The sequence below is a fragment of the Leptodactylus fuscus genome, chromosome 5, assembly GCF_031893055.1.
Source record: "Leptodactylus fuscus isolate aLepFus1 chromosome 5, aLepFus1.hap2, whole genome shotgun sequence".
NCBI classification, from domain to species: domain Eukaryota; kingdom Metazoa; phylum Chordata; class Amphibia; order Anura; family Leptodactylidae; genus Leptodactylus; species Leptodactylus fuscus.
Genome location: NC_134269.1, coordinates 8,025,465 through 8,097,553, shown reverse-complemented (window position 1 = coordinate 8,097,553; position 72,089 = coordinate 8,025,465). Strand labels below are relative to the sequence as shown.

At 47.2% G+C, this 72,089-nt stretch overlaps 1 protein-coding gene across 3 annotated transcripts; it reads left to right on the top strand.

Annotated features, from left to right (window-relative positions):
* The first annotated feature begins 13,250 nt into the window (after positions 1-13,250).
* Positions 13,251-71,540, top strand: LOC142202331 (NACHT, LRR and PYD domains-containing protein 1a-like). 3 transcript variants are annotated; one of them, XM_075272406.1, is made up of 11 exons: positions 13,251-13,330; positions 18,130-18,330; positions 39,778-40,065; positions 42,364-42,446; positions 44,822-44,883; positions 55,706-55,938; positions 56,623-56,912; positions 64,626-64,751; positions 65,795-65,933; positions 68,156-68,194; positions 70,017-71,540. In XM_075272406.1, the coding sequence occupies exons 2-11, from the start codon at positions 18,198-18,200 to the stop codon at positions 70,484-70,486; spliced, it is 1,863 nt and encodes a 620-aa protein (XP_075128507.1). In that variant the 5' UTR covers positions 13,251-13,330; positions 18,130-18,197; the 3' UTR covers positions 70,487-71,540. The 3 variants fall into 3 exon arrangements, with proteins under 3 accessions (XP_075128507.1, XP_075128508.1, XP_075128509.1); XM_075272407.1 differs by lacking the exon at positions 13,251-13,330 and adding an exon at positions 14,217-14,278; XM_075272408.1 differs by lacking the exon at positions 13,251-13,330 and adding an exon at positions 16,832-16,846.
* Positions 71,541-72,089: the final 549 nt, after the last annotated feature.

Genomic DNA, 72,089 nt, shown 5'->3' with positions numbered 1-72,089 from the left:
AGCTCTGAGGATGCGATGGTGAGCCTTACAATCCCGCTCTTGTGTGTGCTGAGAGAATCCCTGATTGACATCAGGGATAACTCAGATCACACAGAGGAGTCAGGGATAGCATCCGATCCGTCACAGCTGGAGAGTAGGTCCACACATCTGTCCGCTTCATCACGTTTAATGGAGGAGGAGGAGGAGGAGGAAGAAGAGTTGTCCGATGATGTGATGGTGATACAGTAGGCTTCCGGGCAACTTCAAATCGTCCCATTGTTGCAGCGCGGATGGGTAGACATGGAGGATGAGGAGGAAATGGAGATTGAACTTTCCAGTGGGGCCAGAGGAGTCATGCCAACTAACACTGTGGCAGACATGGCTGAGTTCATGTTGGGGTGCTTTACAACCGACAAGCGTATTGTCAAAATCATGGAGGACAACCAGTACTGGATCTTTGCTATCCTTGACCCCCGGTATAAAAACAACATCTCGTCTTTTATTCCGGTAGAGGGGAGGGCCAATCGCATCAATGCTTGCCACAGGCAATTGGTGCAGAATATGATGGAGATGTTTCCAGCATGTGACGTTGGCGGCAGGGAGGGCAGTTCCTCCAGTAGGCGACCAAGTTCTCACCGGTCCACACAAACGAGGGGCACACTGTCTAAGGTCTGGGACACCTTGATGGCACCCCCTCGCCAAAGTGCCGCCACGGAGGGTCCTAGTGTCACCAGGCGTGAGAAGTATAGGCGCATGTTGCGGGAATACCTTTCTGACCACAGCCCTGTCCTCTCCGACCCCTCTGCGCCCTACACGTATTGGGTGTCGAAGTTGGACCTGTGGCTTGAACTTGCCCTATATGCCTTGGAGGTGCTGTCCTGTCCTGCCGCCAGCGTCCTATCTGAGAGGGTGTTCAGTGCAGCCGGTGGCATCATCACTGACAAGCGCACCCGTCTGTCAGCTGAGAGTGCCGACCGGCTCACTTTGAAAAAATGAACCACCACTGGATAGAGCCTTCATTTTTGTGCCCACCTGTGTAAAGCACCCTAACATGAAACTCCATGTCTGTACTCAACCTCTCCAATTCCTCCGCATCCTCATACTCATCCACCATAAGCGTTGCACAATTCTGCTAATACTAGGCTCCCTCCACCCTGATTTCCCCCAACTCTTCTGGTTAGAGGCTCCCTCCACCCTGATTTCCCACAACTCTGCTGGTTAGAGGCTCCCTCCACCCTGATTTCCACCAACTCTGCTGGTTAGAGGCTCTCTCCACCCTGCTTTCCCACAACTCTGCTGGTTAGAGGCTCCCTCCACCATGAATTTGCCCAAACTGGGCTGGTTAGAGGCTCCCTCCACCCTGATTTCCACAAACTCTGCTGATTAGAGGCTCCCTCCACCCTGATTTCCACCAACTCCGCTGGTTAGAGGCTCCCTCCACCCTGATTTCCCACAACTCTGCTGGTTAGAGGCTCCCTCCACCCTGCTTTCCCACAACTCTGCTGGTTAGAGGCTCCCTCCACCATGAATTGGTCCAAACTGGGGTTTTTAGAGGCTCCCTCCACCATGAATTTGCCCAAAACTTGGCTGTTTAGAGGCTCCCTCCACCATGAATTGGTCCAAACTGGGTTTTTTAGAGGCTCCCTCCACCATGAATTTGCCCAAACTGGGCTGTTTAGAGGCTCCCTCCACCATGAATTGGTCCAAAATGGGGTTTTTAGAGGCTCCCTCCACCATGAATTTGCCCAAACTGGGCTGTTTAGAGGCTCCCTCCACCATGGATTGGTCCAAACTGGGTTTTTTAGAGGCTCCCTCCACCATGAATTGGTCCAAACTGGGCTGGTTAGAGGCTCCCTCCACCATGAATTGGTCCAAACTGGGTTTTTTAGAGGCTCCCTCCACCATGAATTGGTCCAAACTGGGGTTTTTAGAGGCTCCCTCCACCATGAATTTGCCCAAACTGGGCTGTTTAGAGGCTCCCTCCACCATGAATTGGTCCAAACTGAGTTTTTTAGAGGCTCCCTCCACCATGAATTTCCCAAAACTTGGCTGTTTAGAGGCTCCCTCCACCATGAATTGGTCCAAACTGGGCTGGTTAGAGGCTCCCTCCACCATGAATTTGCCCAAACTGGGCTGTTTAGAGGCTCCCTCCATCATGAATTGGTCCAAACTGAGGTTTTAGAGGCTCCCTCCACCATGAATTGGTCCAAACTGGGTTTTTTAGAGGCTCCCTCCACCATGAATTTGCCCAAACTGGGGTGTTTAGAGGCTCCCTCCACCATGAATTGGTCCAAACTGGGCTGGTTAGAGGCTCCCTCCACCATGAATTTGCCCAAACTGGGCTGTTTAGAGGCTCCCTCCACCATGAATTTGCCCAAACTGGGCTGTTTAGAGGCTCCCTCCATCATGAATTGGTCCAAACTGAGGTTTTAGAGGCTCCCTCCACCATGAATTGGTCCAAACTGGGTTTTTTAGAGGCTCCCTCCACCATGAATTTGCCCAAACTGGGGTGTTTAGAGGCTCCCTCCACCATGAATTGGTCCAAACTGGGTTTTTTAGAGGCTCCCTCCACCATGAATTTGCCCAAACTGGGCTGTTTAGAGGCTCCCTCCATCATGAATTGGTCCAAACTGAGGTTTTAGAGGCTCCCTCCACCATGAATTGGTCCAAACTGGGGTTTTTAGAGGCTCCCTCCACCATGAATTTGCCCAAAATGGGCTGTTTAGAGGCTCCCTCCACCATGAATTTGCCCAAACTGGGCTGTTTAGAGGCTCCCTCCACCATGAATTTGCCCAAACTGGGCTGTTTAGAGGCTCCCTCCATCATGAATTGGTCCAAACTGAGGTTTTAGAGGCTCCCTCCACCATGAATTGGTCCAAACTGGGCTGTTTAGAGGCTCCCTCCACCATGAATTTGCCCAAACTGGGCTTTTTAGAGGCTCCCTCCACCATGAATTGGTCCAAACTGGGCTGGTTAGAGGCTCCCTCCACCATGAATTTGCCCAAACTGGGCTGTTTAGAGGCTCCCTCCATCATGAATTGGTCCAAACTGAGGTTTTAGAGGCTCCCTCCACCATGAATTGGTCCAAACTGGGGTTTTTAGAGGCTCCCTCCACCATGAATTTGCCCAAACTGGGCTGGTTAGAGGCTCCCTCCACCCTGATTTCCACAAACTCTGCTGATTAGAGGCTCCCTCCACCCTGATTTCCACCAACTCCGCTGGTTAGAGGCTCCCTCCACCCTGATTTCCCACAACTCTGCTGGTTAGAGGCTCCCTCCACCCTGCTTTCCCACAACTCTGCTGGTTAGAGGCTCCCTCCACCATGAATTGGTCCAAACTGGGGTTTTTAGAGGCTCCCTCCACCATGAATTTGCCCAAACTGGGCTGTTTAGAGGCTCCCTCCACCATGAATTGGTCCAAATTGGGGTTTTTAGAGGCTCCCTCCACCATGAATTTGCCCAAAACTTGGCTGTTTAGAGGCTCCCTCCACCATGAATTTGCCCAAACTGGGCTGGTTAGAGGCTCCCTCCACCATGAATTGGTCCAAACTGGGTTTTTTAGAGGCTCCCTCCACCATGAATTTGCCCAAACTGGGCTGTTTAGAGGCTCCCTCCACCATGAATTGGTCCAAAATGGGGTTTTTAGAGGCTCCCTCCACCATGAATTTGCCCAAACTGGGCTGTTTAGAGGCTCCCTCCACCATGAATTGGTCCAAACTGGGTTTTTTAGAGGCTCCCTCCACCATGAATTGGTCCAAACTGGGCTGGTTAGAGGCTCCCTCCACCATGAATTGGTCCAAACTGGGTTTTTTAGAGGCTCCCTCCACCATGAATTTGCCCAAACTGGGCTGTTTAGAGGCTCCCTCCACCATGAATTGGTCCAAATTGGGGTTTTTAGAGGCTCCCTCCACCATGAATTTGCCCAAAACTTGGCTGTTTAGAGGCTCCCTCCACCATGAATTGGTCCAAACTGGGCTGGTTAGAGGCTCCCTCCACCATGAATTGGTCCAAACTGGGTTTTTTAGAGGCTCCCTCCACCATGAATTTGCCCAAACTGGGCTGTTTAGAGGCTCCCTCCACCATGAATTGGTCCAAAATGGGGTTTTTAGAGGCTCCCTCCACCATGAATTTGCCCAAACTGGGCTGGTTAGAGGCTCCCTCCACCATGAATTGGTCCAAACTGGGTTTTTTAGAGGCTCCCTCCACCATGAATTTGCCCAAACTGGGCTGTTTAGAGGCTCCCTCCACCATGAATTGGTCCAAAATGGGGTTTTTAGAGGCTCCCTCCACCATGAATTTGCCCAAACTGGGCTGTTTAGAGGCTCCCTCCACCATGAATTGGTCCAAACTGGGTTTTTTAGAGGCTCCCTCCACCATGAATTGGTCCAAACTGGGCTGGTTAGAGGCTCCCTCCACCATGAATTGGTCCAAACTGGGTTTTTTAGAGGCTCCCTCCACCATGAATTGGTCCAAACTGGGGTTTTTAGAGGCTCCCTCCACCATGAATTTGCCCAAACTGGGCTGTTTAGAGGCTCCCTCCACCATGAATTGGTCCAAACTGAGTTTTTTAGAGGCTCCCTCCACCATGAATTTCCCAAAACTTGGCTGTTTAGAGGCTCCCTCCACCATGAATTGGTCCAAACTGGGCTGGTTAGAGGCTCCCTCCACCATGAATTTGCCCAAACTGGGCTGTTTAGAGGCTCCCTCCATCATGAATTGGTCCAAACTGAGGGTTTAGAGGCTCCCTCCACCATGAATTGGTCCAAACTGGGTTTTTTAGAGGCTCCCTCCACCATGAATTTGCCCAAACTGGGGTGTTTAGAGGCTCCCTCCACCATGAATTGGTCCAAACTGGGCTGGTTAGAGGCTCCCTCCACCATGAATTTGCCCAAACTGGGCTGTTTAGAGGCTCCCTCCACCATGAATTTGCCCAAACTGGGCTGTTTAGAGGCTCCCTCCATCATGAATTGGTCCAAACTGAGGTTTTAGAGGCTCCCTCCACCATGAATTGGTCCAAACTGGGTTTTTTAGAGGCTCCCTCCACCATGAATTTGCCCAAACTGGGGTGTTTAGAGGCTCCCTCCACCATGAATTGGTCCAAACTGGGTTTTTTAGAGGCTCCCTCCACCATGAATTTGCCCAAACTGGGCTGTTTAGAGGCTCCCTCCATCATGAATTGGTCCAAACTGAGGTTTTAGAGGCTCCCTCCACCATGAATTGGTCCAAACTGGGGTTTTTAGAGGCTCCCTCCACCATGAATTTGCCCAAAATGGGCTGTTTAGAGGCTCCCTCCACCATGAATTTGCCCAAACTGGGCTGTTTAGAGGCTCCCTCCACCATGAATTTGCCCAAACTGGGCTGTTTAGAGGCTCCCTCCATCATGAATTGGTCCAAACTGAGGTTTTAGAGGCTCCCTCCACCATGAATTGGTCCAAACTGGGCTGTTTAGAGGCTCCCTCCACCATGAATTTGCCCAAACTGGGCTTTTTAGAGGCTCCCTCCACCATGAATTGGTCCAAACTGGGCTGGTTAGAGGCTCCCTCCACCATGAATTTGCCCAAACTGGGCTGTTTAGAGGCTCCCTCCATCATGAATTGGTCCAAACTGAGGTTTTAGAGGCTCCCTCCACCATGAATTGGTCCAAACTGGGGTTTTTAGAGGCTCCCTCCACCATGAATTTGCCCAAACTGGGCTGGTTAGAGGCTCCCTCCACCCTGATTTCCACAAACTCTGCTGATTAGAGGCTCCCTCCACCCTGATTTCCACCAACTCCGCTGGTTAGAGGCTCCCTCCACCCTGATTTCCCACAACTCTGCTGGTTAGAGGCTCCCTCCACCCTGCTTTCCCACAACTCTGCTGGTTAGAGGCTCCCTCCACCATGAATTGGTCCAAACTGGGGTTTTTAGAGGCTCCCTCCACCATGAATTTGCCCAAACTGGGCTGTTTAGAGGCTCCCTCCACCATGAATTGGTCCAAATTGGGGTTTTTAGAGGCTCCCTCCACCATGAATTTGCCCAAAACTTGGCTGTTTAGAGGCTCCCTCCACCATGAATTTGCCCAAACTGGGCTGGTTAGAGGCTCCCTCCACCATGAATTGGTCCAAACTGGGTTTTTTAGAGGCTCCCTCCACCATGAATTTGCCCAAACTGGGCTGTTTAGAGGCTCCCTCCACCATGAATTGGTCCAAAATGGGGTTTTTAGAGGCTCCCTCCACCATGAATTTGCCCAAACTGGGCTGTTTAGAGGCTCCCTCCACCATGAATTGGTCCAAACTGGGTTTTTTAGAGGCTCCCTCCACCATGAATTGGTCCAAACTGGGCTGGTTAGAGGCTCCCTCCACCATGAATTGGTCCAAACTGGGTTTTTTAGAGGCTCCCTCCACCATGAATTTGCCCAAACTGGGCTGTTTAGAGGCTCCCTCCACCATGAATTGGTCCAAATTGGGGTTTTTAGAGGCTCCCTCCACCATGAATTTGCCCAAAACTTGGCTGTTTAGAGGCTCCCTCCACCATGAATTGGTCCAAACTGGGCTGGTTAGAGGCTCCCTCCACCATGAATTGGTCCAAACTGGGTTTTTTAGAGGCTCCCTCCACCATGAATTTGCCCAAACTGGGCTGTTTAGAGGCTCCCTCCACCATGAATTGGTCCAAAATGGGGTTTTTAGAGGCTCCCTCCACCATGAATTTGCCCAAACTGGGCTGGTTAGAGGCTCCCTCCACCATGAATTGGTCCAAACTGGGTTTTTTAGAGGCTCCCTCCACCATGAATTTGCCCAAACTGGGCTGTTTAGAGGCTCCCTCCACCATGAATTGGTCCAAAATGGGGTTTTTAGAGGCTCCCTCCACCATGAATTTGCCCAAACTGGGCTGTTTAGAGGCTCCCTCCACCATGAATTGGTCCAAACTGGGTTTTTTAGAGGCTCCCTCCACCATGAATTTGCCCAAACTGGGCTGTTTAGAGGCTCCCTCCACCATGAATTGGTCCAAAATGGGGTTTTTAGAGGCTCCCTCCACCATGAATTTGCCCAAACTGGGCTGGTTAGAGGCTCCCTCCACCATGAATTGGTCCAAACTGGGTTTTTTAGAGGCTCCCTCCACCATGAATTTGCCCAAACTGGGCTGTTTAGAGGCTCCCTCCACCATGAATTGGTCCAAAATGGGGTTTTTAGAGGCTCCCTCCACCATGAATTTGCCCAAACTGGGCTGTTTAGAGGCTCCCTCCACCATGAATTGGTCCAAACTGGGTTTTTTAGAGGCTCCCTCCACCATGAATTGGTCCAAACTGGGCTGGTTAGAGGCTCCCTCCACCATGAATTGGTCCAAACTGGGTTTTTTAGAGGCTCCCTCCACCATGAATTGGTCCAAACTGGGGTTTTTAGAGGCTCCCTCCACCATGAATTTGCCCAAACTGGGCTGTTTAGAGGCTCCCTCCACCATGAATTGGTCCAAACTGAGTTTTTTAGAGGCTCCCTCCACCATGAATTTCCCAAAACTTGGCTGTTTAGAGGCTCCCTCCACCATGAATTGGTCCAAACTGGGCTGGTTAGAGGCTCCCTCCACCATGAATTTGCCCAAACTGGGCTGTTTAGAGGCTCCCTCCATCATGAATTGGTCCAAACTGAGGGTTTAGAGGCTCCCTCCACCATGAATTGGTCCAAACTGGGTTTTTTAGAGGCTCCCTCCACCATGAATTTGCCCAAACTGGGGTGTTTAGAGGCTCCCTCCACCATGAATTGGTCCAAACTGGGCTGGTTAGAGGCTCCCTCCACCATGAATTTGCCCAAACTGGGCTGTTTAGAGGCTCCCTCCACCATGAATTTGCCCAAACTGGGCTGTTTAGAGGCTCCCTCCATCATGAATTGGTCCAAACTGAGGTTTTAGAGGCTCCCTCCACCATGAATTGGTCCAAACTGGGTTTTTTAGAGGCTCCCTCCACCATGAATTTGCCCAAACTGGGGTGTTTAGAGGCTCCCTCCACCATGAATTGGTCCAAACTGGGTTTTTTAGAGGCTCCCTCCACCATGAATTTGCCCAAACTGGGCTGTTTAGAGGCTCCCTCCATCATGAATTGGTCCAAACTGAGGTTTTAGAGGCTCCCTCCACCATGAATTGGTCCAAACTGGGGTTTTTAGAGGCTCCCTCCACCATGAATTTGCCCAAAATGGGCTGTTTAGAGGCTCCCTCCACCATGAATTTGCCCAAACTGGGCTGTTTAGAGGCTCCCTCCACCATGAATTTGCCCAAACTGGGCTGTTTAGAGGCTCCCTCCATCATGAATTGGTCCAAACTGAGGTTTTAGAGGCTCCCTCCACCATGAATTGGTCCAAACTGGGCTGTTTAGAGGCTCCCTCCACCATGAATTTGCCCAAACTGGGCTTTTTAGAGGCTCCCTCCACCATGAATTGGTCCAAACTGGGCTGGTTAGAGGCTCCCTCCACCATGAATTTGCCCAAACTGGGCTGTTTAGAGGCTCCCTCCATCATGAATTGGTCCAAACTGAGGTTTTAGAGGCTCCCTCCACCATGAATTGGTCCAAACTGGGGTTTTTAGAGGCTCCCTCCACCATGAATTTGCCCAAACTGGGCTGGTTAGAGGCTCCCTCCACCCTGATTTCCACAAACTCTGCTGATTAGAGGCTCCCTCCACCCTGATTTCCACCAACTCCGCTGGTTAGAGGCTCCCTCCACCCTGATTTCCCACAACTCTGCTGGTTAGAGGCTCCCTCCACCCTGCTTTCCCACAACTCTGCTGGTTAGAGGCTCCCTCCACCATGAATTGGTCCAAACTGGGGTTTTTAGAGGCTCCCTCCACCATGAATTTGCCCAAACTGGGCTGTTTAGAGGCTCCCTCCACCATGAATTGGTCCAAATTGGGGTTTTTAGAGGCTCCCTCCACCATGAATTTGCCCAAAACTTGGCTGTTTAGAGGCTCCCTCCACCATGAATTTGCCCAAACTGGGCTGGTTAGAGGCTCCCTCCACCATGAATTGGTCCAAACTGGGTTTTTTAGAGGCTCCCTCCACCATGAATTTGCCCAAACTGGGCTGTTTAGAGGCTCCCTCCACCATGAATTGGTCCAAAATGGGGTTTTTAGAGGCTCCCTCCACCATGAATTTGCCCAAACTGGGCTGTTTAGAGGCTCCCTCCACCATGAATTGGTCCAAACTGGGTTTTTTAGAGGCTCCCTCCACCATGAATTGGTCCAAACTGGGCTGGTTAGAGGCTCCCTCCACCATGAATTGGTCCAAACTGGGTTTTTTAGAGGCTCCCTCCACCATGAATTTGCCCAAACTGGGCTGTTTAGAGGCTCCCTCCACCATGAATTGGTCCAAATTGGGGTTTTTAGAGGCTCCCTCCACCATGAATTTGCCCAAAACTTGGCTGTTTAGAGGCTCCCTCCACCATGAATTGGTCCAAACTGGGCTGGTTAGAGGCTCCCTCCACCATGAATTGGTCCAAACTGGGTTTTTTAGAGGCTCCCTCCACCATGAATTTGCCCAAACTGGGCTGTTTAGAGGCTCCCTCCACCATGAATTGGTCCAAAATGGGGTTTTTAGAGGCTCCCTCCACCATGAATTTGCCCAAACTGGGCTGGTTAGAGGCTCCCTCCACCATGAATTGGTCCAAACTGGGTTTTTTAGAGGCTCCCTCCACCATGAATTTGCCCAAACTGGGCTGTTTAGAGGCTCCCTCCACCATGAATTGGTCCAAAATGGGGTTTTTAGAGGCTCCCTCCACCATGAATTTGCCCAAACTGGGCTGTTTAGAGGCTCCCTCCACCATGAATTGGTCCAAACTGGGTTTTTTAGAGGCTCCCTCCACCATGAATTGGTCCAAACTGGGCTGGTTAGAGGCTCCCTCCACCATGAATTGGTCCAAACTGGGTTTTTTAGAGGCTCCCTCCACCATGAATTGGTCCAAACTGGGGTTTTTAGAGGCTCCCTCCACCATGAATTTGCCCAAACTGGGCTGTTTAGAGGCTCCCTCCACCATGAATTGGTCCAAACTGAGTTTTTTAGAGGCTCCCTCCACCATGAATTTCCCAAAACTTGGCTGTTTAGAGGCTCCCTCCACCATGAATTGGTCCAAACTGGGCTGTTTAGAGGCTCCCTCCACCATGAATTTGCCCAAACTGGGCTGTTTAGAGGCTCCCTCCATCATGAATTGGTCCAAACTGAGGGTTTAGAGGCTCCCTCCACCATGAATTGGTCCAAACTGGGTTTTTTAGAGGCTCCCTCCACCATGAATTTGCCCAAACTGGGGTGTTTAGAGGCTCCCTCCACCATGAATTGGTCCAAACTGGGCTGGTTAGAGGCTCCCTCCACCATGAATTTGCCCAAACTGGGCTGTTTAGAGGCTCCCTCCACCATGAATTTGCCCAAACTGGGCTGTTTAGAGGCTCCCTCCATCATGAATTGGTCCAAACTGAGGTTTTAGAGGCTCCCTCCACCATGAATTGGTCCAAACTGGGTTTTTTAGAGGCTCCCTCCACCATGAATTTGCCCAAACTGGGGTGTTTAGAGGCTCCCTCCACCATGAATTGGTCCAAACTGGGTTTTTTAGAGGCTCCCTCCACCATGAATTTGCCCAAACTGGGCTGTTTAGAGGCTCCCTCCATCATGAATTGGTCCAAACTGAGGTTTTAGAGGCTCCCTCCACCATGAATTGGTCCAAACTGGGGTTTTTAGAGGCTCCCTCCACCATGAATTTGCCCAAAATGGGCTGTTTAGAGGCTCCCTCCACCATGAATTTGCCCAAACTGGGCTGTTTAGAGGCTCCCTCCACCATGAATTTGCCCAAACTGGGCTGTTTAGAGGCTCCCTCCATCATGAATTGGTCCAAACTGAGGTTTTAGAGGCTCCCTCCACCATGAATTGGTCCAAACTGGGCTGTTTAGAGGCTCCCTCCACCATGAATTTGCCCAAACTGGGCTTTTTAGAGGCTCCCTCCACCATGAATTGGTCCAAACTGGGCTGGTTAGAGGCTCCCTCCACCATGAATTTGCCCAAACTGGGCTGTTTAGAGGCTCCCTCCACCATGAATTGGTCCAAACTGGAGTTTTTAGAGGCTCCCTCCACCATGAATTTGCCCCAACTCTGCTGGTTAGAGGCTCAATCCACCCTGATTTTCAAAACAAATGTTGGTTCCATCCTCAACTTACTACAAGGGCCAAATTCACTGCTGGTGACAAGCTCTCCTCACTGCAAGTGCCAAATACACATGTTTCAAGGTGTTTTCCTACTGTCAGAGAGGTGGTATTGAGTGTGTAAAGTGTGTAGTTGTTAGGCTGTGATGTTGGGGTAATAGAGGGTCTTTGGTGTGTTAGATGCCCCCAGACATGCTTCCCCTGCTGTCCCAGTGTCATTCCAGAGGTGTTGGCATCATTTCCTGGGGTGTCATAGTGGACTTGGTGACCCTCCAGACACGGATTTGGGTTTCCCCCTTAACGAGTATATGTTCCCCATAGACTATAATGGGGTTCAAAACCCGTTCGAACACACGAACAGTGAGCGGCTGTTCGATTCGAATTTCGAACCTCGAACATTTTAGTATTCGCTCATCTCTATGTATTATCCCTGTACTGTGACATCACTGTGTGTATTATCCCTGTATTGTGACATCACTGTGTGTATTATCTCTGTACTGTGACATCACTGTGTATTATCCCTGTACTGTGACATCACTGCATGTATTATCTCTGTACTGTGACATCACTGTGTGTATTATCCCTGTACTGTGACATCGCTGTGTGTATTATCCTGTACTGTGACATCACTGTGTGTATTAACCTGTACTGTGACATCACTGCGTGTATTATCTCTGTACTGTGACATCACTGCGTGTATTATCCCTGTACCGTGACATCACTGTGTGTATTATCCTGTACTGTGACATCACTGTGTGTATTATCTCTGTACCGTGACATCACTGTGTGTATTATCCCTGTACCGTGACATCACTGTGTGTATTATCCCTGTACCGTGACATCACTGTGTGTATTATCCTGTACTGTGACATCACTGTGTGTATTATCTCTGTACCGTGACATCACTGTGTGTATTATCCCTGTACCGTGACATCACTGTGTGTATTATCCCTGTACTGTGACATCACTGTGTGTATTATCCCTGTACTGTTATATCACTGTGTGTATTATCTCTGTACTGTGACATCACTGTGTGTATTATCCTGTACTGTGACATCACTGTGTGTATTATCCCTGTACTGTGACATCACTGTGTGTATTATCCCTGTACTGTTATATCACTGTGTGTATTATCTCTGTACTGTGACATCACTGTGTGTATTATCCTGTACTGTGACATCACTGTGTGTATTATCCCTGTACTGTGACATCACTGTGTGTATTATCCCTGTACTGTTATATCACTGTGTGTATTATCTCTGTACTGTGACATCACTGTGTGTATATCTCTGTACTGTGACATCACTGTGTGTATTATCCCTGTACTGTGACATCACTGTGTGTATTATCTCTGTACTGTGACATCACTGTGTGTATTATCCTGTACTGTGACATCACTGTGTGTATTATCCTGTACTGTGACATCACTGTGTGTATTATCCCTGTACTGTGACATCACTGTGTGTATTATCCCTGTACTGTTATATCACTGTGTGTATTATCTCTGTACTGTGACATCACTGTGTGTATATCTCTGTACTGTGACATCACTGTGTGTATTATCCCTGTACTGTTATATCACTGTGTGTATTCTCTGTACTGTGACATCACTGTGTGTATTATCCTGTACTGTGACATCACTGTGTGTATTATCCTGTACTGTGACATCACTGTGTGTATTATCCTGTCCTGTGACATCACTGCACATTTTGTGCATCCTATACCTGTACTTGTATCTTTTTATATCTGCTCCACCACAGTCACATATAGAGATATAACAGTAGTGAACAATTGATTCATAAAGCAAACAAATAAAAAGTTACAGTGATATGTTACAGGTTAGACATACAGTGTGCAAATACTGAATTTACTTACATCTCTAGAATTGCACAGTTACTATACAGAATAGTCACAAGTTTATAACTTTACTATAAGAAATATTCACACTTTGTGGATGAGGAGAAGGTTCTCAGACACCTCACAAGAGCCTGTAACAGAGGGGAGGGATTGGTGCATTTTATGACTGGATAAGTGACACATGGCAGAGGCAGATATCAAGGTTTAGCAGAGGATAGAATTCTCCCAATAAGAGGAGGCAGCAGACAAAGACCTCCCAGCAGGAGGAGCCCATCTGCACACATAACACGAAGCAGTTTATGTCAGGCCATCTCCCATAAAATATTATCAGTGAGTTGGGGCAGGAAGCAGGTAATGTATAAGTATTTTGTATCTTCTGCTACTTCCATTATATATGGCTGTACGATATTAGATATAGAAACCTGGAATCTAATATGTGTAACCTTGTCGACTTTCACTTTCTATTTCTGAAAATACCATTCTTACGTTCAGGAAATGTATGTTCGATCTCCTGTTTCAATAACGAAAGATGGAAATGGATTTTTATCTTAACCGTCAAGTTCCAGAAAATGCTTGACTGGGACACTGCTGCATACCCAGGAGAGAATCAGAAGTAGAGTGTTAGGGTCAGCAGGGTTTATTAAAAACAAACAAACTAAACTTTACAGAGTCCTCTGGGCTACTGACTGCTAAACAACCTGGTGTGAACACAGTCTAACAGTTACTGTCACTGCCAGCAAAATAAAAGGATCTGGTGTGCTCTGTTACCGTTCCTGTGCAGTCAGAGCAGCCGCACAAATAAACTAACTGGCTAGCCAGCACTCCAGGACTAGCCAGAGACCAACAAACCCTGTGTGCTTCCAGCCACCCAACCCCCAATGCAGCTACAGCCTAACAACTGGTCAGTGTGAATACTGACTGACACACTCTCACACACAAGGCAGCATGCTGCCCAACTATAAATGGCATTGCTGACTAAGTGTTGACAGGCTGGACAACGCGCACGCACGCACACCATATCAGGTTAGGATTAGAATTTCGATTTGAGTTTGATTTTAGAGCGCAGGGCATCCAGACCAGCCCCCTTCTATAGGCAAGGGGCGGTCACCAGCAAATAGCCCAGCTGCCCAATCCGAGCGTCCATAGGTCGACACACATGTAGCTCAACCAGTCGACCACACCCGGCTGCTGCAAGGCAGATTAACCCCTGCAACCCTGGATTGTGCAGAGCAACAGACAGTGACGCCCATCTCATGGCCGCAGTTACTGCACAATCCTAACATAGAGGAGCGAGCGAGAGTAAGCAGTCAATGTCTCAATTAAATCCAAGGTTGCCACAGTGTTAGACATTTATGGTGTGTTTCGTTTTGCCAGCTTGAAAGTTCCTCAAAGCGTGAGATACCTTAGCAATCCAGAGTCGCTTGAAGGGAGAATCAGTCTGAAGCCAGAATTGAGGAATAAGCAGCTTGGCTGCTGAAATCAAACAGGTGGCTATTTCAAGGTGGTATAGGAAGCCTACCGCAGGGATAAGAGTACGATTTCAGGCAGGGGTGAACTACAGAAAGTCCCCCCCCCCCCGGGAGGAGGGGGCGGAGCGTAGGGGGCGTGGCAAAGTGGGTGGGGCTTAGCACCATTCTCAGGCAGAGAGCAGGCACGGAGAGAACCTGCTCTCTGCCTGAGCGTGAGGGGAGGCTGCTGGAGCAGCGCTGCTCCAGCGGCCTCCCCAAACCAACGCTCGGTGCTAAGTCAGTCCAGAACAGCTTGTCCTGGACTGGCTTAGGTAACTAAAAATGCCACCCTCCCTGGGGCCCTGGCATAGCGCCACCTGAAACGCTCGCTTCAGGTCGCCTCATGGGAGGTGCGGCGCTGATTTCAGGTGTGAGAGAGCAGGGTTTCTTGGTGACTTTCTATATGATGGCTTGCACAACCTGCCAAAAGGGTTGCATATCAGGACAAACCCACCAAATATGTGATAATGTAAACTTTAGAGAGGCCATGTCGGTAGAGCCAGGATGCATAACGATACCATCTCATTAATAATTTAGAATGATTTTCTTGGATCCTTACACATTGTGAATAGCTATGAGCTGAGAAATGAACTGCCTCTGTCTCCTTCTTGGATAGAGTTATTCCAAGTTCCGATTCCCATGCGGCAAGTAAAGCTGATTTGTAGAACTCAGTTGGGTGGATGTACTTATTCAAAACTCGAAAATTTGAAGGTTTGGGGAGTCCGTATTGGAAGGGCTTTTTCAAAGGGGGTTAGAAATCTTGATTTTTAATAAAGAAATTAAAAATGTGTTCTAAGTGGCTCCGATGAAGGAAAGAGAGTTGCAAGTTCTCTTCAAGCAGGGTGAGAGCTTGGGTGTGTAGCTCAGAACCATTCTGCGTCAGAGCATCCCATATCATGGAATTACTAAACTTGTTCCAGAGGTCTGTGTAGGCCGAAGAAGGAGTAGTGACTAGATCGGGGAGTAGGCAAAGAGGTGTCATCACGGAGGGGGTAGGTGCTATCAAAGGACTAAGATCTCACCAGGTTTCACATGCACCTTTTGGAGCCATACAGCCAGAGGCACTTCATATCCATCGTGCCGAAGGTGAGGGAAGCATAGTAGTGTGATGATTTGTTGTGGCCAAGTCCCACCAGGTCGACTCATCTAGAAAGTTGCACTGCCTTATAATATGTATGAACATCTGTCAAACCAATTCCTCCTAATCTTTTCCACTTCAGCAGTAGAGAGACCACCAGCCTGGGACGCTTATTTTTCCAGAGAAACTTTGAAAAGATACCATGAATCGATAGAAAAAAGGATTTGGGTAGATGAATAGGTAACATCCTCAATCTATAGAAAGCTTTGAGGAGTATATAGGATTGTAAGAGATTGTGCCTGACGAATCAGGACAAAGGCAAGGAGTCATATGTGGAAAGCAGGGTTCTGAACTCCGTCGGGGAAATAGAAAAGTTCTTTTGGAATAAGTTTTTCGGGTCTGAAGTCAATTTCATGCCTGAGTACTTGATTGATCTAGATGACCATAGGAACGGAGAACTAGGTCGGTACTTATCAACCTCCGATTTTGGAAGGGTTATATTTAAGATCTCAGACTTCTCTAGGTTTGCCTTATACCCTGATAATTTGCCGTACACCTTGAGTATGTTGTGAAATAAGCAAGAGGACATCGTCTGCAAAGGCTGATGAATATATTCTTGAAGGGCTCAATTGGAATCCCTTAACTGTCGGATGAAGGCGGCATAGTTTCGAGCACTGGGATAAAAAAGGAAGGAGATAAGCGGCAACCTTGCCTCATGCCATTTCTAATATAAAACTCGATGAGAGGGTGTCGTTAATTTTCAGTTTAGCTGTTGGAAGAGAGTAGCGAGATAGTATCGCTGAAATGAATTGAAAAGGAATCTTGAAAGCGGACAAGGTTTCCGTCTTAAAAGTTCAATCAACTCCGTTGAACGCTTTTTCCACGTCGATGCTGATAAGTATTAAGGGTGAGTTAGTTTTGCGTGCGTGTGTTATGGCGTGCAGTAGTTTGTTGGTATTGTCCTTCCCCTATCTTCCTCTAACAAAGCCCACCTACTCCTTGTGTATGAGGGATGGTAGAAAGGGTTGAAGCCTGAAAGCGATAATTTTAGCCCAAATTTTCAGGTCCACATTCAAGAGGAAGATTGGCCTATAGTTTCCACACATTGTTAGATCCTTGCCCTCATCCGGGATTATGGTTATGGATGCTACGAAAGCTTGTCGCGGAAGTGAGTCACCTTGTAGGATAGAACTGCAGCAGATGGTAAATTGGGGGAGAAGAATGTCCTTGAAAGTCTTATAAAAGGTCAGCGGAAATCCATCCAGTCCTGGACTTCTGCCGGTAGGAAAACTATTTAAGATCTTGGAAGTTTCCTTGATAGTTACTGGTGCCACTATGGTTTCGGCATCCGTAGCTGATAACTGTGGAAGATTTGTTACTGTCCTTTTGTGCATACATATGTGACTTCAGATATTGTGTTATATCCGGTGCCTGATGAGGTGACCTGGTTCGTTTTGTAAGCTTACTATTTGAACTACAGGACTGACATTATATGAAAATTAGAGAACGGTGAACCAATTCGCTCTGAGCTGGGTTTCACCCAAATATTCCAATTAGTTTGTTTTTTATCTAAAAAAACCCCCAAACTCTTCATTAACCCTTTTTTGTGTGTTTAAAGATGGTGGCCGACATAGCTGCTGGGTATCTGCTGTTTTATACAGCCGATACCCGGCGCTAATGCCCATGATTGGTGACCGAGGCGCCATTTTACCGGCAGTGCGTGGACACAGACAGTTTCCCAGGGAATTCCATCACCTGGAGCAAACTACTACAAGGCTGGCATCCCTTTGTCGTGACAGCCTGGAGCCTTGTGAAGGCTCCCAGGCCTGTCTTTCATTATGTCCTATTGCAGGCTACTCTATGTAGCCTGCAATAAAGTTGATGGCTTTAGGCAATGCATCAGCATTGTAATGCATTGCATTAGTGATCAGACCTCCTGGGGTTCAAGATCCCTAGGGGGTCTAATAAATGCAATATATATATATATATATATATATATATATATATATATATATATATATATTAAAAATATTAAAAGTTCAAATCACCCCCTTTCCCTAGAATACATATAAAAGTACTAAATACTGTGAAACACCTATACATTAGGTATCCCTGCGGATGAAAATGCGTGGTCTACAAATCTATAAAAATATTTTTCCTGTACAGTAAATTTTATAGTGGGTTTTTTCCACTTTTTTGCCTCTGATAAAAATTTGAATAAAAAGTGATCAAAGCAATACAAATTCCCCAAAATGGAATAACTAAAAGGTAAACCTGGTTCTGCAAAAAAAGATGCCTTATGCATTCCCATACATGCAAGTATAAAAAAAAGTCACAGGTGTCAGAGTATGGCGACATTTAGAAAAAAAAAAAAAATTGGCACAGCTTTGTTTTTTTTTTTGTTACAGGGTTAACATATAATGGCATATCCATCACTATTAGATGTGAGCCATTGGAATTCTAGTCCTAGCCTTAACTATTTATGGAATCTCCATTGGGGTAGAATATGTAATATCCATTCTGTACCTGTCTCCCTATAATAATAGTCTTTTCTCTCCCTCCAGACACTTTGGAAGGATATCTCATGTAGATCTAGTCTCTGTGACCTCTGGGATCCAGAACTGCTGGAAAGATGAAAGAATATCCATGGGAGAACATTGAGAAGTATAGGGGTTACATAACTCCTAAACAACCCCAGGAAGACATAATTGTTGACCTGGACAGGAAGAACTGGAATTTGATGAAGAAACCCCAATCACAGAGAAGTAATTATTCATTATTTGTCATATTATGTAATTGTGTATAAGACTGAAACCTATAATTACATGTTACATACTTTAAAGTCGTCTGTCACTAAAGCCCAGCGTATCAACTCAGCCACTCCAAGAGATAGATTAGGGTCACTAGAGCCCAGCATGTCAACTTAGCCCCACTGAGAAATAGGTTATGCCCCTCCAGTACTAGTCTATGGATGAGTATTGTCAGGAGGGGAGGGGGGCATTCCTCACTACTCAACATTAAGGCTGGGCAGTAAGGAACGCCTCCTCTGACAGTACAGGGCTATGGACAAACTGTCAGGGGAGACATTCCTAACAGCCCAGCTAGACTGCCAGGAACACCCTTCTGACAGTGAAGAGCTCAGTAATGGCACCGATATCTCTTGCCCCAGGGCACATAATGGGAAAGCTGACAGTGCCTGTAATAAAATGCGTCATGCAAGTAGGGAATCCTAGATCTGATATCACTACTGATTCTAAGGGCTCCATCATGGCTGATCATTGGCCCATGCACCCACAGAAGAGCTCAAGCATTGCACATGTAGGAGGTGGCCATGTTCACATATAGAAACCTGCTGATGCCAAAATCATAAGGTTGTGTTCTCTGTGATTGGTAGTGAGCATCTTTCTAGCTGGCATATGGTATATCAGTAAAGACTCTAGTAAAAGAAAAGCTGTACACTTAACAGATTCTGTAGGAGCCTATTGGGAACAGAAAATAGGAGGATCCCTTAAGGTATAGGAGATCTGTGTCCTAATTAGATACTCTGTGACTTGCTGTTACGGTTCTGTGTATATATATATATATATATATATATATATATACCGTATATACTGTATATATACACTCACCGGCCACTTTATTAGGTACACCTGTCCAACTGCTCGTTAACACTTAATTTCTAATCAGCCAATCACATGGCGGCAACTCAGTGCATTTAGGCATGTAGACATGGTCAAGACAATCTCCTGCAGTTCAAACCGAGCATCAGTATGGGGGGGAAGAAAGGTGATTTGAGTGCCTTTGAACGTGGCATGGTTGTTGGTGCCAGAAGGGCTGGTCTGAGTATTTCAGAAACTGCTGATCTACTGGGATTTTCACGCACAACCATCTCTAGGGTTTACAGAGAATGGTCCGAAAAAGAAAAAACATCCAGTGAGCGGCAGTTCTGTGGGCGGAAATGCGTTGTTGATGCCAGAGGTCAGAGGAGAATGGCCAGACTGGTTCGAGCTGATAGAAAGGCAACAGTGACTCAAATAGCCACCCGTTACAACCAAGGTAGCCAGAAGAGCATCTCTGAACGCCGCACAGTACGTCCAACTTTGAGGCAGATGGGCTACAGCAGCAGAAGACCACACCGGGGGCCACTCCTTTCAGCTAAGAACAGGAAACTGAGGCTACAATTTGCACAAGCTCATCGAAATTGGACAATTGAAGATTGGAAAAACGTTGCCTGGTCTGATGAGTCTCGATTTCTGCTGCGACATTCGGATGGTAGGGTCAGAATTTGGCGTCAACAACATGAAAGCATGGATCTATCCTGCCTTGTATCAACGGTTCAGGCAGGTGGTGGTGGTGTCATGGTGTGGGGAATACTTTCTTGGCACTCTTTGGGCCCCTTGGTACCAATTGAGCATCGTTGCAACGCCAAAGCCTACCTGAGTATTGTTGCTGACCATGTCCATCCCTTTATGACCACAATGTACCCAACATCTGATGGCTACTTTCAGCAGGATAATGCAATGCCATGTCATAAAGCTGGAATCATCTCAGACTGGTTTCTTGAACATGACAATGAGTTCACTGTACTCCAATGGCCTCCACAGTCACCAGATCTCAATCCAATAGAGGAGCATCTTTGGGATGTGGTGGAACGGGAGATTCGCATCATGGATGTGCAGCCGACAAATCTGCGGCAACTGTGTGATGTCATCATGTCAATATGGACCAAAATCTCTGAGGAATGCTTCCAGCACCTTGTTGTATCTATGCCACGAAGAATTGAGGCAGTTCTGAAGGCAAAAGGAGGTCCAACCCGTTACTAGCATGGTGGACCTAATAAAGTGGCCGGTGAGTGTATATATATATATATATATATATATATATATATATATATATATATATATATATTTTTTGAACAACAGAACCTCTGGGCTGCAAGACACTGCAGCAAGGTCCACAGGCCCAAATGGGCGGCTGTATGTCTGAACTGAATGTGAACAGGGTGCAACACACACTGGCCGAGGTGCGGCGCAGTACTCAATGTGAAAAAAATGCAGTGACAGTGTTGTGGTGCGATACTCAATGTGAACACGGTGCAACTAAACCCTGCCAGTTAAGGTCACTGGCCAGGTGCACCAATACTGCTGAAACAAACTAGGCTGCTAAGGGTTAACACTCACCCCAGGTCAGCAAACACATATTCCCCTGCACAGCTAGGGGTGCTCTGCAAACAGCTAGAAGCCACCACGGAAGTCTGACATGCTCCTGCCACACAACTAGGAGTTACCAATGAAGTCTGATAGTTTACATAGGCTATATCAGAGACCAAACCTGCTGCAGCTCCTCAGGCTGGAACAGTCTCTACCGCTCCTAGCCCTGGTGTAGAGCTGACAGTTCGGGGTTTACAGGTCCTACCTAACAGCACCCAGGAGAAGCAGAGAAACCCCACACAGAGGCCTAGTCTGACAACCTGCCTGCAATACTGGAGCCTAATCCCTGACTACTGTCATTAAACAAGCTTCCGTGGACATTAGGAAAATTCAATCAAAGTGTGAGCCCGGATGGCCGTCAGCTCACACTATTTAAAGGGAAGTCTCCGCCCAATAGGGCGGTGGTCATGATCTAACCGCTCAGGCTCAATAGGGGAGAAATGGCACTTAGCCTGAGAGCGGCTCCAAAGGTCTGAGCATGCTCAGTAGGGTGAAAGCATGACTTAGACTGGCCCGCAGGTGGCGCTGTGCGCTGGGAGAGCAACCTAACTAATACAGGGGCTTGGAGACCTGAAAAGATGCTCTAAAAGATGTCAAAATTATGATCATTGTTACCAGAGTGCCAAGTAACAGGACTATGTCAAGTGCCTCACCCAGCAAAATCCTGGCCAGGCCATGTTGTGTGGTGTCACAATACCTAGTAGGATAGCTTTTTTTTTTTTTTTTTTTTTCCAAAAATCATCAACTTGTGCCATGGCGTTCGATGTATTTGTTCACAATCGAATACAAGGCCGCATATGCAGTAAAAATTTGTATCCCTCTCACCCTCCCTGGTGCTTTTTTTTGCACCAATAACTGTGCAGGGCAGGTGGGACAGGAACTACGACAACGGAAGAAGTGAAAAAAATGAAAAAACCCATTGGCTGCCGAAAACATGTGACCTCCCATTCTTAAGAATAGTGTCGGCCATCTTCGTCTCATTCTCGTTTTGGAGTCATAGAGAGAGTGCGGTGTCAGACTGTCAGTGCGATACAGGGCTTTAGTTAGGCAGGAATTGTGAATAATAACAGCTCTTTTCAGAGCTCAATAATAGCTAGCTAGAAAATCATGCAACGTAGCAGCAGGGGACGTGGGCGAGGACGTGGATACTCAGCTGAGTATCCACTCCATAGTCAAGGTACTGGAGAGATTCGGTCAGCAAACAATTTACTTCTCCTCCTCCTCCTCCTACAACCCCAGCCCCTAATTCTGCATGTGAAAATGTACATATATATATATATATATATATATATTATATATATATATACACATACACATTTCCATTATCTCCCCCCCGCCCCCAGGGGGTTGCAAATCAATTTTTTAGGGCTCCAGCCCAAGGGCCTGCAAAAATAATTTTTTAGGGCTCACCCCCAAGGGGTTGAAAAATTAATGTTTAAGGGCTCACCTCCAAGGGCCTGAAATCTCATTTTTAGGGGTCACCCCAAGGGCCAAAAAAATTAAACACTGCTGCTGCATTGCTCCGCTCACCCAAAGGCATAAAACCCTGCTTTTTAAAGGCTCTACTCACTCCAAGGGCCAAATACACTGCTTTTTAAAGGCTCAATTCACCCAAAGGGCTATCACATCTCTGCTGATGCAAGGCTGAACTAAGTTAAAGGGCTTGTAAATTAATTTGGAAAGACTCATGTTAAGGTTCTTAAAAGTGAATTTTGGAAGGTCTTACCACATCATACACACACACACGCACACACACACACACACACACACACAATGATTTAAAGGGGTGGTTGTTAATGTTTGTTGAGATTAAATTGGGGTTTGTGTCATCCATTTGGGCAGTAAAGAAGGTTTCCAGGTATTTTCCCACTTTGATAGAGGTTGTAGTGAGTGTGTATAGTGTGTAGTTGTTAGGCTGTGATGTTGGGGTAATAGAGGGTCTTTGGTGTGTTAGATGCCCCCAGACATGCGCCCCCTGCTGTCCCAGTGTCATTCCAGAGGTGTTGGCATCATTTCCTGGGTGTCATAGTGGACTTGGTGACCCTCCTGAGTCGAATGGTGGATCCCCTGAAACGAAGCATTTTCTCCCATAGACTATAATGGGGTTCGATATTCGTTCGAGTAGTCTAATATTGAGATGCTATTCGGAACGAATAACGAACATCAAATATTTTACTGTTCGCTCATCTCTAGTCACCTGTATTTGTCTATGAAATATGGAATGCTGCAGCTTTCCATCAGAAATAGGTCAGGAGTAGAGATGAGCGAGTGCTATTCGAAACAAACCGTTATACTCACCTCTCCGGGGCATCCAGTGGTCTTCTCTTCTGGCCTTAGGCTGACGTCATGTGGTCACCACTATGGTCTGTGATTGGGTCTCATGGTCACGACGATGTTATTATGTTGGTCAAAGCACCATGACAACTACGCCCTATGTGACTGCTGAGACACAATCATAGGCCTCAGCGGTGACCCCAGGGTGTGTGGCACCAGCTAGAGGCTGGAAGTGGACTGCGTGGGACTGCCGAATGCCGTGAGGATCCTCAGAGGAGGTGAGGAAAGGTGAATATAACTTTGTTATTTTTATTCCCTTGAGTACAGAAGACCTCAGAATATAATATTAGCATTTCTGGTTTGTGCCAAAAAAGCTTGGCCTGAAAAGAATCGGAGGGCTGAACCTCAGGAATATTCATCAAAAAAATATCTTGTGAGGTTTGTCCATCTCTAATTATAAAGTTGTGTAAACACATACTGGTAATTCTAAGGTGTTCAACCAGTGGCGTAACTAAGATGGTGGGGCCCCGTGGCGAACTTTTGACATGGGCCCCTCAACCGACACCGATGCTGAAGACCTAGGACCGACCCCCTCCTCCGCACTCTGTTATGTCCCTTAGTAAGCCCTGCACACAGTATAATGTCCCATAGTGTCCCCTGCACACAGTATTATGCTCCATAGTGGCCCCTGCACACAGTATTATGTCACATAGTGGCTCCTGCACACAGTATTATGTCCCATAGTGTCCCCTGCACACAGTATTATCCCCCATAGTGGCCCCTGCACACAGTATTATCCCCCATAGTGTCCCCTGCACACAGTATTATACCCCATAGTGTCCCCTGCACACATTATTATGTCCCATAGTGGCCCCTGCACACAGTATTATGTCCCATAGTGGCCCTGCACACAGTATTATGTTCCATAGTGTCCCCTGCACACAGTATTATGTCCATAGTGGCCCCTGCACACAGTATTATACCCCATAGTGGCCCCTGCACACAGTATTATCCCCCATAGTGTCCCTGCACACAGTATTATCCCCCATAGTGTCCCTGCACACAGTATTATACCCCATAGTGGCCCCTGCCAACAGTATTAAGTCCCATAGTGGCCCCTGCACACAGTATTATACCCCATAGTGGCCCCTGCACACAGTATTATCCCCCATAGTGTCCCCTGCACACAGTATTATCCCCATAGTGTCCCCTGCACACAGTATTATGTCCCATAGTGGCCCCTGCACACAGTATTATACCCATAGTGGCCCTGCACACAGTATTATCCCCCTAGTGTCCCCTGCACACAGTATTATACCCCATAGTGGCCCTGCACACAGTATTAAGTCCATAGTGGCCCCTGCACACAGTATTATACCCCATAAGTGGCCCCTGCACACAGTATTCATGTCCCATAGTGGCCCTGCACACAGTATAATGTCCCATAGTGTCCCCTGCACACAGTATTATACCCCATAGTGTCCCCTGCACACAGTATTATACCCCATAGTGTCCCCTGCACACAGTATTATACCCCATAGTGTCCCCTGCACACAGTATTATGTCCCATAGTGTCCCCTGCACACAGTATTATGTCCCATAGTGGCCCCTGCACACAGTATTATGCCCCATAGTGGCCCCTGCACACAGTATTATGTCACATAGTGGCTCCTGCACACAGTATTATGCCCCATAGTGGTCCCTGCACACAGTATTATGCCCCATAGTGGTCCCTGCACACAGTATTATGTCCCATAGTGGTCCCTGCACACAGTATTATGTCCCATAGTGGCCCCTGCACACAGTATTATGTCCCATAGTGTCCCCTGCACACAGTATTATGTCCCATAGTGTCCCCTGCACACAGTATTATGTCCCATAGTGTCCCCTGCACACAGTATTATGTCCCATAGTGGCCCCTGCACACAGTATTATGTCACATAGTGGCCCCTGAACACAGTATTATGTCCCATAGTGTCCCCTGCACACAGTATTATGTCCCATAGTGGTCCCTGCACACAGTATTATGTCCCATAGTGTCCCCTGCACACAGTATTATCCCCCATAGTGGCCCCTGCACACAGTATTATGTCCCATAGTGGCCCCTGCACACAGTATTATCCCCCCATAGTGGCCCCTGCACACAGTATTATGTCCCATAGTGTCCCCTGCACACAGTATTATGTCCCATAGTGGCCCCTGAACACAGTATTATGTCCCATAGTGTCCCCTGCACACAGTATTATCCCCCATAGTGGCCCCTGCACACAGTATTATGTCCCATAGTGGCCCCTGCACACAGTATTATCCCCCCATAGTGGCCTCTGCACACAGTATTATCCCCCATAGTGGCCCCTGCACACAGTATTATGTCCCATAGTGTCCCCTGCACACAGTATTATGTCCCATAGTGGCCCCTGCACACAGTATTATGTCCCATAGTGGCCCCTGCACACAGTATTGTCCTGCTGAAAGGCAAAAAGGCCAGTGGCCCTGACGGCATCCTACCAGAGATGATCAAATACAGCCCTCCAGCAATACACGCGGCACTGGCAAAGCTATTCACCCTCGGGCTCAATGCTGGACACTTCCCCGAAGACTGGAACAAAGGGCTCATAACCCCCATCTACAAAAATGGGGACCATTATGACCCCAACAACTACAGAGGGATCTGCATCAGCAGCACGCTGGGGAAACTGTTCAACAGCATCATCAATAACAGAATCCTCACCTTCCTCACACAACATGGGGTCCTCAGCAAGAGCCAAGCAGGGTTCATGCCAAACCACCGCACCACAGACCATATCTACACCCTGCACAGCCTCATCAAGACACACGTCCACAACACCAGAAGAGGCAAGATATTCGCCTGCTTCGTGGACTTTAAGAAGGTGTTCGACTCAGTATGGCACCCAGGCCTACTCCTAAAACTAGAGAGTGGAATAGGAGGAAGAACGTACGACGTCATCAAGAGCTCCTACACCGGAAACCAGTGCAGTGTGAAGGTGAATGGGAAAAGGACAGCATACTTCCAACAGGCCCGAGAGGTCAGACAAGGCTGTAGCCTGAGCCCAACGCTCTTCAACATCTATATCAATGAACTGGCTACAGTCCTGAAGGCCTCACCAACCCCAGGGCTCACCCTGAACAATCGAGAGGTGAAGTTCCTGCTGTATGCCGATGACCTCCTACTCCTGGCCCCCACCGAGAAAGACCTCCAAGAAAGCCTGTCAGTGCTGGAAAAATTCAGCACCACATGGGCCCTACCCATCAACCAGAAGAAGACCAAAGTCATGGTATTTCAGAAGAAGGGCCACAATAAAGCCTCCACCACCCCACAATTCACACTGAACGGCTCCACACTGGAGAAAACCAACAGCTACACCGACCTGGGGCTGGAGCTCAGCCAATCAGGAAGCTTCAAAGCAGCAATAGAAACCCTGAAAGCAAAAGCCTGCAGAACCTTCTACGCCATCAGAAGACAACTGTACCACCTCAAACCACCGGTGAGGGTCTGGATGAAGATATTTGACGCTGTCATCTCCCCGATCCTTCTCTATGGCAGTGAGGTTTGGGGCCCAGCCACCTACCCAGACCAGTCAAAGTGGGATTCCAGCCCAACAGAGAACTTCCACCTGGAGTTCTGCAAATACCTGCTCCATGTCCATCGCAACACCACCAACATGGCCTGCAGGGCAGAGCTAGGCAGACTCCCCCTATGGCTCACCATACAGAAGAGGGCGCTAGCTTTCCAGGCACACATCCAGGGGAGCAAGCCCAACTCCTACCACCACCAAGCATGGCTAAGCCACCTGAGCAAACCAGACACTCACCAACCAAACAACAGCCAACCACCAAACCAAAAACACCAACAGATGATAACCAAGGCCGAAATAAAGGCGACCACAGAGGCAAACAGAGAGCGGTACATTGAAGAATGGAGAAATGAAATAAATAACTCCAAGAAACTCACCGTGTACCAATCCCTACAAAGGGACTACACCATGGCCACCTACCTGGAGAGAATACGCCACCCCAAACACAGACAGACCCTGAGCCGATACAGACTGAGCGCCCACAACCTAGAGATAGAGACGGGGCGATACAGGCAGACGTACAAGCCACGGGAGAAGAGACTGTGCCAGCATTGTGACCAGGGGGTCCTAGAAGACGAGACCCACTTCCTGCTACACTGCACCAAATACTCAGCTGTGAGGGCCGTCTACTACCAAAGACTGTCTGCCCACATCCCAGACTTCATATCTGCAGAAGAGAAGAGGAAACTCTACATCCTACTGGGAGAAGAAGAGGCCACTGTGGAGATCGCTGCCCAATACGTGTCCAGCTGTCACCAAACAAGAGGAAGATGAGACTCCACGGACTGTTATATTTATCCCAAAACACCCACCCCACCCCACCCCCACCTCCCCATATAGCAGTCACCAACGAAGAGGAAGATGAGACTCCACGGACTGTTATACCCCAAACCAACCGCCCCGCCCCACCCCACCTCCAACCCCCCCCCATATAGCAGTCACCAACGAAGAGGAAGATGAGACTCCATGGACTGTTATACCCCAAACCATCCACCCCACCCCCACCACTCACCCACCCGAGTCCAACTCCCCCCCCCCCCCACTTTACTAGCTTTGGCAATGCCAAATATCTATTCGGACGTGCCAATAAAGCTTTTTTGATTTGATTTGATTTGTATTATGTCCCATAGTGTCCCCTGCACACAGAATTATGTCCCATAGTGGCCCCTGCACACAGTATTATGTCCATAGTGGCCCCTGCACACAGTATAATGTCCCATAGTGTCCACTGCACACAGAATTATACCCCACAGTGGTCCCTGCATACAGTATTATGTCCCATAGTGGCCCCTGCATACAGTATTATACCCCATAGTGGTCCCTGCACACAGTATTATGCCCCATAGGGGCCCCTGCACACAGTATTATCCCCCATAGTGGCCCCTGCACACAGTATTATCCCCCATAGTGGCCCCTGCACACAGTATTATCCCCCATAGTGGCCCCTGCACACAGTATTATCCCCCATAGTGGCCCCTGCACACAGTATTATCCCCCATAGTGGCTCCTGCACACAGTATTATGTCCCATAGTGGCCCCTGCACACAGTATTATACCCCATAGTGGCCCCTGCACACAGTATTATGTCCATTAGTGGCCTTCACACAGTATTATACCCCATAGTGGCCCCTGCACACAGTATTATGTCCCATAGTGGCCCCTGCACACAGTATTATCCCCCATAGTGGCCCCTGCACACAGTATTATCCCCCATAGTGGCTCCTGCACACAGTATTATGTCCCATAGTGGCCCCTGCACACAGTATTATACCCCATAGTGGCCCCTGCACACAGTATTATGTCCATTAGTGGCCTTCACACAGTATTATACCCCATAGTGGCCCCTGCACACAGTATTATGTCTCATAGTGGCCCCTGCACACAGTATTATCCCCCATAGTGGCCCCTGCACACAGTATTATGCCCCATAGTGGCCCCTGCACACAGCATTATGCCCCATAGTGGCCCCTGCACACAGTATTATCCCCCATAGTGCCCCCTGCACACAGTATTATGCCCCATAGTGGCCCCTGCACACAGTATTATGTCCCATAGTGGCCCCTGCACACAGTATTATGTCCATTAGTGGCCCTGCACACAGTATTATGTCCCATAGTGGCTCCTGCACACAGTATTATCCCCCATAGTGGCTCCTGCACACAGTATTATGCCCCATAGTGGCCCCTGTACACAGTATTATCCCCCATAGTGGCCCCTGCACACAGTATTATCCCCCATAGTGGCCCCTGCACACAGTATTATGCCCCATAGTGGCCCCTGCACACAGTATTATGTTCCATAGTGGCCCCTGCACACAGTATTATGCTCCATAGTGGCCCCTGCACACAGTATTATGTCCCATAGTGTCCCCTGCACACAGTATTATACTCCATAGTGGCCCTTGCACACAGTATTATGTCCCATAGTGGCCCCTGCACACAGTATTATGCTCCATAGTGGCCCCTGCACACAGTATTATGCCCCATAGTGGCCCATGCACACAGTATTATGTCCATTAGTGGCCCCTGCACACAGTATTATTCCCCATAGTGGCCCTACACACATTATTATTCCCCATAGTGGCCCCTGCACACAGTATTATTCCCCATAGTGGTCCCTGCATACAGTATTATTCCCCATAGTGGCCCCTGCACACAGTATTATGTCCATTAGTGGCCCCTGCACACAGTATTATGCCCCATAGTGGCCCCTGCACACAGTATTATCCCCCATAGTGGCCCCTGCACACAGTATTATGTCCCATAGTGGCCCCTGCACACAGTATTATGTCCATTAGTGGCCCTGCACACAGTATTATGCCCCATAGTGGCCCCTGCACACAGTATTATCCCCCATAGCCCCATAGTGGCCCCTGCACACAGTATTATGTCCCATAGTGACCCCTGCACACAGTATTATGCCCCATAGTGACCCCTGCACATAGTATTATGTCCCATAGTGGCCCCTGCACACAGTATTATGCCCTATAGTGGCCCCTGCACACAGTATTATCCCCCATAGTGGCCCCTGCACACAGTATTATGCCCCATAGTGGCTCCTGCACACAGTATTATGCCCCATAGTGGCCCCTGCACACAGTATTATCCCCCATAGTGGCCCCTGCACACAGTATTATGCCCCATAGTGGCCCCTGCACACAGTACTATGTCCCATAGTGGCCCCTGCACACAGTATTATCCCCCATAGTGGCCCCTGCACACAGTATTATCCCCCATAGTGGCCCCTGCACACAGTATTATGCCCATAGTGGCTCCTGCACACAGTATTATGCCCCATAGTGGCCCCTGCACACAGTATTACCCCCCATAGTGGCCCCTGCACACAGTATTACCCCCCATAGTGGCCCCTGCACACAGTATTATGTCCCCATAGTGGCTCCTGCACACAGTATTATGCCCCATAGTGGCCCCTGTACACAGTATTATCCCCCATAGTGGCCCCTGCACACAGTATTATGCCCCATAGTGGCCCCTGCACACCGTATTATGTTCCATAGTGGCCCCTGCACACAGTATTATGCTCCATAGTGGCCCCTGCACACAGTATTATGCTCCATAGTGGCCCCTGCACACAGTATTATGTCCCATAGTGTCCCCTGCACACAGTATTATGCTCCATAGTGGCCGCTGCACACAGTATTATCCCCCATAGTGGCCCCTGCACACAGTATTATGCCCCATAGTGGCCCCTGCACACAGTATTATGTCCATTAGTGGCCCTGCACACAGTATTATGTCCCATAGTGGCTCCTGCACACAGTATTATCCCCCATAGTGGCTCCTGCACACAGTATTATGCCCCATAGTGGCCCCTGTACACAGTATTATCCCCCATAGTGGCCCCTGCACACAGTATTATGCCCCATAGTGGCCCCTGCACACAGTATTATGTTCCATAGTGGCCCCTGCACACAGTATTATGCTCCATAGTGGCCCCTGCACACAGTATTATGTCCCATAGTGTCCCCTGCACACAGTATTATGCTCCATAGTGGCCCCTGCACACAGTATTATGCTCCATAGTGGCCCCTGCACACAGTATTATGTCCATTAGTGGCCCCTGCACACAGTATTATGCCCCATAGTGGCCCTTCACACATTATTATTACCCATAGTGGCCCCTGCACACAGTATTATTCCCCATAGTGGTCCCTGCATACAGTATTATTCTCCATAGTGGCCCCTGCACACAGTATTATGTCCATTAGTGGCCCCTGCACACAGTATTATGCCCCATAGTGGCCCCTGCACACAGTATTATCCCCCATAGTGGCCCCTGCACACAGTATTATGTCCCATAGTGGCCCCTGCACACAGTATTATGTCCATTAGTGGCCCTGCACACAGTATTATACCCCATAGTGGCCCCTGCACACAGTATTATGTCTCATAGTGGCCCCTGCACACAGTATTATCCCCCATAGTGGCCCCTGCACACAGTATTATGCCCCATAGTGTCCCCTGCACACAGTATTATGCCCCATAGTGTCCCCTGCACACAGTATTATCCCCCATAGTGGCCCCTGCACACAGTATTATCCCCCATAGTGGCCCCTGCACACAGTATTATCCCCCATAGTGGCTCCTGCACACAGTATTATGTCCCAAAGTGGCCCCTGCACACAGTATTATACCCCATAGTGGCCCCTGCACACAGTATTATGTCCATTAGTGGCCTTCACACAGTATTATCCCCCATAGTGACCCCTGCACACAGTATTATGTCCCATAGTGGCCCCTGCACACAGTATTGTGTCTCATAATGGCCCCTGCACACAGTATTATCCCCCATAGTGGCCCCTGCACACAGCATTATGCCCCATAGTGGCCCCTGCACACAGTATTATCCCCCATAGTGCCCCCTGCACACAGTATTATGCCCCTTAGTGGCCCCTGCACACAGTATTATGTCCCATAGTGGCCCCTGCACACAGTATTATGTCCATTAGTGGCCCTGCACACAGTATTATGTCCCGTAGTGGCTCCTGCACACAGTATTATCCCCCATAGTGGCTCCTGCACACAGTATTATGCCCCATAGTGGCCCCTGTACACAGTATTATCCCCCATAGTGGCCCCTGCACACAGTATTATGCCCCATAGTGGCCCCTGCACACAGTATTATGTTCCATAGTGGCCCCTGCACACAGTATTATGCTCCATAGTGGCCCCTGCACACAGTATTATGTCCCATAGTGTCCCCTGCACACAGTATTATGCTCCATAGTGGCCCCTGCACACAGTATTATGTCCCATAGTGGCCCTTCACACAGTATTATGCTCCATAGTGGCCCCTGCACGCAGTATTATGCCCCACAGTGGCCCCTGCACACAGTATTATCCCCCATAGTGGCCCCTGCACACAGTATTATGTCCCATAGTGGCCCCTGCACACAGTATTATGTCCATTAGTGGCCCTGCACACAGTATTATGCCCCATAGTGGCCCCTGCACACAGTATTATCCCCCATAGCCCCACAGTGGCCCCTGCACACAGTATTATGTCCCATAGTGACCCCTGCACACAGTATTATGCCCCATAGTGGCCCCTGCACATAGTATTATGTCCCATAGTGGCCCCTGCACACAGTATTATGCCCCATAGTGGCCCCTGCACACAGTATTATCCCCCATAGTGGCCCCTGCACACAGTATTATGCCCCATAGTGGCCCCTGCACACAGTATTATGCCCATAGTGGCCCCTGCACACAGTATTATGTCCCATAGTGGCCCCTGCACACAGTATTATGTCCCATAGTGGCCCCTGCACACAGTATTATGTCCCATAGTGGCCCCTGCACACAGTATTATCCCCCATAGTGGCCCCTGCACACAGTATTATCCCCCATAGTGGCTCCTGCACACAGTATTATGCCCCATAGTGGCCCCTGCACACAGTATTATCCCCCATAGTGGCCCCTGCACACAGTATTATGCCCCATAGTGGCCCCTGCACACAGTACTATGTCCCATAGTGGCCCCTGCACACAGTATTATCCCCCATAGTGGCCCCTGCACACAGTATTATCCCCCATAGTGGCCCCTGCACACAGTATTATCCCCCATAGTGGCTCCTGCACACAGTATTATGCCCCATAGTGGCCCCTGCACACAGTATTACCCCCCATAGTGGCCCCTGCACACAGTATTATGTCCCATAGTGGCCCCTGCACACAGTATTATCCCCCATAGTGACCCCTGCACACAGTATTATCCCCCATAGTGGCCCCTGCTCACAGTATTATGTCCATTAGTGGCTCCTGCACACAGTATTATTCCCCATAGTGGCCCCTGCACACATTATTATTCCCCATAGTGGCCCCTGCACACAGTATTATGTCACATAGTGGCCCCTGAACACAGTATTATGTCCCATAGTGTCCCCTGCACACAGTATTATGTCCATTAGTGGCCCCTGCACACAGTATTATGCCCCATAGTGGCCCCTGCACACAGTATTATCCCCCATAGTGGCCCCTGCACACAGTATTATGTCCATTAGTGGCCCTGCACACAGTATTATGCCCCATAGTGGCCCCTGCACACAGTATTATGTCCCATAGTGGCCCCTGCACACAGTATTATGTCCATTAGTGGCCCTGCACACAGTATTATGTCCCATAGTGGCTCCTGCACACAGTATTATGTCCCATAGTGGCTCCTGCACACAGTATTATGCCCCATAGTGGCCCCTGTACACAGTATTATCCCCCATAGTGGCCCCTGCACACAGTATTATGCCCCTTAGTGGCCCCTGCAAACAGTATTATGTTCCATAGTGGCCCCTGCACACAGTATTATGCTCCATAGTGGCCCCTGCACACAGTATTATGTCCCATAGTGTCCCCTGCACACAGTATTATGCTCCATAGTGGCCCCTGCACACAGTATTATGTCCCATAGTGGCCCCTGCACACAGTATTATGCTCCATAGTGGCCCCTGCACACAGTATTATGCCCCATAGTGGCCCATGCACACAGTATTATGTCCATTAGTGGCCCTGCACACAGTATTATGCCCCATAGTGGCCCCTGCACACAGTATTATCCCCCATAGTGACCCCTGCACACAGTATTATGTCCCATAGTGGCCCCTGCACACAGTATTATCCCCCATAGTGGCCCCTGCACACAGCATTATGCCCCATAGTGGCCCCTGCACACAGTATTATCCCCCATAGTGCCCCCTGCACACAGTATTATGCCCCATAGTGGCCCCTGCACACAGTATTATGTCCATTAGTGGCCCTGCACACAGTATTATGTCCCATAGTGGCTCATGCACACAGTATTATCCCCCATAGTGGCTCCTGCACACAGTATTATGTCCCATAGTGGCCCCTGTACACAGTATTATCCCCCATAGTTGCCCCTGCACACAGTATTATGCCCCATAGTGGCCCCTGCACACAGTATTATGTTCCATAGTGGCCCCTGCACACAGTATTATGCTCCATAGTGGCCCCTGCACACAGTATTATGTCCCATAGTGTCCCCTGCACACAGTATTATGCTCCATAGTGGCCCCTGCACACAGTGTTATGCTCCATAGTGGCCCCTGCACACAGTATTATGCCCCATAGTGGCCCATGCACACAGTATTATGTCCATTAGTGGCCCCTGCACACAGTATTATTCCCCATAGTGGCCCTTCACACATTATTATTCCCCATAGTGGCCCCTGCACACAGTATTATTCCCCATAGTGGTCCCTGCATACAGTATTATTCCCCATAGTGGCCCCTGCACACAGTATTATGTCCCATAGTGGCCCCTGCACACAGTATTATGTCCATTAGTGGCCCTGCACACAGTATTATGCCCCATAGTGGCCCCTGCACACAGTATTATCCCCCATAGCCCCATAGTGGCCCCTGCACACATTATTATGTCCCATAGTGACCCCTGCACACAGTATTATGCCCCATAGTGGCCCCTGCACATAGTATTATGTCCCATAGTGGCCCCTGCACACAATATTATGCCCCATAGTGGCCCCTGCACACAGTATTATCCCCCATATTGGCCCCTGCACACAGTATTATGCCCCATAGTGGCCCCTGCACACAGTATTATGCCCATAGTGGCCCCTGCACACAGTATTATGTCCCATAGTGGCCCCTGCACACAGTATTATGTCCCATAGTGGCCCCTGCACACAGTATTATCCCCCATAGTGGCCCCTGCACACAGTATTATCCCCCATAGTGGCCTCTGCACACAGTATTATGCCCCATAGTGGCCCCTGCACACAGTATTATCCCCCATAGTGGCCCCTGCACACAGTATTATGCCCCATAGTGGCCCCTGCACACAGTATTATGCCCATAGTGGCCCCTGCACACAGTATTATGTCCCATAGTGGCCCCTGCACACAGTATTATGTCCCATAGTGGCCCCTGCACACAGTATTATGTCCCATAGTGGCCCCTGCACACAGTATTATCCCCCATAGTGGCCCCTGCACACAGTATTATCCCCCATAGTGGCTCCTGCACACAGTATTATGCCCCATAGTGGCCCCTGCACACAGTATTATCCCCCATAGTGGCCCCTGCACACAGTATTATGCCCCATAGTGGCCCCTGCACACAGTACTATGTCCCATAGTGGCCCCTGCACACAGTATTATCCCCCATCGTGGCCCCTGCACACAGTATTATCCCCCATAGTGGCCCCTGCACACAGTATTATCCCCCATAGTGGCCCCTGCACACAGTATTATCCCCCATAGTGGCTCCTGCACACAGTATTATGCCCCATAGTGGCCCCTGCACACAGTATTACCCCCCATAGTGGCCCCTGCACACAGTATTATCCCCCATAGTGGCCCCTGCACACAGTATTATTCCCCATAGTGGCCCCTGCATACAGTATTATTCCCCATAGTGGCCCCTGCACACAGTATTATGTCCATTAGTGGCCCCTGCACACAGTATTATGCCCCATAGTGGCCCCTGCACACAGTATTATCCCCCATAGTGGCCCCTGCACACAGTATTATGTCCATTAGTGGCCCTGCACACAGTATTATGCCCCATAGTGGCCCCTGCACACAGTATTATGTCCCATAGTGACCCCTGCACACAGTATTATGCCCCATAGTGGCCCCTGCACATAGTATTATGTCCCATAGTGGCTCCTGCACACAGTATTATCCCCAATAGTGGCCCCTGCACACAGTATTATCCCCCATAGTGGCCCTTGCACACAGTATTATGTCCCATAGTGGCCCCTGCACACAGTATTATGCCCATAGTGGCCCCTGCTCACAGTATTATGTCCCATAGTGGCCCCTGCACACAGTATTATGTCCCATAGTGGCCCCTGCACACAGTATTATGTCCCATAGTGGCTCCTGCATACAGTATTATCCCCCATAGTGGCTCCTGCACACAGTATTATGCCCCATAGTGGCCCCTGCACACAGTATTATCCCCCATAGTGGCCCCTGCACACAGTATTATGCCCCATAGTGGCCCCTGCACACAGTATTATCCCCCATAGTGGCCCCTGCACACAATATTATGTCCCATAGTGGCTCCTGCACACAGTATTATCCCACATAGTGGCTCCTGCACACAGTATTATGCCCCATAGTGGCCCCTGCACACAGTATTATCCCCCATAGTGGCCCCTGCACACAGTATTATGCCCCATAGAGGCCCCTGCACACAGTATTATGTCCCATAGTGTCCCCTTCACACAATATTATGCTCTATAGTGGCCCCTGCACACAGTATTATGCCCCATAGTGGCCCCTGCACACAGTATTATGTCCATTAGTGGCCCCTGCACACAGTATTATACCCCATAGTGGCCCCTGCACACAGTATTATTCCCCATAGTGGCCCCTGCACACAGTATTATTCGCCATAGTGGCCCCTGCACACAGTATTATGCTCCATAGTGGCCCCTGCACACAGTATCATGTCCCCATAGTGGCCCCTGCACACAGTATTATGTCCCATAGTGGCCCCTGCACACAGTATTATCCCCCATAGTGGCCCCTGCACACAGTATTATGTCCCATAGTGGCCCCTGCACACAGTATTATGTCCCATAGTGGTCCCTGCACACAGTATTATGTCCCATAGTGGCTCCTGCACACAGTATTATGTCCCATAGTGGCCCCTGCACACAGTATTATGTCCCATAGTGGCCTCTGCACACACTATTATGCCCCATAGTAGCCCCTGCACACAGTATTATCCCTTATAGTGGCCCCTGCACACAGTATTATACCCTATAGTGGCCCCTGCACACAGTATTATCCCCCATAGTGGCCCCTGCACACAGTATTATGTCCCATAGTGTCCCCTGCACACAGTATTATGCTCCATAGTGGCCCCTGCACATAGTATTATGTCCCATAGTGGCTCCTGCACACAGTATTATCCCCAATAGTGGCCCCTGCACACAGTATTATCCCCCATAGTGGCCCTTGCACACAGTATTATGTCCCATAGTGGCCCCTGCACACAGTATTATGCCCATAGTGGCCCCTGCTCACAGTATTATGTCCCATAGTGGCCCCTGCACACAGTATTATGTCCCATAGTGGCCCCTGCACACAGTATTATGTCCCATAGTGGCTCCTGCATACAGTATTATCCCCCATAGTGGCTCCTGCACACAGTATTATGCCCCATAGTGGCCCCTGCACACAGTATTATCCCCCATAGTGGCCCCTGCACACAGTATTATGCCCCATAGTGGCCCCTGCACACAGTATTATCCCCCATAGTGGCCCCTGCACACAATATTATGTCCCATAGTGGCTCCTGCACACAGTATTATCCCACATAGTGGCTCCTGCACACAGTATTATGCCCCATAGTGGCCCCTGCACACAGTATTATCCCCCATAGTGGCCCCTGCACACAGTATTATGCCCCATAGAGGCCCCTGCACACAGTATTATGTCCCATAGTGTCCCCTGCACACAATATTATGCTCTATAGTGGCCCCTGCACACAGTATTATGCCCCATAGTGGCCCCTGCACACAGTATTATGTCCATTAGTGGCCCCTGCACACAGTATTATACCCCATAGTGGCCCCTGCACACAGTATTATTCCCCATAGTGGCCCCTGCACACAGTATTATTCGCCATAGTGGCCCCTGCACACAGTATTATGCTCCATAGTGGCCCCTGCACACAGTATCATGTCCCCATAGTGGCCCCTGCACACAGTATTATGTCCCATAGTGGCCCCTGCACACAGTATTATCCCCCATAGTGGCCCCTGCACACAGTATTATGTCCCATAGTGGCCCCTGCACACAGTATTATGTCCCATAGTGGTCCCTGCACACAGTATTATGTCCCATAGTGGCTCCTGCACACAGTATTATGTCCCATAGTGGCCCCTGCACACAGTATTATGTCCCATAGTGGCCTCTGCACACACTATTATGCCCCATAGTAGCCCCTGCACACAGTATTATCCCTTATAGTGGCCCCTGCACACAGTATTATACCCTATAGTGGCCCCTGCACACAGTATTATCCCCCATAGTGGCCCCTGCACACAGTATTATGTCCCATAGTGTCCCCTGCACACAGTATTATGCTCCATAGTGGCTCCTGCACACAGTATTATCCCCCATAGTGGCTCCTTCACACAGTATTATACCCCATAGTGGCCCCTGCACACAGTATTATGTCCCATAGTGGCCCCTGCACACAGTATTATGTCCCATAGTGGCCCCTGCACACAGTATTATCCCCCATAGTGGCACCTGCACACAGTACTATGCTCCATAGTGGCCCCTGCACACAGTATTATCCCCCATAGTGGCTCCTTCACACAGTATTATACCCCATAGTGGCCCCTGCACACAGTATTATGTCCCATAGTGGCCCCTGCACACAGTATTATGTCCCATAGTGGCCCCTGCACACAGTATTATCCCCCATAGTGGCACCTGCACACAGTATTATGCTCCATAGTGGCCCCTGCACACAGTATTATCCCCCATAGTGGCGCCTGCACACAGTATTATGTCCCATAGTGGCCCCTGCACACAGTATTATCCCCCATAGTGGTCCCTGCACACAGTATTATGTCCCATAGTGGCTCCTGCACACAGTATTATGTCCCATAGTGGTCCCTGCACACAGTATTATCCCCCATAGTGGCCCCTGCACACAGTATTATCCCCCATAGTGGCCTCTGCACACACTATTATGCCCCATAGTAGCCCCTGCACACAGTATTATCCCCCATAGTGGCCTCTGCACACAGTATTATCCCCCATAGTAGCCCCTGCACACAGTATTATCCCCCATAGTGGCCCCTGCACACAGTATTATACCCTATAGTGGCCCCTGCACACAGTATTATCCCCCATAGTGGCCCCTGCACACAGTATTACAGTCTTTTGAGACCCCAGAGTATAATAATTGGAGACCCGGGGCATAAAAACATAAAAAATTACTTTCTTACCTGTCCCCTGGCTCCTAAGCTGTCTTCTCCGCTACCATCCTTCTTCTATGACGTCGGCCGTCACATGACCCAGGAAGCAGGCCGGGTTCATGTGACGTCAGACAACTAGGACGGAGGCCTGGCAGGATCATGGAGAGGTAAGTAACAGTGTTTGTTACGTTCCCTTTCCTCTCCCGGGCCTCCGATCATTGTACTCGGGGATCTGCAAAGAGTATAATGATAGTATTTGTGGGGCCCGCGGTGTCACTTAACGATCCCGGCTCAGCCAGGATCAGCAAGTAAATTGTGCCCGTAACTGCCTATTAAACGGCGTATTAAAAAAACCCCAAAAAAAACGCAACGGTAGCGGCTGTCAACAGGCCCCCCAATGGCCTCCGCTGCCTCTGCGGTAGTTACGCCACTGTGTTCAACCTATAATCCTACTATGTATATCCAGAAGAAGGTGCATCTCTCATTCCATCGTCTGGAAGATCATGTACCATTTCAGAAAATTTCTAAACAACTTACAACGTTATTGTAGATGCTAAAAGAAGTTTTGAAAACCAGTAGAAATCCTCCATAGGACTTACAGATACCTCTGACTGACCTTCCCTATGTTGATAGCTTGTTGATCTCACCCCTTATATGGTTCTTGTGTTGTTGTTTTTTGTCTTTATAGATGGAGAACATTTCATAGACAGACACAAACAGGCCCTGGTTGAAAGAATAAAAATTCCATATCCAGCTGTCATTGATCTGTATTGTAGCAGTCCTCTGACGGAAGATGAGCGTGATGATATATTAAAAATATCTGACACTGAGGACAGGATGAGATGTCTGTATTATATTGTCAGAGACTGGGATGTCTGTGAGAAGCAGAAGGTTTATCAGATCTTATATAAGTACAATCGCAAGGTCATCAATGACTTGAAAAATTTAAGAAAATCATCACAATTAGAAGAGTGCAGTAAGTATACATGTCATCTGTACGCTGGCACACATATTTTCTGTATATAGTGTATACTCTTATGGTCCAATACTTTCTTCTTAATTTTCCACTCTGATACAAATATTTGAGGCCGAGGCCTCACGTTGCTCTTTTTATTGTAAATGTTGCCGGATTTGATGAGCCAAAGCCAGAAATGAATTGAGCAGAAGTATAAGAACTTTCTAGATATTTCCCATTCCATTCTTGGTTTTGGCTTTAAAAAAAAAAAAAAAATCTGTGCCAAAAAATGCTGCTTTTCTGCAATGTGAGTCTTAACCACTTCCGGATTGCCCATAGACTATATACGTCCGGGAAGTGGTTGCCTAGTTCTGACAGGACGTACCTGTACGTCCATCAGAACACAGCAGCTGCACGGAGATCGTGCAGCTACTGAAGCTGGGAGCCAGCTGTAACTTCAGCCAGAGCTCCCAGAGAGATAGCAGGGCAGATTTATTACCTCCCCTGACTTCTCGATCGCTGTGTATACAGCGCTCAATGAGCGCAGTATACACAGCAATGGATGCTGCCATAATTCAGCTGCCCTTTGACCCGGCAGACACGTGGGAGCAGAGTCTTACCAGAGCTGCTGGGTCCTACAGGACCCCAGATCAGCTCAGTAAGCTGTGTATACAGTGTGCAGGAGGCTGGATTCCTCCTGTATCTGAGGTTAAATGTACCAGCCCCAGTTATAGGAGAAATCAGCCTCCAGTACAAAAAAATAAGTGATCAGATGTCCCCAAAGGTCTCTTATTACCTTATGGGGACACAATCTGAAAAAAAAATAAAAAATAAAAATATAATAAAAAAGTTTTAAAAAAATGTAAATAAAATAATAATAATAAAAAATAAATAAATAATACACTAATGAAACGCCGTTATTAAAGGTTATAGCCCCACCCCCGACGACACCATACAAAATAAAAATTACCGTAATGGAGAGGAAAAACTATATTATAAAGTTATTCAGTGACACTTTGTGTTATTAAATTTAAAAAAATAAATAAATAATTGAAAACCAGACACAATTTCCCTCCTATTTTGTTTATATTTTCCCAGATATAAAAAAATTAAAACACATTCGAAAATAAAGATAACATAAAAATAAAGCCCTATGTGTCCCCGAAAAAAGACGCAAAAATTAGTTGACTGAGACATACGAGAAATATGTTACAGCCCTCAAAACCGCACATACATAATAAACCTAAAATGTGTCTGGTCCTGGACCACAAATTGGCCCGGTACTGAAGTGGTTAAAACTGTGTTTTAGTAGGACCATTCACTTAAAAAATGTTACCCTTGGGGACTACTGTAGCTGAGCAGTCACAGCTGTCTAGTAGTGGATCAGCTCTTACTATAAGAGGAAATCCATCAGAGCCATTTCAGTCTTTGTTGGTTGACTGTACCTACAACATGATGAAAGAAGACCAACCCCTTTAAAAAGGACCTTTCATGGATTTGGGTACAGGCAGTTCCATATACTGCTGAAAAGCCGACAGTGCGCTGAATTCAGGGCACTGTCGGCTTTCCCGATCTGTGCTCCGGGTGAAGAGCTATCGGTGCCTGTACCGTAGCTCTTTACAGTTAGAAGGGCGTTCCTGACAGTCTCTCAGGAACGTTCTTCTCCACAGCAGCGCCTATCGCGCTGTACAGTGTGAGCAGATAGGAACGCCTCCTTCCCCTCCTGATAATACGCGTACTTCAGACGAGCACTGTGAGCAGAGGGAGCTGGCGTTCCTCCCCACTCACACTGTACAGCGCGATAGGCACTGCTGTGGAGAAGAACGTTCCTGACTGACTGTCAGGAACGCCCTTCTGACTGTGAAGAGCTACGGTACTTGGACCAAAAGCGCTTTACCCGGAGCACAGATCGAAAAAGCCAACAGTGCGCTGGATTCAGCGCACTATCTGCTTTCCAGCAGTATATAGAACTGCCTGTGCCCAAACCCATGAAAATTCCTCTTTAATTGTATCACAATAAGTCCATTATTGATGGAAATTAAGAAACACTTATGTCACAAGGTCTCCGACCTCTCGCCTAGTCAGCCAGTATTGTTCTTCTCAATGATAAATGACAACTACCTGAAGATGGGTCTCATTCTTTTGGAGGAGATACTGGTCTGGCTCTAATCTAAGATCTTGGCAATAGATTTCTCAAACACTATACATTGATCTATAGGCAGCTACCTTCCATAAGGTGGCACAAGAGCAAGTTTTGTTTGGGAATATAGATAGTAATATAACATCGGTTCTCCATAGTCTGTCTATGGCTATTTACAGAAACAAGTGAAGATTCTGAGATGTTGCTGATGAGTGACAATGCGATGAAAGAAGATGACATGGGCTGTAAACTGTGTGACAAGGTAACATTGTTATTATCTAATATAACCTAAGGGGGTTAAATATCCCTTCTAATCTAACCACGGGGCTTTTTTTTTTTTCTTCTTTTTAATCTATGTTTTTTTTTCTTGTTTTATTATTTGACCAGAAATATTAAATAAAGTTATAAGGTATACATATTAAATTCCTCACTTCTTCCTCTATCCCCACTCCACGGCAGAAAAGGTAGCAACAAGGTCATTGCATTTCTGTTCTAAAAACCTTCATATAATTTAATCTGCTTAACCAAGTTCAATCATACAATAAAGACAAACCAAAGTTCCAACTATTAAAGCAAATACTTTGGTTAAAAAGAAAACATTGAGAGACATATATCATCTCCCAGAACATTAGAACCTGAAGAAGGGGGACATAAGACTCCATATTTGTAATTGATCTTTTTATAAAAGTTCATCCGGAATATTTTTATTTGTTGGCCAATTCCACAATAAATGAACTGTTTCTGATTCCTCTTCTTGACCAGATAGGACATTGGAAATTATTACTTGTTTCTATTTTTGCAAATATGTATGGGGAATAAAATAATATTTTTTAATATCTGAAATTATATCAATTGTTGATAGAGATGAGCGAACAGTAAAATGTTCGATATTCGTTTCGAGTAGCCGCTCAATATTCAACTACTCGAATCGAATATCGAACCCTATTATAGTCTATGGGGGGAAAATGCTCGTTTCAGGGGTAGGCAACATTCGATCAAATTATACTTACCAAGTCCACGAGTGAGGGTCGGGCTGGATCCTCCGAGAAGTCTTCTCCGCGCTGCGTCCCCACGGCGTCTTCCGGCTCTGAATTCACTCTGCCAGGCATCGGGCCTGGGCAGAGCCGACTGCGCATGCCTGCACTACAAGAAAATGGCTGCTTACAGTCAAAGCGGCCATTTTCTTTTAGCGCGGACATGCGCAGTCAGCTCTGCCCAGGCCTGATGCCTGGCAGAGTGAATTCAGAGCCGGAAGACGCCGTGGGGACGCAGCGCGGAGAAGACTTCTAAAGGTAGGAGAAGAACCAGCATTGATTGGCTTACTGTATAGCATTCGGCCAATCAATGCTGGTTCTGCATCAAACTTTTACATTCGGACAGCGAGTGGTACTCGATCGAGTACGAGTACGATCGAATATTACTTGCTCATCTCTAATTGTTGACACTTATTTATTCGCTTATCATTATATTCTGCACCACTTTTACTGAGATATTGTCAGTCACTGTCCCGAGTAAGTCTCACGATCTAAATTCCCTACCAGTATGTCTAAGATGTGCAGGAGAAATCCAAAGTACCTGGAGGTAACCTATACAAACAGTGGGAAGAACATACAAACTCATTGTAGATGTTGTCCTTCGAACGCAGGACTCAATCGTTGCAAGACAACAATGCTAACCACTCAGCCACCGTGCTGCCCTTTTATATTGAAAAACGTTTTGATATGCATTTGCCCAATTTTTGTGATCTACTATGTTTGTAAGAAAGTAAGGGAAGGAAATGACTTTTGCTATTTTCTGTAGACACTAATGAAAAGATCTCTTTACTATGAAGTAAAGGGATATATTTTCCATTTAAAGAGGACCTTTCACCACCTCCACCAACTCTAACTCTTTACATCCTTCTACTGAAACCAGCAAAGTTGGAATTTTTTCTCTAGCCCCCACCGTTCCTTAGCAATTAGTGCTGTTAATTTTGGCACCCAATATTCTAGTTAGGCTCTCCACTGTCAGGTTGGGGGTCCTGGAGTGGAGCAGACAGAAAGGGACCACCCACCTGACAGTAGAGAACTTAATTAGCATATTATGCGATTAAATTACTGTAAATGATTGCTAGGGTTGAAAAAAAAATGTCCAGTTGTGCCAAAATCAGTAAAGTGGCACTTACTAATTACAACATTTGAATTGGTGGAGGTGGTAAAAGGTCCCCTTTAAGTACATGGAAATGGAATAATTCTATTCTTTATTTTTCAACAAAATAATATTTTGATTGATTACGGATAGGGTTGAGCCGATCTTGACTTTTCAGGATCGATTTTGAAATCCGATTTCCGATCATTTTTCATTTGAACCCGATCTCGATCCCAATTCCGATCCCAATGCAAGTCAATGGGATTTTTTTTTACTAATCAGAGATCGGATTTTAAAAACAATCCTATTCACTACACAGCATGGAATCTAACAATTGAACGCTTTAATTGTCAGAATCCACACTGTGTAGTGATTGAAAAAATCCCCCGGCTACCTATGTCTGATCTTTTCTGATCCCGATCGCTCAACCCTAATTATGGAGACTTAGATATGTTATTTATCATGAGACCATTTTCTGTAATTTTATCACTTTTGATCCTTTCTTTACAGTACCAGTTTAATCAGGATCCTGTGAAAGTTATTACTCCGACCAAGGCTGGCCACAATTACCTGTAAGTTTCCTTCTGTGAACCTGTAACACAAGGTTTTTGCACTGGTTTTATTTTTAGAGTATTCACATTACATATTCTTTCCTCACATAAATTAAATTTTCCTTTCAATCATCAAATTTAAGTAGAAAACTTTAGCTTATTTGTTTTTTTTTTTCATAAATCAGTGTTTTTAACTTAAATGGCTGCCCAAAAACACATTAACAACTTACCTTTTACCGCATATACTTGAGTATAAGCTGAGTTTTTCAGCACAGCTTTTGTGCTGAAAAACCCCCCTCAGCTTATACTCGAGTCAAGCAGCAATAAAAAAAAAAGCTTTTTATTTTATTTATTTATTTATTTTTTTTTTTTTTTTTTTTTTTTTTTTGGGGGGGGGTCTATGACCAGCTGCAATAGTAATGCATAGAATCTCCCATAAAATAGTAAAAAAAAAAAAATAAATAAAAAAAATCTTTAAAAAATAAAATAAAATAAAATAAATAAAAGTTCTAAATCCCTCCTTTCCCTAGAATACATATAAAAGTAGAAAATTACTGAGAAACACAAACACATTAGGTATCCCTGTGTCTGACAGTGCCCGGTCTACTGAATATAGGGGATCTGCAGTGCTCCTTTTCCGTCGGGAAGGGCTTAATAGGAGCACTGCAGATACCCTATATTCAGCCAGACTGAATTCCAAGTGGGGGAAGAAAACCCAGTCCTCAAGCTCAGGGAAGGGACAGACAGACAACTAAAGCACCCCCTCCCATTTCCCAGCACCAGCAACTACTGCACCCAAAAACTCTGACTATTTTAATTTTTGAAATTTACCAGTAGCTGCTTCATTCTCCCCCCCCCCCAGTCTTATACTTGAGTCAATAAGTTTTCCCAGTTTTTTTGTGGTAAAATTAGGGGCCTCGGCTTATATTTGGGTCGGCTTATACGCGAGGATACACGGTATATTCAATATTAATATTCAGTCACTAAAAGAACCTTCTACAGAATCATAATGTTAGGGTTCTGTATATGTATATATAAAATTATAGTTTGACAGAACCTCTTGACTGCCGTAGTCACGGCAGTCAAGGTCCACAAGCCCCAGGAGGGCGGCCGTCTGCTGGAGCTAAGCAGCAGTATGTGGGTACGGTTCTAGTGTGAACAGAGAGCAATATACGTTCACCAGTTAACTTCACTGGGTAAATGTGTTTTTGTGCAGCTCCAATGTGAACAGGCTGCAATGAAGCTTCCACCAGTTGGCTTCACTGGGTTAATATGTTTATGCAGCTCTAATTGTAAACAGGCTGCAACAAGCGTTCACCAGTTGACTTCACTGGGGAACTGCACCTGAGTGTAGATGCTGCAGTGAAGGCTGCCAAGGGTTAAACTTCACCCCTGGTCAGCAACGTAAACCTGCTCCACCAAGCTTGGAGCTGCCGTGTCAGTGCACGGGTGACCGCATACTCACAGACCCCTTGGAGGGTGCCGACTTAGGGGAGCATACAGCAGGCTACTAGTCCCTACCGGCAGTGCCTTGGTTGGGCCCAGGAAACCTAACCTAGAGCCCTATACTGGCATCCTGCCTACACCGAAACCTAGCCCTGAACTCCTGCCTTACAGGCATATAGTCAAAGTGTGAGCACCCGGCGGGCGTCAACTCACACTATAAAAAGGCAAGTCCCCGCCCACGGGGTGGTGGCATAAACTTCACCGCACATGCTCAGTATGGGCAAAATGGGACTTAGCCTCCGAGCGGCTCCAAAAGGTCTGAGCATGCTCAGTAGGGGAAGAATGGGACTTAGCCTCTGAGCGCCTCCAAAAGGTCTGGGCATGCTCAGTAGGTAGAAAGTTGGACTTAGACTCCACACACCTCACTGTCCGAGGGCGAGGGTTGGATTGACCCGCAGGTGGCACTGTGCACCGGAAGGACAACCTGCGGGACCCCATCATAACACATAATTGCTCAACGTATTCCATCACTTCACATCCCCTTGCTCTTTGCCAATGTAAAGGATGCATATTACTCATCTGCCCTACCACCCCTAGGTAGATTGGTTCACAACCTGGTGCATCTGAGACCAATATACACTCCACTTGTGCACAGAGAACTAGTTGTTACTCGTACAGTGATGATCTGGTCAGGGGAGAGTGTTGAGACTCTGAGAGACTTTTAATACAAGTACATAGGAAGCGCTGCGAGACTCATATCAGCATGACATTGAGGGACTTACACATTGCATAACTGCAATAATTGCATAACATTAATTTTTGAGAAGACAGCACGTTACCAACAAAAGTGGTGAGGTGTTCCTCCAATAACAAACCATGGATCAACTCTGAGATTAAAGCTCTTATCAAGGAGAAAAAGAGAGTCTTTAGATCTGGTGATAAGAAATGTCTGGGGGGGGGGGGGGGTGCAAAAAGAGCTAAGGCAACAGATTAGGGAGGGGAAAGCCAACTCCAGACAGGAGATGGAGCATCAGATGGAAGGTTGAAGTGTCGATAAAGTATGGAATAGCCTTAAAGAGGACCTTTCATCAGATCAGGCACATGCAGTTCTACATACTGCTGGAAAGCTGACAGTGCGCTGAATTCCCGATCTGTGCCCGTTGTAAAGCGCTATCGGTCCCGGTACCGTAGGGCTTTATAGTCAGAAGGGCGTTTCTGACAGTTAGCCAGGGACGCCCTTCTGCCCAGCAGCGCCTATCGCGCTGTACTGTGGAGCGGGGAGGAACTCTTCCCTCCCGCTCCTGCTAATACTCGTATATGGACGAGCTGTGTGAGCAGATAGAGGGGGCGTTCCTTCCCGCTCACACTGTACAGCGCGATAGGCGCTGCTGGGCAGAAGGACGTCCCTGGATAAGTGTCAGAAACGCCCTTCTGACTGTAAAGCCCTACGGTACCAGGACAGATAGCGCTTTACCCAGGGCACAGATCGGGAAAGCCGACAGTGCGCTGAATTCAGCACACTGTCAGCTTTCCAGCAGTATATAGAACTGCATGTGCCCAATCTGATGAAAGGTCCTCTTTAAGGCAATATTTGGCCACAGACAAAAGGCAAGTTCCCAGATAGAAGGAGACAGGAAATGGCTTAACAAACTGAATCTATTCTTCAACAGATTTGATTTCACTCGAGCTATGCCCTCACCAGCCAAACCCCACCACCACACACCAGGCCTCCACCGACTTGTTCTCAACTGCCATCTGGTTAAAATCTTATCCTTACTGAGTCTCAAGTGTGTAAGGAAATCAAAAGGATTAAAGCAGACAAGGTCGGAGCACCCGATGGGATAAGTGCAGAGACCAGCTTTGTGGTGTTAGTACACGCATGTACACTATGAGCCTGAAGCTGGGTGTGGTACCACATATGTGGAAAACATCTTGTATGGTACCAATTCCAAAGAAACCGATGAATCTCAACAGCTACAGACCTGTAGTATTTAGAGATGAGCGAGTACTGTTCGGATCAGTCGATCCGAACAGCACGCACCATAGAAATGAATGGATGCACCTGGTACTTCCGCTTTGACGGCGGCCAGCCGCTTAACCCCCCGCGTGCTGGCTACGTCCATTCATTTCTATGCGAGCGTGCTGTTCAGATCGGCTGATCCGCTCGCTCATCTCTAGTAGTAGTGACATCCCACCTGATGAAGGTCCTAGAAGGACTGGTCCTGACACATCTACGCCCTCTAGTGAGTTCTACTATGGATCCCCTCTATCGGCCAGGCAGAGTTCTCTCACCTGGAAAAACCAGGGAATACTGTGAGAATAATGTTCATTGATTTCTCCAGTGTTTTTAACATCATTCATCCAGAGCTATTGAGAGACAAGCTGGATCTTGTTGGAGTGGACCATCACCTGTCCTGGATACTTGACTACCTCACAAACCGCCCTCAGTATGTGAGAGCCCAGGACTGTGTGTCTGACACTGTGATCTGTAGTACGGGGGCACCACAAGGTCCAGTTCTTGCCCCATTTCTCTTCACACTGTACACTGCTGACTTTAGACACAACTCCTCCAGCTGTTACTTACAGAAGTACTCCGATGACTCTGCTATAGTCGGCCTTATCACTGATGGCGACAATAGGGAATACAGAGACTTAAACCAGGACTTTGTGGAATGGTGCCAGCAGAACCAGTTCAGGATTAATGTTGGGAAAACCAAGGAGATGGTGGTGGACTTCAGCAAGTGGACAAGTGCCCCGATTCTGGTGGAGATCCAAGGGACAGGCACTGAGATAGTCATGATCTATAAGTATCTGGGTGTGCTCCTCAATAATAAACTGGGCTGGGCTGATCACCTGGGTGCACTGCACAGAAAGGGTCACATCAGGCTGTACCTGCTTAGGAGGGCCTTTGGAGTCCAGGGGGAACTTCTTAAAGTCTTCTTTAACTCTGTGATTGCTTCAGACATCTTCTTCGGTGTGGCCTGCTGGGGGAGTAGTATACCAGTGTTAGGACTGTGCGGCCAAGATATCTGGGTCGCAGCCTGTTCCGCTGTCACTGCTCACTCCAGCAAGCATGGGGTTAATTTCTTTGCAGCTGATGCAGGTGGTCGGTCTTCTGACAGACACTGATGTCAGCCTATCGGCATCTGGCTTGCGCACCTGCAATTGGTAGCACACACTGTGTACTGGTCTCTGTTTAGCTCAAAAGACCTGACTAGACAGTCTTGTTTGTTGTAACGGCCGCTCTGAGCTGCACAGGCTGCCTCAGTGATTTAACTGAGCACACCCGGTTGGTGTATGGTTCTGGCAGTGACACTAACTGCCAGCCCTTGTTCGCACCAGGGTGTTCCTACGGTTCAGAGCCCAGTAGGGCTCCACAGGGTTTTTGGTGGAAAACAGGGATACACAACAGATACAACTTCATATATAGCGGAGAAACAGCTTTCATTGTTGGCTGTCCACACACAGAATTCACAGCAGTTACAAGTTCATATAGAGCTGAAAAAAGCCTTTCATTGTGGTGTATAGACCATAAAAAAGGGAATTAGTATACATCCAAAATGTGCAAGGCTAGCGCAAGGGGACGGGGATGAGGATGGGGGCGTGGAAATGCAGATGTGAAACAAGGTTGCGCTCAACCAACAGCGTCTACTGCGCCTACAGCTCTGCGGCAGCAAGCATTGTGCTTCTCCACAGTCCCCAGCTTGATGGCCACATTGAGTAGGCTGCAGGGTACAAACCTAAGTAAGCCCGAGCACCAGGAAGAGGTGTTACAATGGCTGGCGGACAATGCTTCCAGCACATTCTCCACCAGTCAGCCTCTACCTCAACTCCTCCTCCTACTCAACAGTCTGGTCCTCCTTCCTCACAACATGCCAAATCTTCCCAGCAACCTAATCCCACCTTTCCCGCCTCCCAGGAGCTGTTTTCGGCTCCATTCACTGTCCCTCAATCTGTCCCACCACGTCTTGAATCACCAGAGGTAACAGATGACTTCCCTGATGCACAAACACTGGAGCATCCGTTATCTCCTGTTATTTCTGTTGACCAGCAATCAGCCCTCAGTGATGACAATTGCGAGACACAGTTGCCATCAGGGCAGCCTGTTGCCGTCATCATTGCGCAAGAGGAGGAGGAGCCATTGGAGGATTTGGAAGAGGAGGTGGTGGACGATGAGGCCACTGACCCGACCTGGACAGGGCGGATGTCAAGCGGGGAGAGCAGTGGAGATGTGGAGGGAAGTGCAGCACCAAAGAGGGTGGCTAGAGGCAGAGGCATGTCTAGAGGCAGAGGACAGCTGCTTCACCGAAGCCAGGCCACAGCCAGCAGGGCCCAAAATGTTCCCTCTTGTAGCCAGCCTAGAATAACTCCCCCATCGAGGCCACGGTCTTCGGTGGTCTGGAATTTTTTTAATGTCTGTACTACGGACAAATATAGTGCCGTTTTCACACTCTGAAACTCAAAACTGAGTAGGGGTTCTGAAAAGAGCAACCTTACAACCACTGCCATGCGCTGTCATTTGGAAGGCAAGCACTGGGTTCAGTGGCAGAGAGCGAACTCTGTACTATCATCGTCTGGTGTTGCCGCCACTGCCTCTCCCACTCTTGCCAGTGCTGGTGCTGCAGTCCAAACCAGCAGCCAGGAAACCTCCACATCTTCCTCCACCACTTTGGGGACTTCTCCCTCATCCTCCCCTTTTCTTGCCTCAGCTCCTTCTCCTGCCTTAGCTCCTTCTCCTGTACCATCATGCGCCTCCTCAAAACAACACACCATCTCCCAGACTTTAGAGCGCAGGCAAAAATACAGCGCTACCCACCCAAATGCACAAACCTTAAATGCGCACATCTCCTAACTGCTGGCCTAGGAGATGTTGCCGTTCCGGCTTGTTGAAAGTCAGGCCTTCCGTGACCTGATGGCAAGTGCGGCACCTCGCTATGCCATCCATAGCTGTCACTACTTCTCCCGCTGTGCCATCACCGCCTTGCACCAGCACGTGTCACGCAACATCCGGCGGGCCCTAAGTTCTGCGATTTGCACAAAGGTCCACTTGACCACCGACGTGTGGACAAGTGCATGCAGACAGGGACGCTACATTTCACTGATGGCACACTGGGTGAATGTAGTTGAGGCTGGGAGCGGGTCACAATCTGAGGCGGTCTACCTCATTTCCCCGCCCAACATTCCTGGCAGGGGCTCTGAACCACCACCCTCCTCCTCTTCCTCCTCCACCTCCTCCACCATCACATTGACCCCAGCTACCAGCTGGAAACGCTGCAGCACTGGCGTGGGGAGATGTCAGCAGGCCGTGCTGAAGCTCATAAACTTGGGGGACAGACAGCACACTGCATCAGAGGTGAGGGATGCCCTCTGATGCCCTTGATGAGACGGCAACATGGTTTTTGCCACTGCACCTGGGCCCAGGCATGGTCGTGTGTGATAACAGCCGCAACCTGGTAGCAGCTCTGGAGTTTGCCAACCTCCAACACGTTTCATGCCTGGCCGACGTGTTCAATTTTGTGGTGCAACGGTTTTTGAAAATATACCCCAATGCCGAGCTACTGGTGAAAGTGCGGCGCTTGTACGCCCACTTTCGCAAATCCACAGTAGCTGCTGCTAGCCTTCGAAGCCTCCAGCAACACCTCCATCTGCCAGAACACCGGCTGTTGTGCGATGTCCCCACACACTGGAACTCGACGTACCACATGTTGAGTAGAGTGTGTGAGCAGCAGAGACCCGTGATGGAGTACCATCTCCAAAACCCAAGGGTTCCTCAGAGTCAGCTTCCGCAGTTTCTGCACCATGAGTGGCCATGGATGGCAGACTTGTGCGAGATCTTGCGTGTCTTTGAGGAGTCAACCATGAGGGTCAGCTGTAATGACGCAATTGTGAGTGTCACAATCCCACTCCTGTGTGTGATGCAAGAATCCCTCATCGCCATCAGGGATAACGCATTGGACACTGAAGAGTCGGGCATAGGTGCTGAAACATCCCAGCAGGATATTCATGGCACATTCCTGTCTGCTTCACAGCGTACATTGAGGGAGGAGGAGGAGGATGACGAAGTGGCAGATCTTATTGTCACACAGGAGGCTGGCGGGGAAATTCATTGCGTTCCATTGCTGCAGCACGGTTGGGGCGAAATGGAGGAGGAGGAGGAGGAAGAGGAGGAAATGGAGAGTGACCATTCCAGTGGGGGCAGCCAAGTGACGCCAAGTAACACTCTGGCACACATGGTTGAATACATGTTGGAGTGCTTTGCAACTGAATAACGCATTGCCAAAATCCTGGAGAGCAATGACTACTGGATTTTTGTAATCCTCGACCCCCGGTATAAAAATTATGTTTGTAATTTTATTCTGGTAGAGTGGAGGGCCAGTCGCATGAGTGATTGCCACAAGCAACTGGTGCAGAATATGATGGAGATGTTTCCATCAACTCTCATTGGCGGCACACAGGAGAGTTCCTCCAACAGGCCACAAACTGTCATCCGATCCACACCCGGCAGGGACACACTCTGCAGGGTCTGGGACACGTTAATGGCACCGCCTCGCCAAAGTACTGAGGGGCCTATAGTGACACCAGGAGGGATAAGTATAGGCGCATATTACGGGAGTACCTGGCCGACACCAGCCCTGTCCTCTCCGATCCCTCTTCGTCCTACACTTATTGGGTCTCCAAGTTGGATTTGTGGCTGGAACTTGCGCTGTACGCATTGGAGGTCCTTTCCTGCTCTGCCGCCAGAGTGCTGTCGGAAAGGGTCTTCAGCGCTGCCGGTGGCATAATTACGGATCAGCGCAGCCGGCTGTCAGCTGACAGTGCTGACCGGCTGATGCTCATAAAAATGAACAGCCACTGGACAGACCCATCATTTTCATGTCCACCGTTGTCAACCACGCCGACATGAAGTTGCATGTGTGTGCTCACCCTCTACAATTCCTGCTCCTCCTCATACTCCTCCTCCATCAGCGCTGCACAATTCTGATCCTACTAGTATCAATCCACCCTGATTCCCCCAACTCTGCTGGTTAAAGTCTTTACTCACTTCAAGGGCCAAAAACACTGTATTTTAAAGGCTCTACTCATGCCAAGGGCCAAAAGCACTGCTTTTTAAAGACTCTACTCACTCTAAGGGCCAAAAACTAAATCTCTGCTGTTTAAAGACTCTACTCACCCAAAGGGCCAACAAATCTCTGCTGGTGAAGGCTGAACAGGATTGGCCCACAGGTCCCCCTTCCAGCGCACAGCACCACCTGTGGGCCAATCCAACTCTTGGCGTCATGCAGTGAGGTGTGTGGAGTCTAAGTCCCATCTTGGAGGCTCATCTGCTGTCTATGGAGCAGCGAGCACCAGCTACCTGGGACGCCTCCCTCACTGCACAGGTGGTAGCACAAGCCTTGGCTCAGACGCCATCAGCTGCTGGGGCAACCCTCCGTTTGGTTCTTCCCAATAAATTTTCAGGAGAGTCAAAGGAGAGTAGGGGGTTTATCAGCCAATGTACCATCCACTTCGAGGTACAAGCTGCCACATTCCCCACCAAAAAAAGTAAGGTGGGGTTTGTAATCTCCCTCCTGGCTGGCCCGGGCATTAGAGTGGGCTATGCCACTATGAGAGTGAGGTGATCCTGTCACCACTCGTGCCACATCCTTCCTAGGGGCTCTGAAACAAGTCTTCTTGGGTCCACGGGTTACCTTTGACTCGCCCCTGCTGCTATTCGACCTAAGCCAGGGTTCGGACACAGTCAGTACATATGCAGTACAGTTTGGGACACTGGTATCCGAAATTGACTGGCCTGATAAGGCTTTGGTGCCAGTATTTTGGAAAGGGTTGGCTCCCCACGTCAAAGATGCTTTGGCAACCCGTGAGGTCCCTCTAATCCTAGAGGCTCTAATCGTTCTGGCTACTCGCATTGACTTGCGGCATAGCGCACGAGGGCTGGAGATAGCGGCCAGTCGATCCCGTATCCGATTGGCTCCCGTATTCCTCTCCTCCAGTTCTCCTGCACTGCCAATAAAGGATGCACCTGAACCAATGGACGTTTCTCACGCCGGAGCTACTTCCTGGCGTCCAAACTGTGATTACGTATGTTTCTCATGCCGGCTGCCAGGGCATCTCTCCGTGCACTGTCCTGAAGAGGCAGGGAAACTTCAGCCGCTAGTATCCATTGGTGGGGGATTACTAGCTATGCCTATACTGCTCACCAAATTAGTTTTCACTGTACACCTAGTGGAAGGTAGCCATACTATATCTGCCAAGGCGTGTGTAGACTCACGAACTGAAGGGGTCTTTATGTCATCTGAATTTGCATGCAAGAAAGGCATCCCCTTGGTGTTTCTACCACAGCCAATTAAGGTGCGAGTCGTGAATGTCTCCATCTTACCTGTGGAGATCACACAACAGACGGTACCGCTAGGTATGACGCTCCCCTCCAAACATAGGGAGACCATTTCTTTCTTGTCTCTGCATAAGGGTATGGATGATCTCATCCTGGGTCTCCCATGGCTTCGCCAACACTCTCCACAGATTAATTGGGTCACTGGGGAGATATTTTCCTGGAGTGAACACTGTCATCAGCACTGACTGTTACAATCAAAGGGGGTCACTCTCCAATCCATGACTCCTGATCCTCTTGATGAGGTCACTGAGACAGAATGACTTGTTATTCCTTCCGACAGGGTTCAGGTGGTCTCTTCTCTCTCCCAAGTATGGGGGCTGCCTGATAAAACTTTTCTACCATCCAATAGGCATTGGGAGTCTGGGCACACTCCTCACGCATTGGGGGACGCTTTAGTAGCAGGAGAACGCAAGAACTCCTGAGCAGATCATATTTCTGGCCTGGTATGGCTCGTGATGTCAGGGAATTTTAAATATAAAGTCAGAACCATAACACTGTAACATACTGAAATTTGCCCATGGTGGGACTATTAAAGAATTATCTTATCTTATCCTATTCTGTAGTATATCGCCATACATGTTAATATAAAGCTATCACTTTTCAACAATTATTCTTAACATCCAATATAAAAAAGGGAAAAAAAAAACAACATTCTAAATAAAAATAAAAAAAATACAGTAAATGTGAACTTTTTTAAATGCTTTTTCTTTGCTGGGAAAGGGGCATTTTTGATTAGACTCTGCACCGATCAACTGCTCCATGCTGACTCTGGTGTATGAACTTATATAGGGCATGTAGTCAATGCAGTGTATAGCATCAGAGCTGGCGTACTGTAGCTCAGCTCCTTTTCACTTGAATGAAGGAAGATAGAAAAGGGAGCTTTTTCAGAAATATCCATCAAATTCTTAAACCTCAGCACCACAAGTATATGGCCCGTACAAAGCAGCAATAAAATAAGAGACACAATTTATACCCTAACATAATGAACATTATTTTCTTTTTCAGTCTATCCATGACCTCTCCGGGACTGTTCCGTTGCTCAGAGTCTGATATTCAGTTCCGGGTTACCCAACCTGTGACCATTGAATATGAGGTGGGTTCCTGGAGTAACTACACTGAGATCCTACAGAACCTACGTGGTGGATATGAGATTATTGGGCCTCTCTTCAACATCAAATCGAGGGTAGACCCCAACATTGTGACTGCAGTCTACCTACCTCATTGTCTATGTCTAGGAGGTAATAAATAGTATTACACTGTATGATATCATTTATGTGTAATGTGATCTTACTGCATATGACCTCACTGACAAGACAGATCTATAATAAAATCAATAAATCATATAAAAATATCACATTTATAGAGGACCTTTCATCAGATTGGGGCACAGCAGTTCTATATACTTCTGGAAAGCTGACAGTGTCGGCTTTCCCGATCTGTGCCTGGTGTAAAGCGCTATCGGTCCTTGTACCGTAGGGCTTTACAGTCAGAAGGGCGTTTCTGACACTTAGCCAGGGATGCCCTTCTGCCCAGCAGCGCCTATCGCGCTGTGCTGTGGAGCCGGGAGGAACGCCCCCTCCCTCTGCTCACACAGCTCGTCCATATACGAGTATTATCAGGAGGGGAGGGGGCGTTCCTCCCCGCTCACACAGTACAGCGCAATAGGCGCTGCTGGGCAGAAGGGCGTCCCTGACTGACTGTCAGAAATGCCCTTCTGACCATAGAGCACTACGGTACTGGGACCGATAGCGCTTTACACCGGGCACAGATCGGGAAAGCCGACAGTGCGCTGAATTCAGCGCACTGTCAGCTTTCCAGCAGTATATAGAACTGCCTGTGCCCGATTTGATGAAAGGTCCTCTTTAAACTTATTTGCTATGTTTTTCTATTTCTCAGTTAATTTTATTCTATATACCTTATAGGTTTCAAAGGAGACAAGTCTTTGATACAATGTTTCCACTACAAGGATGATAACCTGGTTTTAGAAACACCATCGAGACTGGAAGGAAAGTACGCTGTGCTGGAGAACCCCACCTTCTCCTGTATCGGGGTTATTTTATATCCCTTGAGCCTTTTACAAGAGGAAATAATAAAGCTCAAATGTTATCATGGAATGGTTCTGTTATTCTCTAATACAATTATACGGGAAGATCTAAGACACCAGTATAGACTCCATCTGTATCTACTGCCGAGTGTCCGCACAGTGGAAAAGGTATTTCCTCCATTCTTCTATTACTTTAAATAATGGTTCTCAAAGTGCATTGGTCCCAGGGGTCAGAAGCTCACTTATCATATTTATGGCCCATACTTTAACATGAGTTAACATTTCAGAATTAAATTTGGTTCAGGTTTGTGTTTTTAGAACAAAATTTTTTATTTGGTCTGAACCAAAAGTGGAAACTGCTTGTAAAAGTCATGTATGACACTGAGGACTCCTAGGAACTTATCCAACCCTGTTCTAGCTTTTTAACATAAACACAGACTTAGTGTTGACAAAGTTACATCAACGTATGAAGATATAGGGGCCCAGAGGACAGAGCTACATGCTACTGTGCATCAAGTCACTGTGGCTTTACTATGCAAGTATCAACAGATTGCAATTGTCAGCTTAAAGGTTACACAAGTTGTTGTAAGGGAATTCCCTAGAACTGCTGCTGATACAATGGAAGAAGGGAAAGTCAGAGACCGTAATCTCTAAACTCAATCCAGCCCCTGTGCCCGCCTACTTGCCTGAACTATCCTATGTGACAGATAACAACCGGGCGACAAAACCCTTCCTAGGTATAAGTGATGACACAGAACAAGACAAGGTTAACAACACAGAAGAAGAGTCAACAAGCCAGGGGTCAAAGCCAGAGAGACAAAGCAGTACAACATTGTAATCCAAAGAATAGTCACAAGGGAAGCCAAGGGTCAGAGGTAAGTAATACAATAGAGTAGTAGGAAGCTAGCGAGGACAAAGTTACAGGACAATGTCACAATAACCAGCAGAAATTGTGTTGGGTGATGACCTGTATCTCAATCTCACCATGTATATGCAATCCAATCTCTCCCTGGGTGCACGGCCTTTCACCTCTGGACTGGATGAGGCAACCTTCGTATCTGAATATTCCACCAAAATATAGCAGGTCCGCACTCCTTGGGCTTGGTAAAATATAACTTTTAATAAGCCATTTTAAAACTCACATTACATAGAACAAGATGTGAAAAAAGTCAGGAAAAAGACATAGTGTTTAAAACCGCCGACGCGTTTCAAGGCTATACTGTCCCTTAGTCACGGCATTACTAAACAATACAATTCACCTTTATGTACGTTTCTCAGCAGCTGTTTCATCAGTGGAGTGAACACACCCATCATAACAGTGCTTCCGGTTTCCAACTTTCTTTTAAGTCATTAAAATGACAACATTAAATATGGTCACCCTTATATACATTTATATTACAATGTCACCTCATATTCACATTTACAATATACCAATTCCATTCATTACCTTTAATTACTCCATACCTCAGCCCACAGTTCTCACGGTCCCATTCATATTCTACCAGCAACCCACGTGATGCGTTGTAGCCTATCCCATCTCCCATGTCCCCACGTTCCCAGCCCTCCTGGACTTCATCCCCACATTATTCTCCGGTCACGTAGTATAGATCCACCAATCCTGGTTTACATCAGTCCGTACCTTCTATGAGAGGCAAAACTTAATCGGGGATGTATCACGGGTTACACATTGGATTATAGGAAGCCCCAGACAAGCGCCAGACTTGATTGGTAAACAGGCTGTCAATCACACAGGCAAGGCTAAGGTTAACTATTAGATGGACACAGGAGATGGGTGTGGTGGAAACTGAATTACAGAGGAGAGGTAACAGAGCAGTGTTCAGACACAGTAACAAAAAATCAAACTTAACATGCCTGCTGCACTACAACATGTGAGAAGAGAATGGTGCATAGACCTGAACAGGCAGATACATTACAATTCTCTTGAGAATTATCTGCATGGTCTTGCTGACTAAGATAAGATAAGATACTCCTTTAATAGTCCCACAATGGGGAAATTTCAGTGATACAGTTTCATAGATGGTACAGTAGTATATAACAAGAGAGAAACACATACAAGATCATGGCAGATAGAGAAATCCTAGGAATCACAGCAACTAAAAAGGAAAGAAACACAGACACACTGCAGGATCATTTAGTTCTCTGTGCGGAGTGATGTTAATAATACAGCTGACCGTGGTTGGAGAACACGAGGAGGGGTCACAGCATGTAGATATAACAGGCAGAAAACAGGTTTTTTTGCAGAGGTGGGGGACATATGCAGCTATCATGATAACATATGGCAGTTCCTTTGGTAGGTGGTGAGATCTCCTGCTCACAGCTGATAGTTCGGTATCTTGTATCAGCACTATTGTTCCTTAATGTTAGGATGGGGTCCCGCAGATCTCCAGCACACAGCACCACCTGCAGGCCAATCCAACTCTCGCCCTCGACGTCGTGCAGGTGTGTGGAGTCTAAGTCCCATCTTTCCCCTACTGAGCAGGCTCGGACCTTCTGGAGTCGCTCGGATCCTAAGTCCCATTTTCTCCCTACTGAGCATGATCAGTGAGATTATGGCCACCGCCCCTGTGGGCGGGGACTTGCCTTTTTTATAGTCTGAGTTTCCACCCGCCGGGCGCTCACACTTTAGATAAAAATTGTCAAGAACTGACCAGAAAGCTCACTGAACTGTCTTCGCTAAGACTAGGAGACCAGAGTTCATTTCTGCTGCAAGGCAAGTTGCCTGCCTAAGGGGTTCTGAGCAGTAGATGTTGTTCCAGCCCGTGGCGCTGCCAGCAGGGATCTGACACGGTGGCTCCAAGCTTTTGTGGAACATTTTGTGTTGCTGACCAGGGGCGACATTTAACCCCTGGCAGCCTCTCCTTGTATCAGGGGGAAGCATTGTGCTTAAGTTCTAGTTCTCTGCTGAAGTTAAGCAGTGGACTATTGCAAGGCTTCATCTGGCTCCAATCAGCATCTATACACAGGTGCGGCTTCCCAGTAAAGTTAACTGGTGAAAAGTTTATTGCAGTCTGTTCACACTAAGAGCGAGTTCACACGGAGTTACGTGCCGTGTGATGTGGCACGTAGACGACGCATGAGCTTTTGCGGGCCGTTCACGCTCCCATTGATTTCAATGCTATTTTGTGGCCGTGAATTTGCGTAGAATAGAAACAAAAGGAGAAAAAAAAATACTCCACAGGGTCTTCCATTCCATTTATAGTTGCTAATTCATAGTGCTAGGTTGCATGGTTAGAGGATTTTTGAAGATACAGACAAAAAGAGTGAAAAAGGAAAGATAAAGGTTACTCTCAGCTTGGAGCTCTGAATTGAGGCTAGTGATGTTCTATTTCTATTTTATTTCATATTATTTTATCTTTTTCTGCTGATAATATTCCCATTATGGCTACAGAACATTTTTGAATTATTCATTACTAGAGATGAGCGAACAGTAAAATATTTGTTATTCGTTTAGAATAGCTGCTCAATATTCGACTATTTGAATGAATATCGAACCCCATTATAGTCTATGGGGAAAATGCTTTGTTTCAGGGGATCCCACCATTCGACTCAGCAGAGTCACCAAGTTATAATAATAATAATAATAATAATAATACATTTTATTTTTATAGCGCCAACATATTCCGCAGCACTGTACAATTTGTAGGGTTCAAATACAGACAGACAGATACATTACAAAGAAAGTCATTTCACACAATGGGACTGAGGGCCCTGCTCACAAGAGCTTACAATCTATGAGGTAGAGGGGGTGACACAAGAGGTAGCAGGGGCGGCATTGCTTATACAGAGGTCAGACAATTCTCTAATAGAGGTGACTGTCATTACACAAACATAACTGTATGAGCCATCACTAGTAGTGTCCTGTAACATGTGGATGGAGCTTGAACAGATAAGTTAGGCTGAAAAGGCATCATATCAAGTGGGGTAGTGTGGGAGCGGGGACAGAGGAGGGTTAAAATTTAGGGATTCTAATTGTAGTACCGAAGGGTTTACATTAGGAATTGTGATAGGCCTGTCTGATAAGATTCGTCTTTAGTTTGCGCTTAAAGCTGTAGAAATTGGGAGTTAATCTTATTGTCCGGGGTAGAGCATTCCAGAGAAGTGGTGCAGCTCGGGAGAAGTCTTGTATACGAGCGTGGGAGGTTCTGATAATAGAGGATGTAAGTGTTAGGTCATTGAGTGAGCGGAGAACACGGGTTGGGCGGTAGACAGAGATGAGGGAGGAAATGTATGGAGGTGCGGCATTATGGAGAGCCTTGTGGGGGAGGGGGAGAACTTTATATTTTATTCTATAATGAATAGACAGCCAATGTAGTGACCGGCACAGACCCGAGGCATCGCTGTAGCGTCTAGCCTGATAGATGAGCCTGGCCGCTGCATTCAGAATAGATTGTAGAGGGGAGAGTTTAGTGAGGGGAAGACCGATTAGTAAGGAGTTACAGTAGTCAAGGCGAGAATGAATCAGAGAGACAATAAGTGTCTTTAGTGTATCTCTGGTGAGGAAAGGGCGTATTCTGGAGATGTTTTTGAGGTGGAGGTGACATGAACGTGCGAGTGATTCAATATGAGGGGTGAAGGAAAGGTCTGCGTCAAAATGCACCAATGAAGGTGTGAGGGGATACAAATTTTTACTGTGTTTGCCTCGTGGTATTCGACTGGAATCGAATACTTCGAACGGCCTGATATTCAATCGAATATCTATTTGATCGAACAGTGTTCGCTCATCTCTATTCATTACTACTAGAGATGAGCGAACAGCATTCGATCGAATTGGTATTCGATCGAATATCAGGCTGTTTGATATATTCAATTCCAATTGAATAACACGTGGCAAACACAGTAAAAATTCATATCCCCTCCCACCTTCATTGGTGCGTTTTTTTTTGGAACCAATAACTGTGCAGGGGAGGTGGGACAGGAAATACAACGGAGGCAGTGAAAAAAATTGGAAAAACCCATTGGCTGCCGAAAACATGACCTCGAATTCATAAGAATAGTGTCGGCCATCTTCGTCTCATTTTCATTTTGGAGTGATAGGGAGCGCTTGATCTCAGTGTGAGAAACTGATTTTAGTGTTTTATAGGCAGGAAAACATTCTCATAAAACAGCTCTTTTCAGAGCTACACTGCAGGAACACTGTCTACATACAGTGAACCTGCCAATCATGCAGTAGGGTAGCAGCAGGGGACATGGGTGAGGACGTATATACCCAGCTGGGTATCCAGTCCACAGTCCAGGTACTCATCATCACTCATCCTCCTCCAACCGCAGCCCCTTCACCCTAATGTAATTCTTAAAAAACTTCATTCATTTTTTAGGGCTCCACCCCAAGGGCCTGCAAAATAATTTTTTAGGGGTCACCCCAAGAGCCAAAAAATAAAACACTGCTGGTGCATGGCTCCGCTCACCCAAAGGGAGAACAAAACTCTGCTGGTGCAAGGGTGAACTAAGTTAAAGGGCCTAAAACTCTGCAGGTAGAGGCTGAAATCACCTGAAGGGCCTCAATCTCTGCTGGGAGCTCAGCTTAAGGGCCTGGAACTTAATTTGGAAGGGCTCATGTTAAGGGTTAGAAAAGTGAATTTTGGAAGGTCTTATCACATCACACACACACACACACACACACACACACACACACACACACACACACACACACACTGACAGTTCAGGGTGGGGACTGCTGTATTTCCCATTGCCTATTCCATCTGTGGTTGTCATGGGCAATGTGATTTAAAGGGGTGCTTGTTACTGTTTCTTTAGCTTAAAATGTGGGTTTCTGTCCATCCAATTGGCGAGAGAAGAAGGCTTCCAGGTATTTTCCCACTTTGATAGAGGTTTTTGTGGAAAGTGTGTAGTTGTTAGGCTGTTATTCGAAACGAATAACGAACATCGAATATTTTACTGTTCGCTCATCTGTAATTACTACACCATCCATTACTACTACTGGCTTTACATGTAATTCTGCCAGAAGTAACTGTAAAATAGCAAACAAATGGCTGAGAAAAGCCTAAGTATAGGAGATCCAGGGACACTGGACTCTTAACTGTCTATGACTAATTATCCCTTCAGCAATAATACAGGCGAAGCCCACGGTTAGTGGGTGGTCCATCATACAGTGTGGTATGTGATACACATGGGCATTATGGTCTGCATATCATGTGTGATTCCTTATAATGTCAGCTGGAGGTTTTTGATACCTTTTAGATGTTGTATACACTCTGGTTTCTCCCAGCATTGATGTAACATCTACTATATGGGCACACTGCTATTTACCTGCTATGTATATTTGTAGTCACCTACCCACTGTGATGGTACTTGATATAAGATTATCATTCCCCTATGTATTGTTATATGTATGTTATTTGTTTTTAGTGAATATCAATACATTTCATTATATTTTATTGGTTTTGTGTGGGTATGTTTGTTTTTGATCTTCAGTGTTTATTCCACACTATGTGATGAATTAGCCTCGTTTGTGTCTATAATTATCCCTTCAGCAATAACACAGGCAGCCAAAAATGGATAGATAAATAGTCTTTTCTTACATACTAGGCTGTGAAATGTACTGTAACAATGCTAGTTATCATAGGAGCAGTGGATCAGCTGTGGTCAGACGTTTGCAGAGTTTGGTGCACAGGAGCAGTGGATCAGCTGTAGTCAGACGTTTGCAGAGTTCGGTGCACAGGAGCAGTGGATCAGCTGTAGTCAGACGTTTGCAGAGTTCGGTGCACAGGAGCAGTGGATAAGCTGTAGTCAGACGTTTGCAGAGTTCGGTGCACAGGAGCAGTGGATCAGCTTTAGTCAGACATTTGCAGAGTTCGGTGCACAGGAGCAGTGGATCAGCTGTAGTCAGACATTTGCAGAGTTCGGTGCAGAGGAGCAGTGGATCAGCTGTAGTCAGACGTTTGCAGAGTTCGGTGCAGAGGAGCAGTGGATCAGCTGTAGTCAGACGTTTGCAGAGTTCGGTGCACAGGAGCAGTGAATCAGCTGTAGTCAGACGTTTGCAGAGTTCGGTGCACAGGAGCAGTGAATCAGCTGTAGTCAGACGTTTGCAGAGTTCGGTGCACAGGAGCAGTGAATCAGCTGTAGTCAGACGTTTGCAGAGTTCGGTGCACAGGAGCAGTGAATCAGCTGTAGTCAGACGTTTGCAGAGTTCGGTGCACAGGAGCAGTGAATCAGCTGTAGTCAGACGTTTGCAGAGTTCGGTGCACAGGAGCAGTGAATCAGCTGTAGTCAGACGTTTGCAGAGTTCGGTGCAGAGGAGCAGTGAATCAGCTGTAGTCAGACGTTTGCAGAGTTCGGTGCAGAGGAGCAGTGAATCAGCTGTAGTCAGACGTTTGCAGAGTTCGGTGCACAGGAGCAGTGGATCAGCTGTAGTCAGACGTTTGCAGAGTTTGGTGCACAGGAAACAGAAAAGTAATAGTGAGGCTTAGGGTAAACAAGGATCAGACAGCCATTTAGTTTCAGAAAGTAACGTTCTGTCCTCTATAAAGGTATAATATAAAGGGGGGGCCACACGGTGGCTCAGTGGGTAGCACTGCAGCCTTGCAGCGCTGGAGTCCTGATGCTCAAATCCCGCCAAGGGCAAAAAAAACATCTGCAAGGAGTTTGTATGTTCTCCCCGTGTTTGCATGGATTTCCATCCCATATTACAAAAAAAAAAAAGACATACTGATAGGGAAAAATGTACATTGTGAGCTCTATGTGGGGCTCACAATCTACATTTAAAAAAAAAAAAAAAAGGCATAATATAAAATGAATTAGCTTTACTAGAATGTTCAAAATCAACCTTTTACTCTTTGTATCGTAGCCTGACTACTGTATGGCATGTAACTTAATATTTTCCTTTGATTTGGCCCCATACAGGACGTTGTACTTTATGAGAAAAGGCATTTGTTCCACAAGATTCATAAGCCCCCTCAGATAGACGTTGTTTATTATAAGAAGAAATACAGAATCAATGGACCCCTAGAAGCACGGGTATTCCCCAGGGTATGTTGTTTCTGATGTTTGCACATGTGTCCATCGTTTATCTTCTGTGTCAAGAAATCAGGAGATGAATCTTTTTTCCAAGGTTGATCATATCTCGGAATATCTTAAGAGGTCTTTTCCAATCTTTAAGAGTGATTACCTCAATTAGGAGACCTGGGAGCTTTCGGCCGAGTTCACACGAGGTATTTTGGACCAGAATTTGACGCAGAGGTCGCCTCAGATTCCGGCCCAAAAACGGGTAGCTGTGACTGGATGCTGGTGCAGTGCACCGACATCCAGTCATGGCACTCCGTTCCAGATTAGGCCCAAATGAATAGGCCTAGTCAGGAGGGAGGGAGTGTCTTCAGGCGGACGTTTGTGGCTGAACTGGCCGCGGCATCCGCTTGAAGAATGAGCATGTTGCTTTTTTATTCCGGGAGCTGGAACAAACCACTCCCGGAAAAAAAGAACTGACCGGCTCCCATTGATTTCAATGGGAGCTGTCTTTTTTTGGACAGGATTTTGAGGCAAGTTCCGCCTCAAAATACTGATGAAAATACCCCGTGTGAACTCAGCCTTCAAAATACTCCAGGATGTCATGGCAGCCAAATGGTTCTCGTGAATAAGGATGAAGGAAAGGGGGGTTGTTTATAATTAAAATGGCGTAAAATAGCAGAGATGTACTGGCTAGAGATGAGCGAGTCCGATCAGCCGATCCGAACAGCACGCTCGCATAGAAATGAATGGACGTAGCCGGCACGCGGGGGGTTAAGCGGCCAGCCGCCGTCAAAGCGGAAGTACCAGGTGCATCCATTCATTTCTATGGAGCGTGATGTTCGGATCGGCTGAGTACTCGCTCATCTCTAGTACTGGCTATTACACTTGCTCGGTTCCTAAACAGGTGCCATCTTTACAAGCCCCACCATCTGCTGTACATGCATGGTGGATGTCCAGAAGGAATTACGGCAAGAGTGGAATTTCGGTATTTTTCCTGCAAGTACTATTTTTACTTCCATACTAATTGTAAAGATTATAAAACAAGACATTTCATATCCATATTGTAGATGCTGCAGTATGACAGTCACTCAGAGATATACCCCTTCACAGAAATCATTATTGAGGGGAACAGGAATACAGAAGTTGATGTGTCTATACTTCCAGAAGATGAAGATGTTGCAGTCTGGGAGAGCGTGGTGTCTGCAGGTGATGTAAAGCAATGGATGAAAAAGTTTTTTCTCGAAAAAAAGTAGTGAATTCTTGGAACTGCAATAGAGATGAGCGAACACTGTTTTGATCAGCCGTTCCGAACAGCACGCTCCCATAGAAATGAATGGAAGCACCTGGCACGGCGACCGGCTGCCGGTAAAGTGTACGTGCCAGGTGCTTCCATTCATTTCTATGGGAGCGTGCTGTTCGGAACGGCTGATCAAAACAGTGTTCGCTCATCCCTAAACTGCAACCGGTGTTGACTGAGGTGCAAAGTATGAGGTATTCTCTGGTTTTAAACTTTACCCCTCCAAAAATGTATTGACTTTGCTGCAGAATACTCACCAGTTGGCAGTCAGATAGAACAGTGACAGGAACAAGGTCAGGTGCCGAATCAAGACAAGAAGATGGAGCAAGAACAACACCATCACCATGAAACACAAAGACCAGGAACAGGCTGAGAGTAGTACATCAGGTACCAGGCGGCTTGAGGCAGTATGTAAGGGTATGAGGAATAAAATGGAAGAGAGACTGGAGGTGAAGCATAGGCTGAAGGTAAGGCATAGACACACAGGAACAGGTGAGCACTAGAGATGGGCACATGGTCTCAGCAGGAACTGAGTTCGACCCAAATGTCCCAACATGTTTAGTATTTAATGAAACTGAAGAAATAGGGATTCATTTTGAATGAACTAAATTGGCTGCTGTAACATGCATTGAGGTAAATGTATTATACTTTGGGGTCTCTTCAGACTCTAGATTAAGATAAGATAAGATAAGATATTCCTTTAATAGTCCCACAATGGGGAAATTTCAGTGATACAGTTTCATAGATGTTACAGTAGTATATAACAAGAGAGAAAACACATAGAAGCTCATGGCAGATAGAGAAATCCTAGGAATCACAGCAACTAAAACGAAAGAAACACAGACACACTGCAGGATCATTTAGTTCTCTGTGTGAAGTGATGTTAATAATAATAATACAGCCGAATGTGGTTGGGGGACACGAGGAGGGGGGTCACAGCATGTAGATATAACAGGCAAAAAATGTACATTGTGAGCTCTATGTGGGGCTCACAATCTACATAAAAAAACAAAAACAAAAAGTATCATGAGTCATGACACTTGACCTGCCCATTAGAGATGAGTGAGTGGTACTCGATCGAGTAGGTATTCGATCGAATATTACGATATTTGAAATACCACTCGCTATTCGAATGTAAAAGTTTGATGCAGAACCAGCATTGATTGGACGAATGCTATACAGTCGGCCAATCAACGCTGGTTCTTCTCCCACCTTTAGAAGTCTTCTCCGTGCAGCTTCCCCGCGGTGTCTTCCGGCTCTGAATTCACTCTGCCACTCTTCACTTTGACTGTAAGCGGCCATTTTCTTGTAGTGCGGGCATGCACAGTCGGCTCTGCCCAGGCCCAATGCCTGGCAGAGTGAATTCAGAGCCGGAAGAGCCGGAAGATGCCGCGGGGATGCTGCACGGAGAAGACTTCTAGGAGAATCCAGCCCGACCCTCACTCGTGGACTTGGTAAGTATAATTTGATTGAATGTTGCCTACCCCTGAAACGAGCATCCCCCCCCCCCCATAGACTATAATAGGGTTCGATATTCAACTCGAAAACTCGAAACGAATATCGAATATTTAACTACTCGCTCATCTCTACTGCCCATGTCACCACTGAAACCAAATCACAAGTCTCAGCAGTAACCCCAGGTTCATGATTTCACTGAAGAGACTGAAAGAGAGAACCAGAAGCCACAAAAAGGCCAAAAAGAGATTAGAGAAGGTAAATGTTTGTTTTTTTCACTTTACACCTCCTCCGTGTCCCACCAATTATACTGTGGGGTGTAAAATTTTCACTTTCAGTTCACGCTGAACTTGTTTGACCAAAAACAAATCTTACACCTCAACCACCTGAGACTGAAATAAAACTAATAAAACTGAACTTTAGTTGTTTAAATTATCAAAAAAATGTAAATATAGTTTCCACAAGTAAAACTGACTAATGCGAAAACGCAGATTTTCTGCTCCCGATGCACTTGCTGGCTGATTTGCATATTCATTAAAAATGGATTATCTGCATGGGATCATCAGTTTATTACCACTGAGTTACGGTTCTGCTTTTATTAATGACCCCTCCATGACACTATTATTGGTTTGGAAGACATTTTGGACCCGATCTTTGTTTTGTTTTTTTTTTGCAGAGGAAATGCTGAAGTTTCCATCCACGGGGTCACAGCCAGGTACGTAATTTGTGTCTATACTAGGACTGAGGTGACTGTCCCTTCAAGTCTATTGACTTTTTACAGAGGTGGGCTATGTGTCAGGATGATCTACAGTTTGCTTCTCCACAGCAATAACTTGTCACAGCAAGACACACTAGAAAATCATTGAAAGAATCAAGATAACATTCTGTGCCACAATGATGTTAACGCATTAAATTTCAGTTAAACGTTGCTACAATATAATATCTGTATGACAATCTATAGCCATATAGTGGAATATCTCATCCCTACACTCACATATTTAAAGCCTACCTCCATATAGGAATAACTTTTACAAATGAATAGTTCAGGTTACAGTATGAAACTTTGTGATACATCTTGTTAAAGAAATTTATTTTCATCTCCATTTTTCAAGTTGTTATTTTCTCCATATTAGTCTATGAAGAGAGATGAGGGGCAGAGCCGGCGTCAGCGCACGGCATAGTCGGGCAAGTGCCAGGGCTCACAGAGCCTCTGGGGGCCCCCCGGCACTTGCCCACCGCAGCACTTGCCTGTCCCGATTCCAGCTCATCGGCGTCCGACGGACACCGATGAGGTGAATACATAGACGAATAAAGCAGGAGCTGTGAGCTCAGCCCCTGCTTTAATGCTGCGGGCCTGCTTTGGCGTGTGTAGGCGCGATGTGATGACGTCACATCGCGCCTACAACTATGTGAATGGAGTGAGAGCAGAGAGAGGAGCGGCGGGGGAGCGAAGGCAGGTGAGTGTGTTTGTTTTGTATTAAACATTAAGGTGGAACATAATGAAGGGGGCCCATGAAACTGGGGGGAAAATGAAGGGGAGGGGGGAACAGCATGACACTGGGGAAGATTGGGGGGGGCGGCATGACACGGGCAGAGACGGGGGGACATGAAATTGTGGGCAGATAAAGGGGGGGAGAACGGCATGAAACTGGGGACAGAGATGGAGGGGGCCCAATGAAACTGGGGGACAAATGAAGGGGAGTGGGGGAACGGCATGACACTGGGGCAGAGACGGGGGAGACATGAAACTGGGCAGATGAAGGGGGAGAACGGCATGAAACTGGGGACAGAGATGGAGGGGGGACATGAAACCGGGGGCAGAGGAAGGGTGTATATGAAACTGGGGGAGAGATGGAGGGGGGACATATAATTTACGGGTGACTGTAGGACGATTATACTGTGTGGGAGCACATGATAAATGAATGAGAAAAGGGCGGAGTCAACATAAAAGTGGGTGGAGCTACATTTGCCGCGGCGCGCACATTTTGCCCCTCTTTCTACTCTTCAGAAGTTGGGAGGTATGGCGTTGGTTTTGCACTACTAGGTTGTAGATAAGAGGCATAAATAATAGATAATAGAAATAATGGTTATAATGTAAGCAATGCAGTAAGATTAGTAAGTGGTGAGGGGATCTCCTTAATAAGATATACCACAAAGTTTATTTCCTTCATTTGTACTATTCATTTATGAAAAGGTTTTTTTATAATAGGGGGGTACCAGAACCTTCTTTTGGGCAGAATATGTCCTTTTTTGATACGCCTGTGTATACAGTATCGGAGCAGACTACACTATTCCATAAATCTGAAACAAGGTATGCAAATATCCAATATGTCGGCTTGATGGACAACAAAGAGACGCACTTTGGGCCTCTGTTAAGTGAATCCTATAAATAATTTTGACATATGCACCAGATCCTTTCCCATTGGGATACATTTCTTTCTGTCTGAGGGTAGAAAGCTTGTTTTTCAGTGGGAAAGGTGCAAATATTTTATTACTGGAGACTGATAGTGACACCAGATTATAATTTCTCATTGCAGGAGACTGTCTGCCCCTCCCAGAACAAAGTGACCATTTTGTGGTTAGACACCGTGCAGTCCTGATCCGTATGATCTCTGTGGTAGATCCAGTTCTAGATGATCTCCTAGATCAATATCTCTTAACATATGAACAATATCAGACTGTGCGCGTCCAAAAGACCAATGAAGAAAAGATGAGGAAGCTTTACGACTATATAAGAGCCTGGGGTAATAATGACAAGGACAAAGTCTACCGGAGTCTGAGAGAACATAACGAGCCCACCATCAAGACGCTGGAAAATGAATTCCCTGCAGACCACAATGAACCCCACCGATTTCATGATGCCTATGTTAGATTAATTCTCTATGTTATAATACTCATATTCTTATATAACATCATATCCCTCATATCCAATCATTCGCATGCTCATGTCACCTCCACCTCAAAAACATCTCCAGAATACACCTTTTCCTTACCAGAGATACACTAAAGACACTTATTGTCTCTCTGATTCATTCTCGCCTTGACTACTGTAACTCCTTACTAATCGGTCTTCCCCTCACTAAACTCTCCCCTCTACAATCTATTCTGAATGCAGCGGCCAGGCTCATCTATCAGGCTAGACGCTGCAGCGATGCCTCTGGTCTGTGCCGGTCACTACAGCGAGGCCTCCGGTCTGTGCCGGACACTACAGCGAGGCCTCCGGTCTGTGCCGGTCACTACAGCGAGGCCTCCGGTCTGTGCCGGTCACTACAGCGAGGCCTCCGGTCTGTGCCGGACACTACAGCGAGGCCTCCGGTCTGTGCCGGTTACTATAGCGAGGCCTCTGGTCTGTGCCAGTCGCTACATTGGCCTCCTATTCATTATAGAATACAATGTAAAGTTCTCCCCCTCCCCCACAAGGCTCTCCATAATGCCGCACCCCCATACATTTCCTCCCTCATCTCTGTCTACCGCCCAACCCGTGCTCTCCGCTCACTCAATGACCTAACACTTACATCCTCTATTATCAGAACCTCCCCCGCTCGTATACAAGACTCCTCCCGAGCTGCACCACTTCTCTGGAATGCTCTACCCCGGACAATCAGAGTAACTCCCAATTTCTACAGTTTCAAACGCAAACTAAAGACACATCTTATCAGACAGGCCGATCACAATGTCTAACGTAAACCCTTAACCTTCCTCTGTCCCCACTCCCACATTACCCCACATGATATGAGGCCATCTCAGGATAACTTTATCTGTCCAAGCTCCATCCACATGTTACAGGACACGACTGGTGACGGCTCATAAAGTCTTATGTTTGTGTAATGACAGTCACCTCTATTACAAATGGTCTGACCTCTGTATAAGCAATGCCGCCCCTGCTACCTCTTGTGTCACCCCCTCTACCTCATAGATTGTAAGCTCTTGCGAGCAGGGCCCTCAGTCCCATTGTGTGAAATGACTTTCTTTGTAATGTATCTGTCTGTCTGTATCTAAACCCTACAAATTGTACAGCGCTGCGGAATATGTTAGCGCTATATAAATAAGATGTATTATTATTTTATTGTTATATGCATCTTTCTGACTCAAATGAGTCTCTGAATCCATTTTGTCAGTTTGAATCCATTGTGTAACACCATCAGATTGTGTAACATTGCAGAGTGTCTTCTCATCCATATATGGACCTTGATTGTGTATGACAAGACATTCGTGTCCCATTAGGAAACTAGATATTATCATTTTCATAGAATGTGACCAGCCCACAGAACCCAAAGATAGTTATACAGATCCAAAGTATTGGTCCGTCCCAAAAGTGAAGTGTATTCTTCCTTAATTTCCCAAAATATCATGTAACTTAAAGGTATACCAATGGTCAGCCATGTTTTGATGGTTTCTGGGCGGAACCTCGCAGAGTTCTGCTCAGACCAACCATACAAAATCAAGGTGTCCGCTATGTGATTGCTATCGGGAACAATCTGACTATACATCCCACCTGGGGTAAGATAATTGACAACTATGACACCTATAAATGCCTGATCTTCTGAAAGTATTATGAAACTTAGAAAATCGTCACGTGGAGAATATATAACAGCTTGGCTTTTACCATG

Coding starts and splice junctions, on each gene's coding strand:
- LOC142202331 (XM_075272406.1), top strand. CDS start 18,198: ATGAAAGAATATCCATGGGAGAACATTGAGAAGTATAGGGGTTACATA. Junction 55,939..56,622: donor TCATTGTCTATGTCTAGGAG/GTAATAAATAGT, acceptor TATACCTTATAG/GTTTCAAAGGAGACAAGTCT. Junction 65,934..68,155: donor GGAGAGCGTGGTGTCTGCAG/GTGATGTAAAGC, acceptor TTTTTTTTGCAG/AGGAAATGCTGAAGTTTCCA.